This window comes from Anomalospiza imberbis, unplaced genomic scaffold (genome assembly GCF_031753505.1).
Source record: "Anomalospiza imberbis isolate Cuckoo-Finch-1a 21T00152 unplaced genomic scaffold, ASM3175350v1 scaffold_86, whole genome shotgun sequence".
NCBI classification, from domain to species: domain Eukaryota; kingdom Metazoa; phylum Chordata; class Aves; order Passeriformes; family Viduidae; genus Anomalospiza; species Anomalospiza imberbis.
Window position 1 is genome coordinate 320,517 of NW_027100480.1, and position 70,028 is coordinate 390,544.

The 70,028-nt window shown below is 54.3% G+C and overlaps 1 protein-coding gene and 1 long non-coding RNA gene across 2 annotated transcripts; both read left to right on the forward strand.

Moving 5' to 3' along the window:
- The first annotated feature begins 5,037 nt into the window (after positions 1-5,037).
- Positions 5,038-29,145, forward strand: LOC137467900 (serine/threonine-protein kinase pim-2-like). Its single transcript, XM_068179325.1, has 6 exons — positions 5,038-5,383; positions 6,161-6,281; positions 27,773-28,163; positions 28,397-28,447; positions 28,652-29,013; positions 29,142-29,145. Exons 1-6 carry the CDS (start codon positions 5,038-5,040, stop codon positions 29,143-29,145), a joined length of 1,275 nt encoding a protein of 424 aa, XP_068035426.1.
- Positions 29,146-29,551: 406 nt separating this feature from the next.
- Positions 29,552-31,120, forward strand: LOC137467901 (uncharacterized). Its single transcript, XR_010995652.1, has 3 exons — positions 29,552-29,829; positions 30,085-30,234; positions 30,467-31,120. It is a non-coding gene; the product is annotated as an uncharacterized lncRNA (long non-coding RNA).
- Positions 31,121-70,028: the final 38,908 nt, after the last annotated feature.

A 70,028-nucleotide genomic window follows, 5' to 3' on the forward strand; every position in this document is an offset into this window, starting at 1 on the left:
AGTAGGTGTGCCGTTCCTAAATCCAGTCTGGGAGAGTCACGGCCGTGTTGCTGTGTAAGCTCTGAGGTATCTGCTGGTGGGAGATGCTCATCCTGTTTGCATCCCCAGTTCCTGCAGAGCCGGTGTTAAACAGCGCCAGGGGATGCTCCTGGCACTGACCCTGGCATGGCTCAGGGTTCAGGTTTCTTCCATCAATCCCACTTCAGAGCTTCACTCTGGTGGGAAGGTTTTAGTGGGTCAGGTACAGCACAGTCCAGAGAATTGGACGATGGTTTTATGTTGGTAATTCTGGGAATGGGTTCCTCTGGCAGGATGCTGGACACCAGGGATTTCTGCCCTCCTTTCTCAGAAGAGTTTGGGTTTCTCGTGTTAGTGCTGTTCCACAGCTTCCACCATCCCTACTCCTTTCATTGACACTTCCCCAGCTTCCCAGTGTCCTTTCTGAGGGGCAAGAAAGGAACGTTGATGGTGGCACCACTTTGCTGCCTCGGACTCCAACTGCTCCCGGAGTTCCAGCATGTCCGGCACAGCCGCTCTCCGTGGGGCTGGGACTTGGTTCAGGCCCCCACAGGCCCTGCCAGTGGCCACTCCCCACTGGGCTCACGCTCTGGCCACATTGGGCTGCTGAAGGGTCAGCGGGTCTGGCTGAGCACTCCCAGCTCTGCAGTTCCTGACTCACCCCAGGGATGGGGTCCCGCAGCCCCGGTCGGTGCCGTGCTGCCAACGGGGCCCTGTTTTGGGGTGGCCATTGGTCCCTGCTGTTCCTCCACCCTCAGCAGCCCCACAGCAGAAGGGTCCTCTGCGAGCCCCGACAAGGGATTCAGCTGTGGAATTCCCTCTGTCTCCACAGCAGCTCTCCCAAAAGTCCTTTGGGCTCCCTGGAATACTGTCTCCTGAGGTGATCCATGCCAGGGAGTCCCGGGGCCTCTGGGCCAGCCCCAGTGGGGTGTTTTTGCCATTCCCAGTCATGGTCACTTCAGCTTCTGATGTGCCTAGGCCTGAGTGGCAGACCTCAGCCAGAGCTGGCTTACAGGATGAGCCCTGTGTGACTAACACCATCAGTTTTAGTTAGCTAAAAATAGATGATGTCCTAGGGTGATGTTATGGTGCTTGTATCCCCAGTCGTGTGTTCTGTTTATGCCTGATATTATGTTCTGTGCCTTCAGGACTGACTCTGAAAATTAAGGATTATTTTGTCTTTTTATCAGCCGGCTCACCTCCCCCCATGGTCTGTGTCTAGGAGAGGCTTGGCTTGCTTGCTTGCTTCCTTGTTTCCTTTTCGCTTTGTGCTTTTTTTTTTTTTTGCTTATTAGTTAGTTCAGCTAGGCAGTCCAATTTTTTCCCTGGACTGTTTTTTTTCCTCCTTCCCTTTCCCTTTCCTGAATATCATCTGAACCTGCTCCAGACCGGGACCTGGGAAACACCAAGAGACACCAAGAGCCTCCACTTTGTGACCTGCAGCAGCCATCCCCAGCACCGGAGACCGAGAACTGGGTGACCACCCCCAGGAGAGACTTTCCGAATTTGTCATCTCTTCAGAACGGTGAAAGAGTTTTGTCATCTGGTGTTGTTTTTTGTATTGGGGAGTGTTTTGCTTGTTAAATAAATGTTGGGTTTTTTTTCCAGTTCTCTCCGAGGGAGTTCTTCCCGAACAAAGTGGGGGAGGGGCCGTAGGAGGTTTGCTTTCTGAGGGCTCCTTCCAGAGGTCTTCTCCCAAATTTGCCCTAAACTAGGATAAATATTTTGGCACCCAACTTGTGGCTTGAGAGAGTGGAAAAAACCCTGTTCTAATCATATTTTGGTTGCAATTACTCTGGGCTGGTATAGAGCGGTTACTGGCTTTGTTGTTTCAAATCATAATGTCACTTGGGGTGCAGTCCTGCATGTGTTTCTGGTCCCTAGGGTTTTTTGAGGTCTTAATACCTCTATAGTCCTTAGGTTTATTTTCTTATCCCGAAATAGCTCCAGTATTGTCCCTAATATGTATTTTTTGCAGTAGAGGGGCACTGACCAGAATATCCATTGGGCAGGGCTTGGTTGTAATGGCTTGCAGGAGGTTTATAAAGGTGCTGGAGTCTGTTCCAGGAATGTATGGTTCATGGTTATGGTTGTGCTCCCAGTTTGTTAGAGGAGAAGCAGGAGATGAGGCTTTTCAGCCTTTGCTTTCCTTCTTCTCCTCTGAATCTGTTACATCCCTGTTGGAGAACGTTCAGTTTCCCCTGAATGTTAAAGAGACCATCTTTCTGGCATTTAATTTGGTAAGCTTTCTCTATACAGTCTGCAGCTTCTCTAGAATGAGGGCTGAGATTTCTAGAAGGGCTGATGAGACCCCTGACCCAGGAGTAGACACAGGTGTGAGAAATCCTGAGTGGTGTAGGAAATGGACCAAATCTTAAAGGAGTTTTCTGACCCTATAGTCTGGCACTTTCCATGTGAACAAATTCAGAACCCAGCTGAGGTGGCAAAGTACCTGAAAGAGAAGTGCCACGATACCCCTAAGGAGAAAAAGATCATTGCAGTGAGCTGGGCCCTGGCATATGCTTATCGCACCCTGCTAGATCCTGTAGGGCAGCAGACAGAGGAAGGGGGGCAGGGAGATAAATCAGCAGCGATCCCAGTCACTCAGGCTGCAGCCAACAGCCCAGGCTCGAGGCCAGCAGCTAAACCAGAGTGTAAGCCTCAATCAGTGGCTGTTGCTACCAGCACGAGAAATGGAAAGTGCATAGACAAGACCGATCGACCAGTGGATGACGATGATGATTATGATGCAGGAGAAGGACCCTCAACGCATCCTGACATAAAATCAGGAGTCAAAGAAACTGGTACAAGATCAGAAGCCAATACTGAGTCCTTTTCCCTAAAGGACCTCCGTGGCCTAAGAAAGGATTACATTTGATGACCTGATGAGTCTATAATTAGTTGGTTGGTCCATCTTTGGGATGCTGCAGGTGAAGTTACAATTCTGGACGGCACTGAAGCGAGGCATCGGGGATCCCTGTCACATGATCCTGTCATCGACCAAGGAATGATGAAGGGGGGCTAAACCTCACAGCCTCTGGGCACGGCTCCTGGAAAGTGTAGCACAAAGATACCTGTGTGCAGATCATCTTCATATGCAGCAGACCCAGTGGAAGACTATAGAACAAGGGATCCAACGCCTGAGAGAAATGGCAGTAGCAGAGATTATCTTCTCAGATGACACAACGACTAGGAATCCAGACACGGTACCATGTACATCTGTGATGTGGTGAAAACTTGTACGGCTGGGGCCACATGAATGCGCTTCTGCTTTAGCAATAATGAAGTGGGATGAGAAGGATGAGACCGTGCTCAATATGGCGAAGAAGCTCCGGGCATATGCAGATGCTGTGCATGGCCCAACAGACACCAGAATCGCAGTGGTGGAAACACATCTGCAGAAATTAGAAGACAAGATAGAGGAGAATCACAAGAAACTCAGGGAGGAGATTAAAGAGGACCTTCTCCAAATGTCGGCAGTACAAATTAGAGGCCCTGGTATCCAACGCAGATACTCCCCAGATGGGGAGAGAAGGTACACCCCACGAGCTGAGCTGTGGTTCTTCCTGAGTGATTGCAGAGAAAACATGAGGAGGTGGGACGGAAAATCTACTGCTGCTCTGGCACTATGGGTGCGTGAATTGAAGGAAGGCAAGACTCGACTCAGAGAGGAAGTTCCACCAAAAGGAAAGCAGCTCCAGTTGCCCATAGCCAAGCTGTCAGGTATGATGTGAATGATGATGATGATGACATGTCCGATCTCCTTGAAGGAAGCTCTAAGACATATGCCCAGGGAAAGAAGGATAACCAAGCTTAGAGGGGCCCTGCCTCTAGCCAGGTAGAGGCGAGGGAAAACCGTGTTTTCTGAACTGTGTGGATTCGTTGGCCTGGCACATCAGAACCACAAAAATAGAAGGCTTTGGTCGATACTGGTGCGCAATGCACATTAGTCCCATTGAGACACGTGGGGGCAGAACCTGTCTCCATCGCTGGCGTGACAGGGGGATCACAAGACTTTACCTTGGTGGAAGCTGAGGTGAGCCTGACTGGAAATGAGTGGAAAAAACACCCTATTGTGACTGGCCCAGAGGCCCCATGCATTTTGGGCATAGATTACCTCCAAAGGGGGTATTTTAAAGACCCAAAAGGACTCAGGTGGGCATTTGGGATAACACCTGCAGTGACAGAGGGCATCCAGCAATTGAACACCTTGCCTGGACTGTCCAAGAATCCAACTGCAGTAGGACTTCTGAAGGGAGAAGAGCAAAGGTACCAATTGCCACTTCAACAGTGCATCGCCGACAGTACAGAACAACTCGAGATGCTGTGGTTCCCATCCATAAGATGATTCGAGAGCTGGAAAGCCAAGGGGTGGTCAGCAAAACCCACTCACCTTTCAACAGCCCCATTTGGCCTGTATGCACGTCTGAAGGAGAATGGAGATTGACAGTGGACTACTGTGCATTGAATGAAGTGACTCCACCACTGAGCGCTGCTGTGCCAGACATGCTGGAACTCCAGTACGGGCTGGAGTCCAAGGCAGCAAAGTGGTACGCCACTGTTGACATTGCTAACACGTTTTTCTCCATTCCTCTAGCAGCAGAATGCAGGCCTCAGTTTGCCTTTATGTGGAGGGGAGTGCAGTACACCTGGAACCGACTGCCCCAGGGGTGGAAGCACAGCCCCACCATCTGCCATGGACTGATCCAGACTGCACTAGAAAAGGGTGAGGCTCCAGAACACCTGCAGTACATCAATGACATCACTGTGTGGGGGAACACAGCAGCAGAAGTGTTTGAGAAAGGGGAGAAAATCATCCGAATCCTCCTGGAAGCTGGTTTCACCATCAAGAAGAGTAAAGTTAAGGGACCTGCTTGAGAGATCCAGTTCTTGGGAGTGAAGTGGCAAGATGGACAGTGTCAGATTCCTACGGATGTCATCAACAAGATCACAGCTATGTCCCCACCAACCAATAAGAAGGAAACACAAGTTTTCTTAGGCACCATAGGCTTTTGGAGAATGCACATTCCTGAGTACAGTCAGATCGTGAGCCCTCTTTACATGGTCACCCACAAGAAGAACGAGCTCCATTGGGGCCCTGAGCAGCAACAAGCTTTCACCCAGATTAAGCAGAAAATTGCTCATGCAGTAGCCCTTGGACCAGATGTGAAGAACGTGCTCTACTCTGCAGCCAGGAACCATGGTCTGTCCTGGAGTCTTTGGCAGAAGGTGCCTGATGAGACTCGAGGTCGACCATTGGGATTCTGGAGTCAAAGTTACAGAGGGTCTGAAGCCAACTACACCCCAACAGAGAATGAAATCTTGGCTGCCTATGAAGGACTCCAAGCCACCTCAGAGGTGATTGGTAAGGAAGCACAACTCCTCCTGGCACTCCGACTACTGGTGCTGGGGTGGATGTTCAGAGGAAAGGTTCCCTCCACCCACCATGCCACCAGTGCTACATGGAGCAAGTGGATTGCTCTCATCACGCAGCACGCCCATATTGGTAAACTGAATCACCCGGGGATTTTGGAAGCAATTACAAATTGGCCCCAAGGTGAAAGTTTTGGTGTCTCAGATGAAGAACAAGAACCAGTGACACAGGCTGAAGAAGCTCCACCATGCAACCAACTGCCAGCAGACGGTTTCACTGACGGTTCCTGTCACATTGTAGGGATGAATTGGAAGTGGAAAGCAGCTCTATGGAGCCCCACACGATGGGTCACAGAGGCCACTGAAGGAGAGGGTGGATCAAGTCAACTTGCTGAACTCAAAGCCATTCAACTGGCCCTAGACATTGCAGAAAGGGAGAAGTGGCCAAAGCTCTACCTCTACACTGATTCATGGATGGTAGCCAATGCTCTGTGGGGATGGCTAGAGAGATGGAAAGAGGCTAACTGGCAGCGTAGAGGAAAACCAATTTGGGCTGCTGATGAGTGGAAAGACATTGCTACCTGGGTAGAGAAACTACCTGTGAAGGTTCGCCACAGAGATGCCCTCGTCCCTAAGAGTAGAGCAAATGAAGCGCAGCAAAACAATCAGCAGGTAGATCAGGCTGCAAAGATAGAGGTGTCAAAGATAGACTTGGATTGGCAACACAAGGGAGAGTTGCTCCTAGCACAATGGGCCCATGATGCTTCAGGCCATCAGGGTAGAGATGCCACCTACAAGTGGACACGAGACCAAGGGGTGGCTCTAACCATGGACAGTATTTCTCAGGTTATCCATGACTGTGAGACGTGTGCTGAGATCAAGCAGGCCAAGTGAATGAAGCCCCTATGGTATGGTGGGCAGTGGTCCAAGTACAGGTATGGGGGGGCCTGGCAGATTGACTACATCACACTGCCCCAGACACTCCAAGGCGAGCGCTACGTGCTCACAATGCTAGAAGCCACCACGGGATGATTGGAGACCTGCCCTGTGTCTCGTGCTACGGCCCGTAACACCATCCTAGGACTTGAAAAGCAGGTCCTTTGGAGGCATGGCCCCCCTGAGAGGATTGGGTCTGACAACGGGACTCATTTCAAGAGCAGCCTTATCAACACCTGGGCTAGGGAACATGGCATTGAGTGGGTACACCATATCCCCTACCATGCACCAGCTGCAGGCAAAGTGGAGAGGTACAATGGACTGTTAAAAACCACCTTGAAAGCATTGGGTGGGGGATCTTTCAAAAACTGGGAGCAGCATTTAGCAAAGGCCACCTGGTTAGTTACCACCCGAGGTTCCACCAGTGGAGCAGGTCCTGCCCAGTCTGAGTCCCTGAATATAGTAGACGGAGATAAATTCCCAGTGGCACATATCAGAGGTTTTTTAGGGAAGACAGTGTGGATCAACTCTGCCTCGAGTACAGACAAACCCATTGGTGGGATTGTCTTTGCTCAGGGACCACGTTGTACATGGTGAATAATGCAGAAATATGGAAGAACACAATGTGTGCCTCAGGGAGATCTGATTGTGGGGTGAGCCTCATATGCAAATATCACTGTTTGTTGGATGTTATTGCCACTGTCTTTACATTAAACCACACCGACATGAGACAGAAGGAAATGTGTAAGTGTCGAAGGTCTGTGCGAGTGATATAGAGGGAAATGTATGTCAAAAGTTTGAGCAAGAGAGATGGAAGGAAATGTGTCTGAGTAAGTGAAAGATGGAAGTTTTAACTTGATGAAGTTTTTACATGACGTTTAGTAGTTAAGTTGACGATATGGAGATAAGGGGTGGAATGTCCTAGGGTGACGTTAGGGTGCTTGCATCCCTAATCGTGTGTTCTGTTTAGGCTTGATGTTATGTTCTGTGCCTTCAGGACTGGCTCAGAAAAGTGAAGGTTTGTTTTGTCTTGTTATGAGCCGGCTCACCTCCCCTCACAGTGTGTGTCTAGGAGAGGCTAGGGTTTGCTGGCTTGCTTGCTTTCACTTTGCTCTTGCTCCTGCTTTTTGCTTTTGCCCTTGCTTTTGCTTATTAGTTAGTTTAGCTAGGCAATCCAATTTTTTCCCTGGACTGTTTTTTTTCTTTCCCTTTCCTGAATACCATTTGAACTTGCTCAGGACTGGGACCTGGGAAACACCAAGAAACACCGAAAGCCAGCATTTTGTGACCTGCAGCAGCCACCCCCAGTGCCGGAGACCAATAACTGGGCAACCACTCCCAGGAGAGACTTTCTGAATTTGTCACCTCTTCAGAGCGTAGAAAGATTTTGTCATCTGGTGTTGTTCATTTTTTTGTGCTGGGGAGTGCTTTGCCTGCTCAATAAAAAGGTTGTTTCCACTACTCTCTGAGGAAATTCTTCCTGAACCAGGTGGGGGAGGGGCGGTGGGGGGTTTGCTCTCTGGGGGCTCCTTCTGAAGGTTTTCTCCCAAATTTGCCCAAAACCAGGACACATTACTACATCAGCAGGCTGTTCTTTGGTGAGATCCAGCAGGGCCCTGTTCAGCCTGTCCTCAGCAAACTGACTGGCCATGAGCCACTGGTGGATGTACCTCACCACGGCGGGCACCTGGAGAAGGCACGGGGAGACTTGGAAAGCTGCCAGAAGGAGGAATGTCCCCAGCTTCCCCAGAGAAGTGCTTTCCTTGCCACCACATTGCCATGGCCTCAAAGGCTTCCAGTGACCAGCAGGCGTGGCTTAGGAGGCCAGGCAATTCCTGGGAGGATCAAACCCTGGCCACAGGCTGCTTACTTGCTTTGGATTGCAAAACCCCTCTTCTACGAGCATATCCAGCAGGGCAGCACAGGTCTCCTGTGCAGGGCCAGTTCCAGGGCCTTCTTCCTCTTCCTCCACCCAGGCCAGCTTGGGCACTCTCAGGGGTCTCTGCTCCATGTCAGTGACTGGATTTGTGATGATTTGCAGGAGAGATGCCTCGGAAAAGCTCCGAGTCAGCAAGGCCTGCAGTCGTGCCTGGAAGGCACCTTCAAGAGAGAAGCCTCAGGAAGGCTACCGGACAGCAAGTCCTGCACTCTGGTCTCGAGGGCTCCTGCCACAAGGACAGGAGACTCCTGTCAAGGATTGTGGTCTGGCCTCGAGGGCATCGGTGGCAGGGATGGGAGATGCCTCTGGGGCACCAAGTCCCACAGTCTGCCCTCGAGGACACCTGCAGGAGAGAAGCCTCTGGAAGGCCACGGGTCACCACGTCCTGTGTTCTGGCCTTGAGGTCAGCTGCAGGAATAACGCCTCAGAAAAGCTCCGGGTCAGACACGAACGAGTGCACTGTGCGGGGGCTCCTCACGGCACCACTCTGTCCCGTCCTGTCCCGTCGCGTGCTCCGAGCACTGTGGCGTGGTCTTGTCACCGCCAGCTCCTATGTCACCCCGTGTCACAAAGGGCCCTTGGACACGCTGTCCCGTTCCATGCCACGGTGACCGTGCTGCACCGTGTCACAAAGGGCCCCTGCACACACTGCCCCCTGCCCTGGGGCCGCCCCCAGCCCACCCAAAGTGGATCAGATTGGAAGGAATCCCTCACTCCAAGTGTCTAAGACAGACCGACAGGATCTTTAGGAACGGCTCAAACCATCACCAAACGCTGCCCTGCTCTGCAGGCTCAGGGCAGCAGAAGGAGACCCCAGGGCTGCCGACGCAGCCGTGCTGGGAAGGGCACGGGGCCTTCACAGAAGCTGGCACGGCCTCCTCGGGACATGTCCCGGCTGGTGGCCATCCTAAACCCGCGGGTGTGACACAGACAAGGAACGTGTGGGCAGGGCAGGAATGCTGCTCTGACCCCTGGGGCCCGGGGAGCGCTGACATCAGCAGGTGTGGCAGGGTCCCTGCCCAAGCAGACCTGCCACCCCCCGAGCCCTGGCAGCACCGGTGCCCGTCTCCTGCCCCAGAGACCTGTGCCCGTGGGGGGCTCCTGTGCCAGAGGGAGCCAAAGCCCACGTGCACTGGGGGCTGCGCTCCTGCCTGCAGGGGCTGTTGGCAGGAGCACCTGGAGCAACGCTGGCAACACTTGGTCTCTGTCAGAAGCTCTTACTCCATGCTGAAATTATTTTCTCATTGCAGTTATTGCCTTCAGCACAAAACCACCTTAGTGGTGAAGGCACAGAAGAGTCTCCCAAGTAAGAATCCTCAATTCAGGAAAGCTTTACTTCCCATTGCTCAGCTCAAGTAATTCCAAAAAGTTGCCAACTTCCCAAATGAATTGGGATGGCCTGAGGAGGTGAAGAGTTGGAATTTTGCTTCCCATCTCAAAGCAGCAACTCATTTGCCTTAATCTCATCCACTGAGAGTCACTTTACAGAACATAACACTACACAAAAAAAGGGCAAAACTAAGGGCCATTTCTTGGTTTTCTCTGTAGGGATGATAATATCCTAATTCTCTTAAGAAATAAAAGCTCTCAAGAAATCAAAGTCCACTCAGTGTTAGAAAAGTAGCTCAAAGAATTGAGTAGATGGCAAAAGGGCTAATCCTGCCCCAGGTATAGATATCTGAGTGGCCAGTAAAGCACAGCTCTCCCCTCTTGTTCCCTGCAGGAGAATCAGGACCATGAAGAGGAAAAGTCACAGTTATTCTTTCTGCCCTCCCTAACCAAAGCTGTGCCAAAGCACAGATGCTGCCTTCAAACTGAGTCAAATTCCAGCCTAGACCTCTCACCTTCCAGACAACTCCTTCTCCAACACCCCACCAGCACCAAGCCCTCCAAACTCCCACACAGAAGCCCTCAACACCCCGCCAGGAGACCCAGCTGTCCCCGTCCCTCCGCAGAGCTTTCCCACCCTCCAGCAGACGCCCTGGTTCCCTGCAGGTGCCGTGGGATGGCACTCAGGAGGATCTGCTCCAAGGCCTTCCCCTGGAGCACGCTCAGGCTGCCAGGCCTATGGATCCTGGATCATCCTTCCCACCGAGCCTTCCTGTGCACGGCTGCTCCATTTGCACCTTTGCGCTCAGCTCGGACTTCTCCACTTCACCAGGAGTGCTGGGAAAGGATGGAGAGCAGCCTGGCAAGCTCTTTCTGCAGCTCCCTCTTTACCCTGGGGAGGGAGAACATTCCACAGGAAAGCAACTGGTGCCACAAGGAGCGGGTGGCCTCAGGCACCTTTGGGGATGGAACAAGGCCTTGGTTTGACATGAGTAAGCACAAGCAATTCACATGAGTAAACAAGTAATTAGCACAGACATACCTAAGTACTTAGCACCAGTTAGCATAACAAAAACCTGGCAGGCCTAACTTGACATGAGAGTGACCTGACAAAAAGCTTTAGACACAGTCTACCAGAAGAACTAAGGGCAAGTGTGGAATCAGCCCTGTGCAGGGAAGCCCTGAGGAAGACTTTGTGCTGCTTTGGGGCATCGAGACCACTCCTGGCCAGGGCCTGGAAATCAGCTTCAAGTATGGGAATCTGACAGAATGTATTTCTAACCCCCTGCCTATGGAATTACCTCAGCAGTGTAAAGATGGATGGTGATTTTGATACAACTCTGACATCAACCCACTGAAATTTATATGTGGCAGAGAAACACTTTAGTGGGGTGCAGACCCCTGCCCTCTTGCCAGGTCAATAAAAGGGCTTTTGGCTGAAAATGCATTTGTCAGCTGATTTCTTTGAATGAGGGAGACCCCTCAGGACTGCTGTATCCTGAGGGAACACCGTTGGCCTTGGCCTGTAGGCACCTGCACAAGCTTAAAATCAGCTGCCTCAGCTTCCAGGACCTCTCTTGGCCAGCATCCTGACGTGGATTAAGGACTGCTGTGAGGCACTGCTGGGACCCAGCGGGACAGGACCGGCTGTCTCGTGTCCACGTAGCACCCCTCACACAGCCAGGGCCATCCCAAAACCAGACAAACACTCACATGTCAGCACAGGGGAGCAAGGAGCACTGGGCTCCTCTCAAGGTATCTCAAAGTTCGAGAATCCACCACAGCACTGGTAAATTTTTGGGGAGACCAAGGACTTTGAGTATCAAAAGGGAAACTCCAATTTGTAGGGAGGGAAGTAAAATGCCTAGGACATGGGATTTGTCAAGGGAGCCAGCGGCTGAACCCTGAGAGAATTGCAGGGATAGCCTCACTCCCATGACCAAAAACTAAGAGAGAAGTCAGAAGGTTTTTAGGCCTGTTGGGATATTGCAGGCTATGGATTGAAGGATACACGCAGGCCATCAGGTTCTTGTATGAAAAGTCAGTAGAAGAGATTAGATGGGAAGAAGACAACAAGCAAATTTTGAAGCTTTAAAGCCAAAATTAGTCAGTGCAGCAGCACTGAGTCTTCCTGCCTTAGACAAACCCTTCTATCTGTTTGTGGATATAGAAAAAGGGGCAGCACATGGAGGGTTAGCCCAGGACCGGGGAGGATCCAGGAAACCAGTGGCCTGTTTATCAAAACTGCAAGACCCTGTCAGCTGGGGTGGCCAACCTGCATTCAGGCGGTGGCAGCGAGCGCCCCACTCGTAGAAGAAAGCAAAAAATTAACCTTTGGGGCAAAATTGAAAATATATACCACTCACTCAGTAAGGAGTATCCTCAGCTAAAAGGCTGAGAAATGGTTCACTGATTCCCGAGTGCTGAAGTATGAAGCCATCTTAATAGATAATGGTTTAGAGCTAGTCGTGAGTAACCAACTCAGCCCTGCCCAGTTTTCAGATGGAAAACCAGGTGAGGAATTAATATATAATTGCCTAGAAGTTATAAACTATCAAACTAAAGTAAGAGAGGACCTAACAGATCAACCACTCCAAGGTGGAAAACGATTGTACATCGATGGATTTTCACGGATAATCCAGGGCACAGGGTATTGGGGTAGGCTATAGCAGATGAAGAGTTAGTGGCCCTAGAAAAAGGAAAATGTCAGAACACAGCTCTGGAAATATTCACACAGAAAAGAGAAGCAATATATACAGACTCAAAATATGCTTTTGGAATAGTGCACTCCTTTGGAAAAATTTGGGAAAAGAGTGAGCTATTAAATTCAAGGGGAAAGGAACTAAAAACTTCTTTTAGAAGTGTTAGAAACCTTACAAATACCAGAAGAAGTGGCAGTAGTATATGTTAAAAGACATAAAAAAGGGGTGACTCAAGAAGCACAGGGGAACTATTTAGCAGATTTAGATGCTAAGAATGCAGTTGAATCAGGGACAGAAAAACTAACGATAGCATTAACCCCTATGAGAGAAATGGAAGAAGTCCCCGTATTCAGTGAGACAGAAGAGAAAGAATTCCTCAAAACAGGAGCCAAGAAAGATAACAAAGGGAAGTGGAGATTAGCAGATGGGAGGCAAATGTTGAATTACCCCTTGGCTGGAAAATGCTCGAAGGCATACATGGAACAACACACTGGGGTACACAAGCGCTAAGTGATCAATTTCTAAGGGACTGGGGCTGCATAGGAATTTTCGGGATAGCTAAGCAGGTATCTGAAAGGTGTGTGATATGCCAACAAGTAAATGAGAAGGTCATGAGGAAAACACCAGGGGAGGGCGAGAACTAGCCTTACAGCCCTTTCAAAACATCCAAGTAGACTTTACCAAGCTTCCCCAGGTACAACAGTGGAAGTTTTTACTAGTGATAGTAGGTGACCTGACTCATTGGGTAGAGGCGGTACCCACAGTTAAAGCCAATGCCAATGTTGTGAGTAAAACACTTCTAGAATCAATCATTCCCCGATATGGGATGGTGAACAGGATTGATTCAGACCAAGGAACTCATTTCGCCTCTATAATATTGCAAAAAGTTGTTCAAACCCTGGGAGTAAATGGGAATTACACACTCCATGGCATCCACAGAGTTCTGGTCACATTGAGAGGATGAATCAAACTCTTAAAAGAGCTCTAGTTAAGCTGATGACTGAAACCCAGATGTCATAGATAAAATGTCTCCCTTTAGCCTTGTCAAGATTTAGAAGCCAACCCCAGTCAGATCTGGGGGTCTCACCCTATGAAATGATATTTGGGTTACCCTTTTTGACCTCACCCCAGAGCATTGCCATCTATGAGGAAGGGGAAGCCAATGCCAAGAAATATGTTATGTCTATAGCAGAAACCTTAGAAGGGCTAAGACATAAAGGGGCTATTCCTCAAACAGCCACCCTGGATTTCAGAATCCATAACATTAATTCTTGGGATTGGGTCAAGTAATGATCAAGTCATGGAGGAATCACCCTTTAACTCCTCAGTGGGAAGGTCCCTTTCAGGTACTGCTCACCACCAAATCGGCCGTGTGAACTGCAGAGTGGGGATGGACTCATGCCAACAGATGGACTCATGCCCACAGAGTTACAGGCCCTGTGGGAAAAACACAATGAGTGGACTGTAACATCCAGGACAGGGGAAATGAGGTTGACTCAAGCAGAGACCGAGAGGTAACCAGAAAGACAACAAACCCAAAAAGTAGAGTCAAGCTTCCACCAGCCAGCTCAACAACTGTCTTCCTGTTTTAATGAACGGGAATTACCAGCACCTGTTGAGAGGAAGTACACAAGGGACCGTAAAAGGTAATGGGGCAGCATCCTTAAGAAGTAAGACAAGGAATAGAGGGCAAGACCGGGTTGGCCCCTTTGTCCACTACCAAGAAGATGGCATAGCCCTGCTGTGGGTAGCAACCCTGTAGGCATGGTAAGGTAGGGACAAAAGGCCATATTGGACCACTGTCATTCCCCAACTGTCTTTGAATACAACAGGGACTGGAGGGCGAGACCGAGCTGGCCTCTGGACCCCTAAGGTACACTGACTATGGGTAGCAACCACATAGCTATGATAGATGGCAGTCAAAGCCATCCTGGACCTCTGTTAGGCCCTTTTGTCCATTCCAAATAAGTGTGTCTAAGGAAAACCTGAGATTTTTCTCCTGTTCCCACTGTCCTTGCCCACATCAACAGATGCTAGTATGACTCATTCAAGAGAGAGAAAAATTATTTTACTTAATTGTTCAAGCATAATGACTTATAGAAAAATAACATGGGGGTTTGTTTAAGATGAGTAATCCTATGGTTGACTCTCACAGTTAAGGGGTGAATATTAAGTAGATGTTAAGAGAAGTTGTGTAGGTGGATAGTTCTCTTTCCCTTCCCCCTTGTATTGTTATCATGGGATGTCCTCAGTAGTCAGGGCATTTGGGAGGGTTGGCTTGTTGCTATGGCAGTGCCTGAGCTCCAATCAAGCTGTAAGAAAGTGATCTCCACCACTGGACAGCGAAGGAGGAGTGGATTGACAAGATTTTGGGAGGGGCTGGAGGTATTAAAGACAGAACATCCATTTTGTAGATGAGCACATGGTGACTGAATCCTTTGCTCCTGGTGCTGTATTCTTTACTTTATTCACTCTTCTGTTGTATTTTGATAAGGTCTTAATAAAACCATATACATTTTTGAAAGTGAAAATTGTTTCTCACATGGGGTTGGGGATTATGGGGCAAGGTTGTTCACACTGGGTCAGACCTCAAGGTAAAACTTCTCTGACCTGGCCAGACCTCCTTAGGAGCGGCCCTACATCAATATCAATCACAGAATGCTGCAATCAGCTCTTCTCTAAAGAGAACAGTAATAAAGACACTCTTTAAAATAGAAATATATATTTCTTAGAAGCTCTTTGAAATGTTTCTCCATAACTATAAAAGGAAAACTTCTTAATTAACTACATAAGAGCAGAGGGAAATGAAGGCAGAGCCATGGCTTCTCAGGACTTGCTTGATCCTAATGAGCCCCGTGGAGCATTTGGAGCTGAGCCCTGGAACCTCAGGGCCTGAGAGGAGATTGCACAAACCTGTCCAGGAGTCAAAGTCAGAGAAAAAACCCAAAGTTTCTCAAGCCATTAGTGAGTGCCAGTGTGGTCCATCCCCAACGCAGGCTCCTCATGGACTCCTTAGAGGAGAGAAATGGAGGCCAGGATGGCACAAAAACTTCTCAGAGACTCAGAGTGAAAAGGACAATCCAAATTACCTTAAAATCCTTGAGTATCTCAAAGCATCAATGAGCCCCACTGAGTGTCAGCACAAAGCTCTCAAGGGACTCCTTAAAGCAGATAATTGGGGCCATGATTGCACAAACCTCTCACAGAGTCTGGATCAGAAGGGAAACACCAAGTACCTTAAAAGAACTGAAGCACCTTGAAGCATTAATGAGCCCCACTGAGTGTTGTTCCTGACAAAGCCTCTCCAGGGACTAATTACAGCAGATAATTGGAGGCCATGATTGCACAAAGCTCTCAGAGACTCCAAGGCAAAAGCCAAAGCCAAAGTGCTTTGAAAAACCTGCAGTCCCTGGGAGCATGAAGGAGCCCCCAGGGCCATTCCTGAGCAAGGCTCCCCAGGGACTCCTTCCAGCAGATCCTTGAGGCCACTGGGATGTGGGCTAGGGGGGGATGCTGAGGGCAGGACAAGGGGCTGACAGTGCCCAGCCTGGCTGGGGCTGTGCCAGGAGGCCCCAGTGCCTCAGGACAAGGTGTCTCCTGACAGTCCTTGGTGACACAGACCCTGCTGTGCCCCAGGGCACCAGGACTTGGCTTCTCTTTGTCCCCACCTGTCATCAGTGCCTCCAGTTCTCTGCTCTGCCTGGGGCCTGGGGACACTTTCTCATTCGTGTCCCTCAGTGGGACCCATTAAAAGTCAAAGAAACTTTGGAGTTGGATTCTGACTTGGAGCTCTGGAGAGGTTTCTGCAGCTCCCTCTCAGGGCCTGATGTTCAGGGCCTGAGCACAAAGCCCCAGAGGGTCATTAAAGTCCTTGTGCTGTGTCTGTGCTGCTGAGCTGGGCCGGGCTCCTGGCCCAGAGGGTGATCCTGGTAACCAAGGAGAGCTTCAAAAGCACATTTCTCTGGATGAGCAGCTCTTCTCCCAGCCCAGCAGGGCTGGGGCACTGCCTGCAGCCAGCCCGGGCACAGCACAGAGGCACAGAGAGCTTCCATCAGTCAGGGCTGGGAAGGTGCTGAGAAGTGCCTGGGGCAGAATCCCTGGCAGCCCTTGGCACAGGAACCTCTGGCTGCAGGACAATGCAGCTGCAGCTCCTGGAGTGATCTCCTCCTACAGCTGGAACATCCCAGTGCCCACAGACCCTGTGAGTACAACTCTGAGTATTTCTGGTGCAGGGCAGGTGAAATGCTCATGAATCTCTGACATGCTGAGGGGTTCTGATCAATCATAGAATTTTCCAAAAAAAGGTTTTTGATAAAAATGAGGAAATCTCCAAAGACTTTGTATCCAGTTTCCTACTACTGGAGAATGGCAGGGATGGAAAGATAAATAATAAAGGATTATTATGAATTATTGATTATGAATTTTGACAAGTGCCTGAGACATCTGAACTGTTACTTTTAGTGATCAATAGGTTCACAGAAGATCCCTAATGTGCTTGCAGCCACTCTGCCCATGAACAGCACCAGCATCACCTCTGCTGGGGCCATCAGGCTCAGTCTGAGCTGTCCTTTCTCCAAGCTGCAAACAGAACCTGCTCCCAGCCAGTGCCCTGCAAACAGGCAGGGTTCTGTCAGACCAAGGAGAGTGCACAGAGATTTGGGGTCTGTGAGTGCTGGCAGGGAGAGCTCAGGCACAGGGAAACACCTGCAGGAAGAAAATCCCCAGGAAGCAGAGAGAAGATCAGGGAAGGAGAGAAAACAAAACTCAGAAATGCTGTGGCAGGGAGAGTTTAGAGATGTCCAGAGGATCCCCTCCAGTGCAGCCCCTCCCTCTGAACAAGCCCCCTCCCTCCTGTCCCCCCAGCCAAGCCTCTGTCCTCAGGGCCGGGGCTCCAAGGCGTGCAGCCCCTCCTGTGCAGGCAGAGCTGCAGCAGAGCCGTGGGGCAGCTCTGCAGCCCCGGGCCCAGTTCCCTCTGCAGAGCACAGGGCTGGGAGCAGCTGCCCGGCACTGGGGGCTCTGGGAGGGGGCACAGCTGGCTCAGGGTGACACAGCTGTCCCCAGTGCCCAGCTCTTGGCAATGCTGTCAGTGCAACCAGGGAAGGAGCTGCATCTCCCTTCATCCAGTGCCATCAGAAGGACACTTGGAAGTCTCCGTGGGATTTCAGTCCAAGCTGGGAGCTTCAATCCAGGGTGCAAACCTGTCCTAGAGCATCTCTGGGTTATAAGATTGATGGGGAAAGGCAGAGGTGTTGTGACACTGAAAATGCTGTTTGCTTGGTGAAATGAGCAAAGTGAGTCTTTGTCTAAAAAAGTGGAGCTGGGCTGTGGTGGATCCATCTGCTCTTAGCAGTACCTCAGGACGGTTCAGGGGAAGCGTGGGAACCTGATCACCCTCCACCTGAGAAAGGTTAAAGCCCAGAGAAACTCTGGCCAGAATGACAGACCATCTCCCCTCACTCTCCTCTCATCAATTTGCCTCACAGAACTTGTTCTGTCCTCCCTGGAGGCAGCAGAAATGCTGAGAGCTTCTGATATACAAGAATACCAGGAGAGACATGGGGGTTCTTAAAAAGAAAACCTCGTAACTCTTAAACACAGATGCGTGTCTCTGTGTGTTTCAGGGGAGGGTGTATGGGAAATGGCTTTGGTTTTGGTTACAGGTATCTCCTCTAATTCTTCTATGTCCTTTCTCCATGAACAGGTCCCCATGTGCAGCCACAGCCAATGTCCAACAGCAGCTCCATCAGCCACTTCCTCCTGCTGGCACTGGCAGACACGCGGCAGCTGCAGCTCCTGCACTTCTGCCTCTTCCTGGGCATCTCCCTGGCTGCCCTCCTGGGCAACGGCCTCATCATCAGTGCCGTAGCCTGCGGCCACCACCTGCACACGCCCATGTTCTTCTTCCTGCTCAACCTGGCCCTCAGCGACCTGGGCTCCATCTGCACCACTGTCCCCAAAGCCATGCACAATTCCCTCTGGGACACCAGCACCATCTCCTACACAGGATGTGCTGCACAGGTCTTTTTTTTTGCCTTCTTCATCTCAGCAGAGCTTTCCCTCCTGACCATCATGTGCTACGACCGCTACGTGTCCATCTGCAAACCCCTGCACTACGGGACCCTCCTGGGCAGCAGAGCTTGTGCCCTCATGGCAGCAGCTGCCTGGGCCAGTGCCTTCTCACTGCTCTGCTGCACACGGCCAATACATTTTCCCTGCCCATGTGCCATGGCAATGCCCTGGGCCAGTTCTTCTGTGAAATCCCACAGATCCTCAAACTATCCTGCTCCAAATCCCACCTCAGGGAACTGGGGCTTCTTGTGTTTTCCATTTGTTTAGGACTTGGATGTGTTGTGTTCATTGTTTTCTCCTATGTGCAGATCTTCAGGGCCATGCTGAGGATCCCCTCTGAGCAGGGACAGTACAAAGCCTTTTCCACCTGCCTCCCTCACCTGGCCTTGGTCTCTCTGTTTGTCAGCACTGCAGTGTTTGCCTACCTGAAGCCCCCCTCCATCTCCTCCCCATCCCTGGATCTGGCCCTGTCAGTTCTGTACTGAGTGGTGCCTCCAGCCCTGAACCCCCTCATCTACAGCCTGAGGAACCAGGAGCTCAAGGCTGCAGTGTGGAGACTGATGACTGGATGCTTTCAGGGACATTAAACTGCTGGCCAATTTCTGCAAATCACTTTTAATGAAAGTCATCTGTGTTACCTCTTGTTGGTTTCATTTTGGAGGTTCATGTTTTACTTTTTTCATATTGTCAACAAATAAAAAATACACTCTTTGACATTTCTCCTTTTGTTTCTCTCCACCTTCCCTGTGGCTACAGACTGTGTCAATGAGGGGCTGTGCCCTTGGTGGCTATAAAAAAACTCCAGGATCTCCCAGCAAAGTTTTCTGCAGAGATGCCCTTCTGTTGCCTTCTCTGGAGCTGCAGCAGCAATGTCTGTGTGCAGAGCTGGGGGCAGATCAGTGCTGGCACAGCAGCTGTGCCCAGCAGCAGCAGCACTTGGTGTTGCCAGTGCTGCTCCCGTGGCCCTGCCCCGCTGCCCTGGTGGCCCTGGTGTTGCTGCAGGGCCTGAGTGCTCTCGGGGCCGGGCACAGTCCTGGGGGTGGCAGTGCCGGGGCTGCAGCAGGGACAGCCCATGGGCACTGCTGGGGCAGCGCTGACGCCTCAGGCCAGGGCCTGGGGGCTCCAGGCTCCTTGCCCAGGCTCTCTCAAGAACACAGCCAGGCCAATGCTCAGCACAGAAAACCCCCGTGAGCAGCCCCAGGCTGGCCGTGGGCAGGCTGGGGGCAAACAGCATGGCTGGTGCTCTGCAAGGGCCCTGGGGGAGACGGGAAGGAGCAGCAGAGCAGGGGCTGATCCATCCCCAGTGCGCTGGACAGCCCAGGGCAGCGTCCCAGAGCGTCCTCATGGAGCTGCCAACAACATCCCCCCTCTGCAGCCCTGGCCTCTCCCCCAGCTCACACAGGTGCCGCATCCTTGCAGGCACAACCACGGCAGCACTGGCTCAGGAGCCCCTGTTTGCATTGCACACAGCAGGCAGGAGCACCCCCATGCTGCTGCTGTGGGGACATGAACCTGAGGGAGCACAAATGCCAGCAGCCCCTGGGACCAGGAAGGGCTGGGGGACGCCAGGGAAACCACTCAGCTTTGTCCTGGCCTCTGCAGTCAGCCACAAAGTTTGTTCCCATCAGCTGGCAGTTTCCTGTCCCACTGCAGACGCTGTTGCTCAGAGCCAGGGCTGCCTGGCAGCCACCCCCAGACTGCCCTGAGTATTTCCTTGGCTTCACCTCTGCTTTCTTTCCTCTTTAATGATCCAGATTTCTCCCTATTGCCCTTTCCCCTGTTCCCTCCCTTGCACCCAGCCCATCCCTGTTTGTCCTTTCCTCTCTGGCCCCCCTCCCCATTCCAGTTCCTGACTTGGCACCATGGGATCGTCCCTTGGGGAGCAGGATCATCCCACAAGTGCTGCAGGAATTGTCTGCAGGCTCCTGCAGTGCCTCGTGCTGCTCCCTTGCCAGAGGCACCCCAGGCCAGGGGGGCACATCTGGGCTGCTGTGTCTGGCTGTGGGGCTGCCTGTTCTGGGCAGTGAGGAGGGGCTGCAGAGGCTCTGCAGGACTGACAGGATGGGCTTTGAGGCTGTGAGGAGAAGCTGAGGGACCTGGGCCGCTGGAGCTTCTGAAGAGGAGGCCCAGGGCTTCTCCTGCAACTGCTCCAAGGGTGGTTTCACAGAATCCCAGAATCAGCAAGGCTGGAAAAGACCTTGGAGATCATCAAGTCCAACCTGTGCCCTGACACCGCCTTGTCTCCCCTGAGCCTCCTCTTCTCCAGGATAAACAACCCCACCTCCCTCAGCCGCTCCTCACAGGACTTGTGCTCCAGACCCCTCACCAGCCTTGTTGTCCTTCTCTGGACACGCTCCAGCCCCTCCATGTCCCTCCTAAATTGGGGGGCCCAGAACTGGACACAGCACTCGAGGTGCTGCCCAACCAGTGCTGAGCACAGGGGAAGAATCACTGCCCTGCTCCTGCTGGCCACTCCATTCCTGATCCAGGCCAGGAGCCATTGGCCTTCTTGGCCACCTGGGCACACTGCTGGCTCATGTCCAGCCTGCTGTCCATCAGTCCCTGCAGGTCCCTTTCTGCCTGGCTGCTGTCCAGCCACTCTGTCCCCAGCCTGTAGCGCTGCAGGGGTTGTTGTGGCCAAAGTGCAGGACCCGGAACTTGGACTTGTTAAACCTCACCTTGTTGGATTTGGGCCCTGGATCCAGCCTGTCCAGGTCCCTGTGCAGAGCCCTCCTGCCTTCCAGCAGATCAACACCCCCAGACAACTTGGTGTCACCATGGTTCCATGAGGCCCCAGAGTGTCCCAATGGTGTCCATGATTCTGTGAGGCCTCCCAGTGTCACAATGTCCCTCTGGTGTCACAAAGTCCCTTGGATCCTTGGGCCCTGCAGTGTCACAATGGCACCATGGTGCCCCAGGGCCCTGCAGTGTCACAATGGATCCTTGGTTCCATGAGGTCTGGCAGGGCAGCAATGCTCTCCTTGGTTCCTGCTGTCTCCCACACCTCCCACTGTCAGGCTATAGAAGGACACCTGGCTGATGAAGGGGAGTGGGAGTGGGTACCTACTCGAGGAGGTAATAATAAAAATCCCTCCCAACCCCCTCTCCCAAGCCAGGTGCCACTTCAGATTCGGTATGATCCCCTGGATCTGGAGAGTCAGCCAGATGGTTTAGAAGAAAATTATCTGCCCAGTGAGCCTCCCAGTTATGATTCATCTGTGAGACAGATCAGCACCTCTAACATCAAAAAGGAAAGAAGGGTAATCGTGGTGGGTGACTCCCTCCTGAGGGGAACAGAGGGCCCCATATGTCGACCAGACCCACTCCACAGAGAGGTCTGCTGCCTCCCTGGGGCCTGGGTACGGGATATCACTGACACACTGCCTGGGCTGATTCAGTTCTCTGAACAAAGTACAGGTCCAGACTCTTGTCACCAGCAGTGTCACGTTAGTCCTTGTCACCCTGCCTTGGGCGCCACCCACCCACCCATCGGTGTGTACCCCGTGTTTTTCTCTCCCTGCTGCCGTTTGTTCTGGGAGCTGCCGCTGCCCCTGGGAGCTGGGCATCCTCAGGGTGATCCGGCATCTCTGGGCATCGTCCTGGTGCTGGCCCCGGGCTCACTCCTCCGGCTGCCCCCTGAGGCAGCTGAAAGAGAAAAGGCGGCTCAGAGATGGGCTGGTGGGAGATGTGGTGTTTGAAGGTCACTTAGGCACAGTGATCATGAAATTATAGAATTCTCGATATTTGGTGAGATGAGGAAGAACACAAACAAAACCCTTACACTGGACTTCTGGAGGGCAGACTTTGGCCTACTTAGGAGACTTATTCAGAGAGTTCCTTGGGAAGCAGCCCTTGAAAACAAAGGAGTTCAGGAAAGGTGGGAAACTTCTAAACAGAGATCTTGAGGGCACAGGAACAGACTGTCCCTGTGTTCCAAAAGACGAGTCGACGAGGAAAACATCTAGCCTGGATGGGCAAGGAGATTTTGAAGGAACCTAGGAATAAAAAGAGGATGTATCATCTTTGGAAGGAGGGTCAGATCTCTCAGGAAGTATTTAAGGGGCTTTCAAGGGCATGCAGAAAAGAAATTAGGGAATCCAAAGATCAGTTTGAACTTCAAATGACAGCTTCTGTAAAGGCTAATAAAAATGTTTTTATAAATATATCAATGGTAAAAGGAAGGGTAAGACCAACCTTTGTTCTTGATTAGATGTGGAAGGGAATTTAATACCTGCAGATGAGGAGAAGGCAGAGGTGCTTAATGCCATTTTTGGCCTCAGTTTTTAGTGAGAAGACGATTTGCCTTCAGGACAACTCTCCTCCTGGGCTGGTTGATGGTGTCAGGGAGCAGAGTGGGCCACTGTTATCCAAGAAGAGGCAGTCAGAGAACTGCTGAGCTGCTTGGATGTTCATAAATCCATGGGACCTGATGGGATCCACCCCAGAGTGATGAGGGAGCTGGCAGATGAGCTTGCCAAGCCACTCTCCATCATTTACCAGCAGTCCTGGCTCACTGGTGAGGTCCCAGATGACTGGAAGCTGCCCAATGTGACACCCATTCACAGCAAGGGTGGGAAGGAGGATCCTGGTAATTCCAGGCCAGTCAGCCTGAGCTCAGTACCTGGTAAGGTCATGGAACAGTTTACACTGAGTGCCATCACACAGCACTTCCAGGATGGCCAGGGTGTCAGACCCAGCCAGCAGGGGTTTAGGAGGGCTAGGTCGTGTTTGACCAACCTGGTCTCCTTTCATGACCAGGTGACCCTCCTGGTGGATGCAGGAAAGGCTGTGGATGTGTCTATTTGGACTCCAGCAAGGCCTTTGACACTGTCTCCCACAGCACACTCCTGGAAAAGCTGCAGCCCACGGCTGGGACAGGAGCACTCTGTGCTGGGTTCAGAACTGGCTGGATGGCCGGCCCAGAGAGTGGTGGTGAGCGGTGCTGCATCCAGCTGGGGACAGTCACCAGTGCTGTCCCTCAGGGCTCTGTGCTGGGCCAGCTCTGTTCAATATTTTTATTGACCACATGGCTGAGGGGATTGAGGCTTTCATTAGTAAATCTGCAGATGACACTAAACTTGGAGCATGTGTCCATCTGTTGGAAGGCAGGAGGGCTCTGCAGGAACACCTGGAACAGCTGGATAGATGGAAGATTCCAGTAAGATGAAGTTTTATCAGTCCAAGTACCCAGTCCTGCATTTTGGCCACAATAACCCCCTGCACTGCTCTAGGCTGGGGACGGCGTGGCTGGACAGTGCCCAGGCAGAAAGGGACCTGGGGGCACTGGTCGACAGCCGGCTGGACATGAGCCAGCAGTGTGCCCAGGTGGCCAAGAAGGCCAATGGCTCCTGGCCTGGATCAGGAATGGTGTGGCCAGCAGGAGCAGGGAGGTCATTCTTCCCCTGTAGCTGGCTCTAGTGTGCTTGGCATTCTTCCCCTGTAGTGAAACCGTACCTCGAGTGCTGTGTCCAGTTCTGGGCCCCCCAATTTAGGAGGGACATGTAGGGGCTGGAGCGTGTCCAGAGAAGGGCAACAAGGCTGGTGAGGGGTCTGGAACACAAGTCCTGTGAGGAATGACTGAGGGAGCTGGAGCTGTTTATCTTGGAGAAGACTCAGAGGTGACCTTATCACTCTCCACACTCCCTGAAAGGTGGTTGCAGTCAGGTGGGGGTCGGTCTCTCTCCTCACAACAACTGACAGGACCAGAGGACAGTGTCTTAAGCTGCACCAAGGGAAATTTAGGTTGGATATTAGGAAAAAAGTTTTTTATGGAAAGGGTGATGAAGTACTGGAACTGTCTGTCCAGGGAGGTGGTGGAGTCACCATCATGGGATGTGTTTAATAAAAGACTGGATGTGGCACTCAGTGCCATGGTTTAGCTGAGGTGGTGTTAGGGCATGGGTTGGACTTGATGATCTCAAAGGTCTCTTCCAACCCAGCAATTCTGTGATTCTGTGATTGTATGACATCACATACCAGGTTGTGACATCATACAGTGGGCTGTGACATCACTGGTTTATTACGTGACATCACAAAGCAGGATGTGACATCACAGAGGAGGTTGTGATGTCACAGAGGAGGTTGTGATGTCACAAAGTCAGCTGTGACATTACAGGCTGGCAGTGTGACATCACAGAACAGGCTGTGAGGCCACAGAGAAGACTCTGGCATCATAGAAAAGGGCTCTGTGACATCACAGAGCAGCTGTGTGATGTCACAGAGAAGGCTGAGACAATACAGAGTGGGTTGTGCCATCACAGAGCTGACTGTGAAATCACAGAGCAGGCTGTGACATCACAGCGAGGCTGCATAACTTCACAAAGGTGGCTGTGACATCATAGGGCTGGCTGTGACATCACAGGGTGTCTGTGACATCACAGGCTGGGCTGTGACATCACAGGGCAGATTTTGTGACATCACAGAGCAGACTGGGACCTCAAAGTGCCGGCTGTGACCTCACAGGACACCTGTATGAAATCACAGGTGGCCTGTTACATCTCAGAGTGGGCTGTGTGACATCACAGGGGCTGTGTGAGGTCACTGGGGAGGTCACTCCACCCCAGCCCCCCCTCCCAGTTCCCCCAGAGAAGTCCAACGCTGCTCGTGCACAGCAGGGTCCCCTGTCCCCCCGGGTCCCCCCGCCCCCGGCACCGCAGCCTCCCCCAGAGGATGTTCCACGAGATCGACCCCAGAGCCTGACACGGGGACGGGGGCTGGGGCTGTGGGGGTGGGACAGGGGGACAGGGACCCCCCAGCAGCGTCCCCATGTCCCCCAGGGCCAGAGCCTGGGCCAGGGCTCCTTCACCCTGTTACCAACTAGGGCTTGAGAGCACTGAAAAAATCCCCAGCAAGGGATCAGCAAAAACCAGATTTAATATTAAGCGACAGCACCACAAAGTTCCTTGGCAAGAGTCACTCTGCTCCTGGAGCCGTTGTGATGGTTGCTCGCCATGGAAACCTGCCCTGGCCCCTTGCTCAGGGCTGCTGTCACTGCCCAGAGCCAGAGGGGATCCCTTGCTGGGGGCTTGTGCCACGGCCACCTGCCCTGTGCCGCGCTGGCCGGTCAGGCGCCGCGGAACCAGCAGCAAACGCCAGGGCCAGGGCCAAAGGCCAGGTCAGCCAGACAGAAAGGGGCAGTGCTGGGCACTGTTTCCATGGCAGCCCTCACTGGGGGTGACACCTGGGTCACCTGTCCTGGCAGTTGCCATGGAAAACCGGCTCATTGGGAATACAAGGGTGGACAAAGGTTTTAGTAGGGCCTGTCACAACGGGACAAAGGGGGGTGGTTTTAAACTAAAGGAAGGGAGGTTCAGATAAGAACAGATAAGTAGGAAATGTTTGATGATGAGGGTGGTGATACACCAGGACAGGTTCCCAGGGAGGTGGTCAGTGCCCCGTTCCTGGAAACATTCAAGTCCAGCTGGGACAGGGCTCTGAACAACCTGATCTGGTGAAAGATGTCCCTGCTCATGGCGGGGTTTGGATGAGATGAGCACTGCAGAGCTCTTCCCATCCAAACCATTCCAGGACTGCATGGGCAGAAGGGGCTGCTCAGTGCACTCCATCCACTGCCTCGACTCCTCATGGTCTCTGCTGGACCCCACATCCCACAGCCAAACCCAGCCCCTTCTCTGCCTTTCCTCCCCCTGCCCCAGGGGCTGGCACAGCCAGGGGGGCACAGGTGACCTTTGGGCTTTGCAGGGCTCAGGCACAAGGGCCGTGGCAGAGTCAGGGCTGAGGTCACACTCTGTGGGCTGGGGCCGAGCCCAGCCAGAAATGAGCCCTGAGGCAGCAGCTCTGCAGTGCTGGCCACCAGGCCGGCTTGCCAAGGGAGGCTTCTGGCCATGCCCTGCAAGCAGCTGCTGCTGCCAAGGCGCCTTTGGTGCCTCAGGCTCTCCCTGGCACAGCTCCCAGCACGGCACTCTGCCCTTGCGCCCGAGGCCTTCCCTGTGCTGGGGCTGGCCTGGGGCTTTTCCTGCAGAGGGACCTGCCCTGCTCCTGGCACAGTCCACCAAGTTATTCCCTGCATTTCTCCTTTTCAAATCCTTTCGGTCACCTACTCTCAGAGGTCCAGCCTGTTCTGGTGCTTATCATGAACTGACTGTGCTCTTGATTTATACCAGCACTGGAGATGTAGAATCACCCAAACTGAACACAGAAACAAACTCCCTCTGTCCCATTTTCATGTTCTAGATCACTTTCCAGGTGTCCATGGAGATGTGGGAATGATTATCACACAACTCTCCATTTCTGGCTGCGGGCTCTGGAGATTCCTTCTCTGCATTCAGTCAGGCTTGTATTCCCTAACAAGTCCTGGTTCCACCTCCTGTTTCCCAAGGCTGGAACAGTCACAATGAAAACCTCACCACTGGCACAACTCCCCAGCTCTCCAGGAAGAGAAAGGACAAGCTGTCAAGTTCTCCAAACCTTTGTCCTGCTCTGCTGCAAGAGTCCTGCTGCACACCCGCTGTGGAAAGCCAAGAGAAGCTGCAGTTGGTGGCACATCTTGTGACAGGAGCTCAACCTGGTTCTCCAGGAAAGGTTCTTGAGAAGAGCAAACAGGACTGTGGAGAAGATTCCTGGAAAACTGAAACAGCTTTCCAGAAGTGAAATGAAAATTGAAAGAAACAGTCCAAGATGTTTTCCTCTATTTATTTCTCTGCTCCCTTTTTCCATCTTGCACTACTTCTCCATCCCATTAATTCCAAATGCATCTCACCTCTAAGATCAGTGACTTAGCGAGTTCTAGACACTCTAAAGTACCATGACCTAAACAGTTTGCCTTCCAGTTTTTGCTGGAAAGCAACACTGGAGCCATAAGTGCAGGACCAGGACCAGGGAATCCTCCAGCCAGGGAATGTGCCCCGACAGGGTTTGATCCTCAGCGGGGACAATACACAGCAGCGACCGAGGAGATACCTCTGCCCCCGTGCAGGAGTCCAGACTCTGGGTCTGGGCTGAACGCGGCAAAGTTCCCGTGTTTGGACAGGCTCAGGGGCTGCCCCCGGGGAGCAGGGGGCTGGGCGTGGGGGTGAGCGGGCAACGGAAAAACGGACACGGGGACAAACGGCCCCGGAGCTTCAGTTGCAGCAGCAGCAGCAGCGGCGGCAGCAGCAGCGGCAGCAGCAGCAGCAGCAGCAGCCAAAGCAGAGACTCCCTCTTGATTCTCCTCTCCTTCCCTCGCTGTCCCGTACCGTCTCCCGCTCTCCCTTTCCCGCTGTCCCCTCCTCTCCCAGTCTCTCTCTCTCCCCATTCCCGGCCGGGCCATGCCCCCGGCCCGCCCCCGGCTCCGGGCGGGGCTGCCCCATCCCCGCCCCCGGCCGTCCCGCCGGGGTCTCGCCTCCGCCCGGCTCTGGCCGTGCTGGCGGTGGCGCTTCTGGGCGGGCATCGGTGCCTGCGCCTGGGGCGGCATCGCCTCGCTCTGGCTCCGCCTGGCCCGAGCCTGGCCCCGGCCCCGGCTCCTCCCGGGCCCCGCGGAGGACACACGCGGCGCGGCCGCTGCTGCCGCCTCCGCTGCGGCTTCCCCGGCCCGAGCTCCGCCGCTCGGCAGCGCGGCCGCCGCCCCCGAGCCGCCGCTGTCCCGTTGCCAGGAGCGAACGCCTGGGGAGGGCCGGCCCGGGGCGGTCGGGGGGCGCTCGGGGGCCGCTCCTGGCCCCGGGCCGAGCGCTGACAGCCGCGTCCCGCCCGCAGGGAAGGCGCAGGAGGCCCTGCAGGAGCGGTACCGGCTGGGATCGCTGCTGGGCAGCGGCGGCTTCGGCAGCGTCTTCGCGGCCACGCGGCTCTCGGACGGCGCCCCGGTGAGCGGCGGGGCCGGCGGCGGGCGGAGGAGGAGGAGGAGGAGGAGAAGGAGGAGGAGGAGGAGGAGGAGGAGGAGGAGGAGGAGGAGGAGGGGAAGGAGGGGGTGGAGGAGGAGGAGGAGTAGAGGGAGGGGGAGGAGGGGGAGGAGGAGAAGGGGGAGGAGGATGGCGATGGAGCTGGGGCTGCGCAGGGTGGGTGGTGAGCTCAGCCCGCTGCTGCTCTTGGCTTGCAGGTGGCCATCAAAAGGGTGCCAAGGAACCGCGTCCGACACTGGGGCGAGCTGGTGAGTGAGCGGGGCCAGCGGCAGAAGCCGGGCCGTGCTGGGCAGGGATGAGCCGAGGCCCGACAGGGTGGGAGCCACCAGGACACCTCGAGGGAGAGCGGGCGTGGGGCCAGCGCAGGGCGCAGAGCATCCCGGGCTGGGTGAGGGGTTCCTGACCCCCGGCATGGCATCAGCCCCACTGATGGCATCGTGCTCCTCCTGCAGCCCGACGGCACCAGCGCACCCCTGGAGATCGTGCTGCTGGAGAAGGTGTCCACTGGCTTCCCCGGTGTCGTCCAGCTGCTGGAGTGGCTTGAGCTCCCCAACGACATCTTGATCGTGCTGGAACGCCCAGAGTGCTCTCAGGACCTGCATCATTTCATTCGGGCACGGGGGTTCCTGTCCGAGGAGGTGGCGCGGGATCTGTTCCGCCAGGTGCTGGAGGCCGTGCAGCACTGCACCAGCTGCGGGGTCCTGCACAGGGACATCAAACCAGGGAACATCCTGGTTGACCTGGCCACTGGGCAGGCCAAATTGATCGACTTTGGCTGTGGCACCTACCTGCAAGACACAGCCTACACTCGCTTTGCAGGTGAGCCCATGCAGGGGTGTGCTCTCGGTCCTGGCATCTCATGGCCCAACATCTCACAGCCCAAGCTGGGTGTGGCAGCGGGGATTCTCCCTTTTGCTAGCCTTCATGGCACTGAGATTTCAGCTGAGTTGCGTTTGAGCAGGGCTGGGTGGGGAGCCAGCTTCCAGCCCTGCTGGCAGCCTTTGCCCACCATTCTGCCCAAGACTGGGGCTGGGGCTGGGACAGTCAGCCCAACAAAAACACGGGTGGGTGGGGGTAGCAGAGAGGGAGGCCGTAACCTGTGTCCCAGGCAGTTTGGTGTGCAGGTGCGAAAGGGCTTGGACTGCTCCACTCACCTGGTTTGTTTTGGATTCATGATGTTTTTGGGCAGTGCAGGCGGGGAGGAATTTTCCCAAGCACTGGGTGGGTTTTTCCTCCTCATGGTTGGGCCTTGCCAGGACTTCTGCTGCCCTCTTCCAACCCCAGTGGCTTCTTTTCCTACCCCGAGTCTGTACACAAGTCCCAGGTGCTGGCGAGAGGGCAGCGGGTCACCCCGTGTGCCACTGGGGCAGCCCCCACACGCCCAGGGATGCTGGGGCCAGGTTCTGGGAGCAGCAGCATCCCCCTGATGAACCCCATCTGTATTCCACAGGAACACGGTCATACAGGCCCCCAGAATGGACCCACTTTCGATTTTACTACGGCAAGCCAGCTACCATCTGGTCCCTGGGCATCCTGCTGCACCAGATGGTCTGCGGGGAGCACCCTTTCAGGAGGAGCCAGAACATCAGCTGGGACCATCAGCTCTCGCTGCCACAACGGCTCTCTCAAGGTGGATCCTCATCTCTGGCCACGGGGGCAATGCCAGTGCTGGGAGACAGCAGCAGCTCGTGAGCATCCCGCTCTGGCAGCTGCTGAGGAGGTGGCACATGTCCCGCTCTCCTGCTCTCCTCCAAAACAGGGAATTGATGGGGAAGTTTAGGCCCAGCTCTGAGCACATCCAGCATGGCCTGGGCACGGGAATAGTGGGGCAAAGCCAACAGGAGCCTTCTCCAGCTGACCGGCGGGTTCTGGTTTCTCTGCCCAGAGTGCCAAGATGTGATCAGGCGCTGTTTATCCATGCTGCACTCGGACAGACCCTCGTTAGAAGAGCTGTTCTGTGATCCCTGGCTGCAGGATATTGATCGGCCCTAGAAGAAGGGAGAGAGCCACAGGCACACTTTGATGCAAGGCCCTGGTAAGTTGCAGCTCCACACATGCCTTGGCAATCAGAAGCAAAGGAACCCAGACATTTTGTCCTGCGTGTGTCACTGCCCAGGGGTCATCAGATGGGGACACGCAGCCCTTGTGCTGGAGCTGAGCTGCTCTGCCCAGCACTGGTGGCTGCCATCTGAGCTGGTTTTGCTTGTCCTGGTTCCCTGACAGCTCTGGGCCCTGGGCAGAACCCTGACAGCCTGTTCTGGCCCCAGGGAAGGAGAAGGAGCCCCTGGAGAAGCTGTACCAGGTGGGGCTGCTGCTGCTGGGGACAGTGAGGATGACATCAAGGATGACAACCTCTTCCTCCACCTGGTCACCGGCAGCTGAGGATGATGGACTTCGATTCTGGCACCTTCTCCAAAGCCAGGCTCCACAGGGAATTTGCAGGTGAGTCCACATGCAGGGGGATGCTCCCAGATTTGGGCATTGCACAGCCTGGCCAGGAACCAAAGGTTCCCCTTTTGCTGGGGTGGATGCAGCTGATCCTTCAGTCGGCTGCCAGGCTGCTTTTGGCAGGGCTGGGGGATGGGCTGGGGTGGTGATGAAATGGGAGTGGGCTCCTGGCCCTGCCAACAGCCCCCAGCACCCACCGTGCCCCGGGCTGGGGCTGGGGCAGCCAGCCCGACACAAACAAACCCCCATGGTGGGAGCAGAGGTGGGACTCCAGAACCTGTGCAGGGGCTGCTTTGCTCTGCAGGCAAGGAAGGGCTTGGGCTGCTCCATTGCCCCTGTTTGCTTTGGGATCACCGTTATTTTGGGGGGCAGTGCAGGGAGGAAGGGAGAAAGCCTGGGCTTCCCTCACCTGTGGGTGGGTTTTTCCCTGGCATGCAGGGTTGGGCCTTCCTCAAGTCCCTGACAGTAATATGATTTTTGACCTTTTTTCTTGTTCCCCTTTTTGTCTGTAATCTATTTTCAATAATTTATTGTGTGTTTTTCTAGAGGAAGCGTTCTAGCTGGGGTCCAGTCTGGATGGGGAAGTGCTTGGGAGCAGCTGTGGCGTGGATGGGCCGTGCCCTTGGAGAAGGCTGAGGACATCATTTGGGACCAACATTTCTTCCAGCGGAGGATGGCGTCAGGTGGGTCCCGTCTGCTTGGCATGGTGGGATCAGAGCTTTGGGGAGATGGCAGCGAGCACAGGAGCATCCTGCTCTGGGCAGCTGCTGAGGGCTGGGTGTGCCGTGGCCGGCTGCAGGCTGGGCGCATGTCCTGCCCTCCTGCTCTGCTCCCAAAGGCAGCAGGGATGGGCAGCTCTGGGCACAGCTCTGGGCACGGCCAGCATGGCCTGGGCACCACGGGCGGCTGGGACAAGGGGACAGGAGCCTTCAGCTGACGGGCGCTTTCTGGTTTCTCTCCTTGCAGCTGGGCTCTGTGGGTGCTGAGGCTGCTCTGGGCTCTGCCAGGGCTCTGCTGGAGCTCAGCACCGGGCCGCAATCAGCCAAAGAAGAAATGGGGTGACCTGCAGCACAGACCTGCTGGAGCATTTCAGCAACACAGCTCAAGTGTGCAGAGTGTACACCTCCCAGGGAAAACATGACACCACCCCAAAATAAACTTGTTCAATAGCTTCTGAAATGAAATCAATCTGGGATGACCCCAAATGACATTTTGCAGCCTGCTCAAGCTGTAGCTCAATCTTTCTCTGAACAGTTCTGTCCTCCACCTGCCTTTTACTTCCCAACTGCTCCCTCTTTTCCCCCAGTGAGTTCCCAGCCCATGGCAGTCTCCACCACACTGTTGCCTTCCTTGATGCCCCTCACCACGAGGAAGGCTGCGCCCCAGGCTTAGGGACTCATCCTGTCACTGGCTGAGGAGCAGCAATGTCTCAGAGGTGCAGTGGGATTTTAGTGTCATTCAGAGCTGCTCTCCAGCCCTCAGCTCTCCTCACTGCTGAGTTCCCACTCCCATTTTTCTTGCCCTTGCAGCAGGATGAGCTCTGTGAATCCCCTTGAGCCTCCCCACTCTTCCCAGCGCACGCACCCACCTCAGTTAGGCTGAAGCTGCAGCTTCCCAGTCTCCTCTGGCACACCAATCCAGTCCCCTGTGCGGGGAGCCCCAGCCCCAGAGCACAGCACTCAGCAGTGCACTCCGGGCTGGAGCAGCTGCCCTGCAGCCCTGGCTTGGCTGTTTGTGGCAAGGGAATGCTCCCTGTTTGCAGCTGTCCCTGCAGGATGGCCCCAGGGCAGAGCCCAGCCAGGCTCCCACTGCAGCCCCTGAAGCTTGGGGCAGACAGTGGTCCCAGAGCTGAGGTTCACGGGGAGCACCCAGAGCTGTGGCTTGCAGTCAGTGTTGGCAAATGTTGTGTTCTCATCTCCTGCAGCCTGTGGGGAAAGCCACCTGTGCTGCCAGGCCTGTGTGTGCCAGGCCTGTGTGTGCCAGGGGCTCTTGGATGTCTCTGTACCCATGGACAGAAGGCTCTGTGTGTGCCAGGGGCTCTTGGATGTCTCTGTACCCATGGACAGAAGGCTCTGTGTGTGCCAGGGGCTCTTGGATGTCTCTGTATCCATGGACAGAAGGCTCTGTCTGTGCCAGGGTTTCCATAGTGTCTCTGTGCCCATGGGTATGAAATAGCATGGACACTGAAAGTGTCAGTCCTGTTGCTTGCACGCTCCTTCCTTTGTATACACGACGCATCCATGCACACCCCCATGTACAGATACATTAAAACATCAGGGAGGGAGAGAGATTTCCCACAGAGCTCTAACTTTGGCATAACTCACCTTTTAGCCGGTGGCCAGGGGATTTTTTTCCCAGCTCTGTGTGAGAAGGTGTCCAGGAGCTGAAGGAGCAGCATTTAGAAGCAGTTTCAGGATTTCTAGGCAGGAAGTGGAGCTGACAACCATCCACGTAACTCGCCGTATTCATCAGGATGTGCTGCTGGTTCTTTGGGAATATGGCCCAATGGAGACACGAGCCTTGGAAAAATCCCAGCTCTCTGTGGGTTTGTGCAACGGGGGAGCAGCAGAAACACTTTGTGTCTGCTTTGGGGACACAAGGCCCAAGGAGCTGCAGTGGCAGAGGGTGACCTGGGCTGGTGGCAGGTGAAGTCCTGGTTCATGACATCCCAGAGTGGCACAGGACAAAGCTCCAAGCCCTCCCAACCCCACTGATGAAGTCTTTGTGATGCTGCACATCCTATAGGAAAAGCTGCTGTCACACAACGCACTGGGATTTGTAAGTTTCATTTTCAATACTTTAGGTCCAAGTTTCAAACTGCAATATTTTTGCCCTCAAGAAACAGTTGTGCACAATCCATCTCTCATCCTCCTATTGCTTCAACTCCAATTAAAAAAAAATCTTAATATTGGAAACAAAACCCAAAGTCTTTAAAATGGATGCTGATGTCAGTCCGTAAGATGGATCCAGGCCATCAGAACATGCACAAAGTAAATGAGTTCTCCCTTTAAAAAGATCAGTTACTTCTTAATCCAAAGTTACAGAATATTTTCACTACACATTTGTTTCTTGTTTTTCATATTTTTCTCATTTTTCTTTTCCTTTCTTTTTTTAAGAAGATAACACATTCTGAAAAAGAAATGTACAGCAAAATGAGATACATTTCTGATAAACAATGAAAATATTTACTCCTCTGTTTACTTTTCTCTGGATACCCCGATGTAAAAAATCTAGCAGATATGAGCAGAGGTGTCAAGTGTTTGCTTTGGACTAAGCTGGAGTTCAGCACTGCTGACATCCTGCTCCAGCCAAGAGCTGCAGAATTCTTTTGCACATCTCGAGCCATGTGTTTGCAGGCACAGCACCTGCAGAGCTGACACACCAGTGCACGTGAATAACTCTGTTACTCCCTCACAGAATTTGGGCTCTGCCCCAGAACGAGGTGCTCCAGCCCTTTGCTCCTGGTTCCCGTGGGGAGCAGCTCCCTTCCCTCTGGCTGAGCTGCTCAGGCAGAGCCCGGCAGCTCCTGGCCCTGCAGGGCTGAGGCTTTTCCCCGTTGCTGGGCACAGACGGATGGAGCAGCACTGCTAAACACGGGCACACAGAGGGACCAGCAGCAGCTGCCTTTGGCCACCTGAGGCTCCAAGGCCCAAACTCTGAGCAGACAGAGCTGGAAGAGACTCGCAGGCTCCCTGCTGGCTCTGCTGCCCCACTTGTGCCCACCTGGGAGCCCCCAGGGCCAGCAGGGACTTGAGATGGCAGCCCTGGGCTCCTGGAGGTTGTGCAAGGAACAGAGCTGGGGACTCCCTGTCCATGGGGAGCTTCCAGATGGAAAAGGCAGCTGTACCCAGGCAGCTCCAAGGGCAGAGAAAGGAGGGTTTCGACCCCTGGATCCGTGCCAGTCCCACAGTCCTGGGCAGCAGCCACCGAGCCCTGGGGGAGCAGAGGGCACAGCAAGAGGGACAAAAGCAGGCAAGGTCAGAGACTGGAGAGAGCCAGACCCGGCAGCAGGAACAGCTGCTCCATTGCACTCTTGGAGAAAGCTCCTGGCTGGTTCAAAGCGCTGAAAGGCGTGCAGGGCAGAGAGGAGGCCACACCAAACACTGCTCCTGTTTCCACAGCCTCCCCTCTCCGTGTCCCAGAAGGAATTGGATGGACTGCGTTCTTCTCCCCGAGTCGTCCGGTTCAGCACGAGCAGCTGAGCACCAGGAGCTGAAGGAGCTGAAGCCTCAGGCCACAAGAGCTGGGCCTGAGGAGACTTTGTGAGCAAATGAATGCTGCTAACATGGACCTGGCTGAATGCAGCAGATAGACTCATGGAATTGTTATGTGTATTTTAGATAATTCGTGCTTGTGAGAAATAGATTTATGAAATATGTTATATTGGTAAGAAATATTCTGTAAGTTTTTTTAAGCACCCCACCAAGGACGGGAAGGTTGCTTCACAGTATTTCAAACCCGCAGCTGGCAGCAGGGAGAAGAGGACCTAATTTGCAAACGAATGGACGTGGCCGGCTCTGAGATGGGTGCTTTTCAGCACTGGTGGGTTCCTTTTTCTCCCTGGTGCTACACTACAGCTCCTGGCATGTAGATGTTAGCAAAAAGGATTCTCTTTGAGGAAAGATCTAATACTCAGATCCTTTGGCATTCATCATTTTTCAAGTATCTTATGTTACATTTTACATATCTGTCGTGGTTTGACATGGAAATGAACTTTTTCAGGAAGTTGGGTCAAACCAATCAGTGGTCAGGTTTGGATATTGGCACACTATTTTGAATTCTTCTGATGAAAAGCACCTACTTGGCTGCAGGCTCTTTACTGCCAAGCTCTCAGCAGGGTGGCTGGCTGGAGGTTTGCTTTGTCCCTCATCAGCTTCAAGGAGAAACCATCTCACCACCACAGTGACTGCTCAATGTCCCAGTGCAGAATTTTTAAAACACCGGGCTTCTGTTCCCCTCCTATTCTCCAGCATCAGCCAAGGTATTTCAGAATGTTTGTATTGATTTGCTGAATCCTTCTGGACATTTAGAAAGTAAAACATTACTGAACTGCTTTGCTGGCTGCTTTTGTTTTATTGGTAGCTGCACATTTGAGCTGGTAAAACGGTTTGCTGTTGCTATTCCAAAATTTGTTCACTAACCTACCATGCTATTCTATATGCTAATCTTTTTGTTTCTCTCTTCATTCTCTTTCCCTCACGCATCTCCATTCTCGTCTTTTTCTCATTTTATGAGCCAATTCTCTTTCTCTAATTCCCTTTTTCTGCGTCAAATCCCATATATACCAAAGTGTCCGAGATTTTACTCTGCAAGTTGTTGTATGTAATAAACTTCTGTATATCTTCTCCAGCTGAACACAATGGCACCACTTACATGCCCTAAGTGACATGTACATGTTTGGAACGCCCAACGAGAAACACGCTATAAGTAGTTGAGAGTGAGATAACCAGAACCATCAGGGAGATACATCTGAATACCGAACTCCAGGAGCACGATCGATCGGACGGGTTCTGTTCAACTTGCCACAGTGAAGGAACTCCACATGAATAGGTGCAGCCCAGAAAAGAAGAAAGAGACTTTGCCTCAGGCAAGAAAAACCATCTATAAATCACTTGGACAGAACAGTCGGGGTGAACATAGGGGACCCTATGCTGTAGTGGTCAAACCTGTGTCTCACCCAGCGCCGATCCCGGGCTCGGCAATGACCTTTTTTTGATAGTGGCTTTTCGTTGTTATTCTCTAAATTTATATTTGGACAATTTAATAAATTTTCTTTAATTAATAAATTGGAGCATTCATTTATAACAATCTTGAATCCATCTATAACATACTAAAAATCCTAAAGCTTAAATTTCTTACCCATGTGACATACTAAACTCCTCTCTACAATCTCTACAATCTATTTCACACTTTTGTGGTTTCTAGTTTACCTTGAGGCTTTGGAAGTTTTCTCCATGAATGAGGGTCAAAGTCAGTGCTCCCCTGGGGGTCAGGACACCCCAGAGCAGACAGAGAAATCCTCCCGGTGTCCTGGGTTTCTACATCATCCCTTCCTCCTTTATTCATTATACACAATTCACAAAGTTCTATTGTGACATTTGGGTCTTGGCCAGTCCTTTTCTGTAGGGTATTCAGTGTCACAGTGAGCAGCCAAAGGTGACATATTAGCATTGTCAGCCTTATTTCACATTATCAATTTTAAATTCTATCTGAAAAAAAATGTATAATAATGTTCTATTTTTATATAACTGTTATTATGATGATAATAATAGTATTATATTTCACTTGCACAAATGAACCTCAGCTCAAGTTTTAACCTTCCTCTGTCCCTTCATGTGGGAGCATTCCAAAAGCAATTCTTCCTTCTGTTGGTGCTGTTTCCAATGTGCCATTTACAAACTTCACCCACATATTCCCAAACCCACAATTCTTTTCCTTCTTCCACATGCAATTTTTGGATGCATTTGAAGACAACCAGGGGTTCAGCCTCTTTTAACAGAGTGCCCCACTGCTGACACCAGTGCTCTGACCTCAGCCCACTCCAGAGCCAGGGAACTCCAGGGAAGGGCTTCCCATCTGGGAATTTCTGATGGGACTGATTCCTCACATTTACATTTAAAAAGTGACATTTTGTTGTGATCTGGCCAGACAGTGCCAGTTTTGTTTCCCCAGTGGGCAGGGTCAGCACCAAAGACACAGACACCAACTGAAGGACTCAGTGTCATTGACTGTAGCTCAAAGCAGCAAAGAATCACAAAAGGAGCAGCTCAGCAATGCACCCAGCCAGCAGCACCAAAGATTGCAGCAGTGATTAAGAAAGATCCAGCAGCAGTTACCCTCAGGCTTTACCATGCCCCAGATCCACACAGCAGCTGGGGAAGCTGTCACAGCCAAGGGCTGCAGAGCCACTCCTGGACACTGGGAATTCCTGCAGGTGCCTCCAGCCGCAGGTGGGGCTCCAGCCTCGCTGGGAGAGGGCCCAGCTCTGGCAGTGCTGAATGAACAAACTGACAGCGCTGCTGGTGCGGGAACATCTGGTTTCATCCTCCTCCTGGGTTCCTCCCAAAGCCTGGCCAGGGCCCAAGAGGAACCAAGGGAGGTGACTTTGCCCATTCAGCCCCAGACAAGGCCAGATGTCAGATTTCATGGCCTTGTCTGGCTTCTAAACACAGAAAGGTCAATCCATGTTTCACTAATGAGTGGATACATCTATCACAGCGCTAATGACCATGCATATTTCATTAGTGAGCAGATACAAAGATAACCTTTGGTTGGAAGGTTCATCCAGAGGCCACCTTTGGCTCAGGGCCTCACTCAGGGCTGTTGTCCAGGCCTTGGCACTTCAGGGACGTGGTTTAGTGCTGGGCTCGACACTGCTGGGTGACCGGCTGGACTGGATGAGCTCAGAGGTCTTTTCCAACAGAAAGGATTCTGTGATTCCATGATTCCATCTGCTGCATTCAGCCAGGTCCATGTTAGCAGCATTCATTTGCTCAGAAAGTCTCCTCAGGCCCAGCTCTTGAGGCCTGAGGCTTCAGCTCCTTCAGCTCCTGGTGCTCAGCTGCTCGTGCTGAACCGGACGACTCGGGGAGAAGAACACAGTCCATCCAATTCCTTCTGGGACACGGAGAGGGGAGGCTGTGGAAACAGGAGCAGTGTTTGGGGTGGCCTCCTCTCAGCCCTGCACGCCTTTCAGAGCTTTGAACCAGCCAAGAGCTTTCTCCAAGAGTGCAATGGAGCAGCTGTTCCTGCTGCCGGGTCTGGCTCTCTCCAGTCTCTGACCTTGCCTGCTTTTGTCCCTCTTGCTGTGCCCTCTGCTCCCCCAGGGCTCGGTGGCTGCTGCCCAGGACTGTGGGACTGGCACAGATCCCGGGGTCGAGACCCTCCTTTCTCTGCCCTTGGAGCTGCCTGGGCACAGCAGCCTTTTCCATCTGGAAGGGAGTAACAGAGTTATTCACGTGCACTGGTGTTTCAGCTCTGCAGGTGCTGTGCCTGCAAACATATGGCTCGAGATGTGCAAAAGAATTCTGCAACTCTTGGCTGGATCAGGATGTCAGCAGTGCTGAACTCCAGCTTAGTCCAAAGCAAACACTTTACACCTCTGCTCATATCTGCTAGATTTTTTACATCAGGGTATCCAGAGAAAAGCAAACAGAGGAGTAAATATTTTCATTGTTTATCAGAAATGTTTCTCATTTTGCTGAACATTTCTTTTTCAGAATGTGTTATCTTCTTAAAAAGAAAAAGGAAAAGAAAAATGAGAAAAATAGGAAAGAGAAAAAAAAGAAACAAATGTGAAGTGAAATCTTCTTGAACTTTGGATTAAGAGATAACTGATCTTTTTAAAAGGAGAACTCATTTAATTTGTGCATGTTCTGATGCCTGGATCCATCTTACGGACTGACATCAGCATCCATTTTAAAGACTTTGGGTTTTGTTTCCAATATTTTTTTTTTAATTGGAGTTGAAGCAATAGGAGGATGAGAGATGGATTGTGCACAACTGTGTCTTGAGTACAAAAATATTGCAGTTTGAAACTTGGACCTAAAGTATTGAAAATGAAACTTACAAATCCCAGTGCATTGTGTGACAGCAGCTTTTCCTATAGGATGTGCAGCATCACAAAGACTTCATCAGTGGGGTTGGGAGTGCTTGGAGCTTTGTCCTGTGCCACTCTGGGATGTCATGAACCAGGACTTCACCTGCCACCAGCCCAGGTCACCCTCTGCCACCGCAGCTCCTTGGGCCTTGTGTACCCAAAGCAGACACAAAGTGTTTCTGCTGCTCCCCCTTTGCACAAACCCACAGAGAGCTGGGATTTTTCCAAGGCTCGTGTCTCCATTGGGCCATATTCCCAAAGAACCAGCAGCACATCCTGATGAATACGGCGAGTTACGTGGGTGGTTGTCAGCTCCACTTCCTGCCTAGAAATCCTGAAATTGCTTCTAAATGCTGCTCCTTCAGCTCCTTGACACCTTCTCACACAGAGCTGGGGAAAAAAATCACCTGGCCACCGGCTAAAAGGTGAGTTATGCCAAAGTTAGAGCTCTGTGGGAAATCTCTGTCCCTCCCTGATGTTTTAATGTATCTGTACATGGGGGTGTGCATGGATGCGTCTTGTATAGAAAGGAAGGAGCGTGCAAGCAACGGGACTGACACTTTCATGCTATTTCCATGCTATTTCATACCCATGCGCACAGAGACATTATGGAAACCCTGGCACACTCAGAGTCCTCTGTCCATGGGTACAGAGACATCCAAGAGCCCCTGGCACACACAGAGCCTTCTGTCCATGGATACAGAGACATCCAAGAGCCCCTGGCACACACAGAGCCTTCTGTCCATGGGTACAGAGACATCCAAGAGCCCCTGGCACACACAGAGCCTTCTGTCCATGGGCACAGAGACATCCAAGAGCCCCTGGCACACACAGAGCCTTCTGTCCATGGGTACAGAGACATCCAAGAGCCCCTGGAACACACAGAGCCTTCTGTCCATGGGTACAGAGACATCCAAGAGCCCCTGGCACACACAGAGCCTTCTGTCCATGGGTACAGAGACATCCAAGAGCCCCTGGCACACACAGAGCCTTCTGTCCATGGGTACAGAGACATCCAAGAGCCCCTGGCACACACAGAGCCTTCTGTCCATGGGTACAGAGACATCCAAGAGCCCCTGGCACACACAGGCCTGGCACACACAGGCCTGGCACACACAGGCCTTGCAGCACAGGTGGCTTTCCCCACAGGCTGCAGGAGATGAGAACACAACATCTGCCAACACTGACTGCAAGCCACAGCTCTGGGTGCTCCCCGTGAACCTCAGCTCTGGGACCACTGTCTGCCCCAAGCTCCAGGGGCTGCAGTGGGAGCCTGGCTGGGCTCTGCCCTGGGGCCATCCTGCAGGGACAGCTGCAAACAGCGAGCATTCCCTTGCCACAAAGAGCCAAGCCAGGGCTGCAGGGCAGCTGCTCCAGCCCGGACTGCACTGCTGAGTACTGTGCTCTGGGGCTGGGGCTCCCCGCACAGGGGACTGGACTGGTGTGCCACAGGAGACAGAGAAGCTGCAGCTTCAGCCTAACTGAGGTGGGTGCGTGGGCTGGGAAGAGTGGGGAGGCTCAAGGGGATTCACAGAGCTCATCCTGCTGCAAGGACGAGGACAAGGGAGTGGGAACTCAGCAGTGAGGAGAGCTGAGGGCTGGAGAGCAGCTCTGAATGACACTAAAATCCCACTGGACCTCTGAGACATTGCTGCTCCTCAGCCAGTGACAGGATGAGTCCCTAAGCCTGGGGCTCAGCCTTCCTTGTGGTGAGGGGCATCAAGGAAGGCAACAGTGTGATGGGGACTGCCATGGGCTGGGAACTCAGTGGGGGAAAAGAGGGAGCAGTTGGGAAGTACAAGGAAGGTGGGGGAGAGAACAGTTCAGAGAAGGGCCGAGATACAGCTTGAGCAAGCTGCAAAATGTCATTTGGGATCATCCCAGACTGATTTCATTTCAGAAGCTATTGAACAAGTTTATTTTGGGGTGGTGTCATGTTTTCCCTGGGAGGCGTACACTCTGCAACCTTGAGCTGTGTTGCTGAAATGCTCCAGCAGGTCTGTGCTGCAGGTCACCCCATTTCTTCTTTGGCTGATTGCGGCCCGGTGCTGAGCTCCAGCAGAGCCCTGGCAGAGCCCAGAGCAGCCTCAGCACCTGCAGAGCCCGGCTGCAAGGAGAGAAACCAGAAAGCGCCCGTCAGCTGAAGGCTCCTGTCCCCTTGTCCCAGCCGCCCGCGGTGCCCAGGCCATGCTGGCCGTGCCCAGAGCTGTGCCCAGAGCTGCCCATCCCTGCTGCCTGTGGGAGCAGAGCAGGAGGGCAGGACATGTGCCCAGCCTGCAGCCAGCCACGGCACATCCAGCCCTCAGCAGCTGCCCAGAGCAGGATGCTCCTGTGCTCGCTGCCATCTCCCCAAAGCTCTGATCCCACCATGCCAAGCAGACGGGACCCACCTGACGCCATCCTCCGCTGGAAGAAAAGCTGGTCCCAAACGATGTCCTCAGCCCTCTCCAAGGGCATGGCCCATCCACGCTCACAGCTGCCCCCAAGCACTTCCTGATCCAGACTGGACCCCAGCTAGAATGGTTCCTCTAGAAAAACACACAACAAATTATTGAAAATAGATTACAGAGGGGAACAAGAAAAAAGGTCAAAAATCATATTACTGTCAGGGACTTGAGGAAGGCCCAACCCCTGCATGCCAGGGAAAAACCCACCCACAGGTGAGGGAAGCCCAGGTTTTCTCCCTTCCCCCCTGCACTGCCCCCCAAAATAACGGTGATCCCAAAGCAAACAGGGGCAGTGGAGCAGCCCAAGCCCTTCCTTGCCAGCAGAGCAAAGCAGCCCCTGCACAGGTTCTGGAGTCCCACCTCTGCTCCCACCATGGGGGTTTGTTTGTGTCGGGCTGGCTGCCCCAGCCCCAGCCCGGGGCACGGTGGGTGCTGGGGGCTGTTGGCAGGGCCAGGAGCCCACTCCCATTTCATCACCGCCCCAGCCCATCCCCCAGCCCTGCCAAAAGCAGCCTGGCAGCCGACTGAAGGATCAGCTGCATCCACCCCAGCAAAGGGGGAACCTTTGGTTCCTGGCCAGGCTGTGCAATGCCCAAATCTGGGAGCATTCCCCTGTGTGTAGACTCACCTGCAAATTTCCTGTGGAGCCTGGCTTTGGAGAAGGTGCCAGAATCGAAGTCCATCATCCTCAGCTGCCGGTGGCCAGGTGGAGGAAGAGGTTGTCATCATTGATGTCGTTCTCGCTGTCCCCAGCAGCAGCAGCAGCCCCACCTGGTACAGCTTCTCCAGGGGCTCCTTCTCCTTCCCTGGGGGTGAGCCCAGGCTGTCTGGGTTCTGCCCAGGGCCCAGAGCTGTCAGGGAACCAGGACAAGCAAAACCAGCTCAGATGGCGGCCACCAGTGCTGGGCAGAGCAGCTCAGCTCCAGCACAAGGGCTGCGTGTCCCCATCTGATGACCCCTGGGCAGTGACACACGCAGGACAAAATGTTTGGGTTCCTTTGCTTCTGATTGCCAAGGCATGTGTGGAGCTGCAACTTACCAGGGCCTTGCATCAAAGTGTGCCTGTGGCTCTCTCCCTTTTTCTAGGGCCGATCAATATCCTGCAGCCAGGGATCACAGAACAGCTCTTCTAACGAGGGCCTGTCCGAGTGCAGCATGGATAAACACCGCCTGATCACATCTTGGCACTCTGGGCAGAGAAACCAGAACCCGCCGGTCAGCTGGAGAAGGCTCCTGTTGGCTTTGCCCCACTATTCCCGTGCCCAGGCCATGCTGGATGTGCTCAGAGCTGGGCCTAAACTTCCCCATCAATTCCCTGTTTTGGAGGAGAGCAGGAGAGCAGGACATGTGCCACCTCCTCAGCAGCTGCCAGAGCAGGATGCTCACGAGCTGCTGCTGTCTCCCAGCACTGGCATTGCCCCCGTGGCCAGAGATGAGGATCCACCTTGAGAGAGCCGTCCTGGCAGTGAGAGCTGATGGTCCCAGCTGATGTTCTGGCTCCTCCTGAAAGGGTGCTCCCCACAGACCATCTGGTGTAGCAGGATGCCCAGGGACCAGATGGTAGCTGGCTTGCCATAGTAAAATCCAAAGTGGATCCATTCCGGGGGGCTGTATGACGGTGTTCCTGTGGAATACAGATGGGGTTCATCAGGGGGATGCTGCTGCTCCCAGAGCCTGGCCCCAGCATCCCTGGGCGTGTGGGGGCTGCCCCAGTGGCACACGGGGTGACCGCTGCCCTCTCGCCAGCACCTGGGACTTGTGTACAGACTCGGGGTTGGAAAAGAAGCCACTGGGGTTGGAAGAGGGCAGCAGAAGTCCTGGCAAGGCCCAACCATGAGGAGGAAAAACCCACCCAGTGCTTGGGAAAACCATGCCTTCATCCTCCCTGCCTGCACTGCCCAAAAAACATCATGAATCCAAAACAAACCAGGTGAGTGGAGCAGTCCAAGCCCTTTGTCACCTGCACACCAAACTGGCTGGGACACAGGTTACGGCCCCCCTCTCTGCTACCCCCACCCACCCATGTTTTTGTTGGGCTGGCTGCCCCAGACCCAGCCCCAGTCCTGCCCAGAGTGGTGGGCAAAGGCTGCCAGCAGGGCTGGAAGCTGGCTCCCCACCCAGCCCTGCTCAAATGCAACTCAGCTGAAATCTCAGTGCCATGAAGGGCAGCAAAAGGGAGAATCCCCGCTGCCACAGCCAGCTTGGGCTGTGAGATGTTGGGCCATGAGATGCCAGGACCGAGAGCACACCCCTGCGTGGGCTCACCTGCAAAGCGAGTGTAGGCTGTGTCTTGCAGGTAGGTGCCACAGCCAAAGTCAATCAATTTGGCCTGCCCGGTGGCCAGGTCAACCAGGATGTTCCCTGGTTTGATGTCCCTGTGCAGGACCCCACAGCTGGTGCAGTGCTGCACGGCCTCCAGCACCTGGCGGAACAGATCCCGTGCCACCTCCTCGGACAGGAACCCCCGTGCCCGAATGAAATGATGCAGGTCCTGAGACCGCTTCGGGCGTTCCAGCACGATCAAGATGTATTTGGGGAGCTGAAGCCACTCCAGCAGCTGGATGACACCGGGGAAGCCAGTGGACACCTTGTCCAGCAGCACGATCTCCAGGGGTGCGCTGGTGCCGTCGGGCTGCAGGAGGAGCACGATGCTGTCAGTGGGGCTGATGCCGTGCCAGGGGTCAGGAACTCCTCACCCAGCCCGGGATGCTCTGCGCCCTGCGCTGGCCCCACGCCCGCTCTCCCTCGAGGCGTCCTGGTGGCTCCCACCCTGCCGGGCCTCAGCTCATCCCCGCCCGGCACGGCCCGGCTTCTGCCGCTGGCCCCGCTCACTCACCAGCTCGCCCCAGTGCCGGACGCGGTTCCTTGGCACCCTTTTGATGGCCACCTGCAAGCCAAGAGCAGCAGCGGGCTGAGCTCGCAGCCCGCCATGCCCAGCCCCAGCCCCAGCCCCAGCTCCAGCCCCATCCTCATCCTCCTCCTCCTCCTCCTCCTGCTCCTCCCCCCTCTCCCCCTCTCCCTTCTCCTTCTATCCCTCCTCCTCCCCCTCCTCCTCCTCCTCCTCCTCCTCCTCCGCCCGCCGCCGCCCCGCCGCTCACCGGGGCGCCGTCCGAGAGCCGCGTGGCCGCGAAGACGCTGCCGAAGCCGCCGCTGCCCAGCAGCGAACCCAGCCGGTACCGCTCCTTCAGGCCCTGCTGCGCCTTCCCTGCGGGCGGGACGCGGCTGTCAGCGCTCGGCCCGGGGCCAGGTGCGGCCCCCGAGCGCTCCCCGACCGCCCCGGGCCGGCCCTCCCCAGGCGTTCGCTCCCGGCAACGGGACAGCGGCGGCTCGGGGGCGGCGGCCGCGCCGCCGAGCGGCGGAGCTCGGGCCGGGGAAGCCGCAGCGGAGGCGGCGGCAGCGGCCGCGCCGCGTGTGTCCTCCGCGGGGCCCGGGAGGAGCCGGGGCCGGGGCCAGGCTCGGGCCAGGCGGAGCCAGAGCGAGGCGATGCTGCCCCAGGCGCAGGCACCGATGCCCGCCCAGAAGCGCCACCGCCAGCACGGCCAGAGCCGGGCGGAGGCGAGACCCCGGCGGGACGGCCGGGGGCGGGGATGGGGCAGCCCCGCCCGGAGCCGGGGGCGGGCCGGGGGCATGGCCCGGCCGGGAATGGGGAGAGGGAGACTGGGAGAGGAGGGGACAGCGGGAAAGGGAGAGCGGGAAACGGTGCGGGACAGCGGGAGACGGTGCGGGACAGCGGGAGAAGGAGAGGGAGAGGAGTAAGAATCGGAAGTCAACAAAATCACTGCTGCCGCTGCTGCTGCTGCTGCCGCCGCCGCTGCTGCTGCTGCAACTGAAGCTCCGGGGCCGTTTGTCCCCGTGTCCGTTTTTCCGTTGCCCGCTCACCCCCACGCCCAGCCCCCCACTCCCCGGGGGCAGCCCCTGAGCCTGTCCAAACACGGGAACTTTGCAGTGTTCAGCCCAGACCCAGAGTCTGGACTCCTGCACGGGGGCAGAGGTATCTCCTCGGTCGCTGCTGTGTATTGTCCCTGCTGAGGATCAAACCCTATCGGGGCACATTCCCTGGCTGAAGGATTCCCTGGTCCTGGCCCTGCACTTATGGCTCCAGCGTTGCTTTCCAGTGAATACTGAAAGGCAAACTGTGTGGCTCATGGTACTTTAGAGTGTCTAGAACTCGCTAAGTCACTGATCTTAGAGGTGAGATGCATTTGGAATTAATGGGATGGAGAAGTAGTGCAAGATGGAGAAAGGGAGCAGAGAAATAAATAGAGGAAAACATCTTGGACTGTTTCTTTCAATTTTCATTTCACTTCTGGAAAGCTGTTTCAGTTTTCCAGGAATCTTCTCCACAGTCCTGTTTGCTCTTCTCAAGAACCTTTCCTGGAGAACCAGGTTGAGCTCTTGTCACAAGATGTGCCACCACCTGCAGCTTCTCTTGGCTTTCCACAGCGGGTGTGCAGCAGGACTTGCAGCAGAGCAGGACAAAGGTTTGGAGAACTTGACAGCTTGTCCTTTCTTTTCCTGGTGAGCTGGGGAGTTGTGCCATTGGTGAGGTTTTCATTGTGACTGTTCCAGCCTTGGGAAACAGGAGGTGGAACCAGGACTTGTTAGGGAATACAAGCCTGACTGAATGCAGAGAAGGAATCTCCAGAGCCTGCAGCCAGAAATGGAGAGTTGTGTGATAATCATTCCCACATCTCCATGGACACCTGGAAAGTGATCTAGAACATGAAAATGGGACAGAGGGAGTTTGTTTCTGTGTTCAGTTTGGGTGATTCTACATCTCCAGTGCTGGTATAAATCAAGAGCACAGTCAGTTCATGATAAGCACCAGAACAGGCTGGACCTCTGAGAGTAGGTGACGGAAAGAATTTGAAAAGGAGAAATGCAGGGAATGACTTGGTGGACTTTGTCTGGAAGAAGGGTAGTTTCTTCTAATTATTTCTAGTCCATTGCTTCTGCTTTTGTCCTTCTTACAAGGCCATTTGCATCCCAGATTCCTCATGAAATGAGATCCCTGAGCTTCTGGAACTGCCTGAAATATGCCCAGTTCTTGCAGGGACACTCAGGCTGAAACAGGAAGCAATTTTGAAGCAATTGTATTAAACAAAAACCAGTTCTTAAGCAGAGATTGATGTCACTGCCCCCGACCAACCACCATGGGCAAATCTCTGGCTCAGCCTGGAGCAGTGACCTTGAGGGGTGTCCCCACTGCAGGGAGGAATCTCCACAGCCTCCAAGAAGGGAAATGCCAGGAGACGCTGCCATTAAAATTTGGATGGGGCTTTTCTAGTCTGAAGTGCTGCCCTGTCAGTCAGATGTGCCCAGGCTGGGCCAGCTCAGCAGCTCTGCAGGAGCTCTCAGTGGTGTCACTTGGTTGTTCCTTTCTCTGGGGATTTTTCCAGCCCTGCCACAGCTTCATCTCCCTCTGGGGATGTAGAACTTTGGGATGGAGGAGTCAGGCTGGTTTCAGCATTATTCACCCCAACGGCAGCGTGACGCCCCTCCTTCATTTCCCACTGGGGTTTTGCAAACAGGGCCTTGCGGGACTGGTTTGAGCCCATTGCAGGCAGAGCCTCCTGCTCCAGCAGGAACTGCCTTTCCTGTGCCAGGAGCAGGGCAGGTCCTGCTGCAGGAAAAGCCCCAGGCCAGCCCCAGCACAGGGAAGGCCTCGGGCGCAAGGGCAGAGTGCCGTGCTGGGAGCTGTGCCAGGGAGAGCCTGAGGCACCAAAGGCACCTTGGCAGCAGCAGCTGCTTGCAGGGCATGGCCAGAAGCCTCCCTTGGCAAGCCGGCCTGGTGGCCAGCACTGCAGAGCTGCTGCCTCAGGGCTCATTTCTGGCTGGGCTCTGCCCCAGCCCACAGAGTGTGACCTCAGCCCTGACTCTGCCACGGCCCTTGTGCCTGAGCCCTGCAAAGCCCAAAGGTCACCTGTGCCCCCCTGGCTGTGCCAGCCCCTGGGGCAGGGGGAGGAAAGGCAGAGAAGGGGCTGGGTTTGGCTGTGGGATGTGGGGTCCAGCAGAGACCATGAGGAGTCAAGGCAGTGGATGGAGTGCACTGAGCAGCCCCTTCTGCCCATGCAGTCCTGGAATGGTTTGGATGGGAAGAGCTCTGCAGTGCTCATCTCATCCAAACCCCGCCATGAGCAGGGACATCTTTCACCAGATCAGGTTGTTCAGAGCCCTGTCCCAGCTGGACTTGAATGTTTCCAGGGATGGGGCACTGACCACCTCCCTGGGAACCTGTCCTGGTGTATCACCACCCTCATCATCAAACATTTCCTCCTTATCTGTTCTTATCTGAACCTCCCTTCCTTTAGTTTAAAACCACCCCCCTTTGTCCCGTTGTGCCAGGCCCTACTAAAACCTTTGTCCACCCTTGTATTCCCAATGAGCCGGGTTTCCATGGCAACTGCCAGGACAGGTGACCCAGGTGTCACCCCCAGTGAGGGCTGCCATGGAAACAGTGCCCAGCACTGCCCCATTCTGTCGGACTGACCTGGCCTTTGGCCCTGGCCCTGGCGTTTGCTGCTGGTTCCGCGGCGCCTGACCGGCCAGCGCGGCACAGGGCAGGTGGCCATGGCACAAGCCCCCAGCAAGGGATCCCCTCTGGCTCTGGGCAGCGACAGCAGCCCTGAGCAAGGGGCCAGGGCAGGTTTCCATGGCACCAACCATCACAACGGCTCCAGGCCTCGGTTGCCGTGGCACCAAACTAAGTAACGGTCCCCGTGGCCATTGCCATGGCACCTGGCGGCACCAACGAGTGTCCCTGCAATTGGACCTGGAACAGCCCCGGCACCGCTTTGTCCTGAGGGCTGCCATGGCAGCCGAGGGCAGCAACAGCTCTGCAGGCAAGTGGCCATGGAACCTGGCTGCAGAAATGGCTCCTTGGGGTGGTTCCCAAGGAAACCTGAACTGATGAGGGATGCCATGGCACCCAAACCCAGCAGTGGGGTCAGTGCAGTGTCCGTGCCAAGAGCCCCTTGCAATGGCCCAGTGCAAGTTGGAATGATGATCCACCCTCACAGCTGGCTCAGGGCAGGTCTGGAGTGGCCTTGGAAGCACCTTGGGCTTGGCACACACTTGAGAAGGGTGTCTGAATTCAACAGAGAAACTCAGGACTTTAGAGTGCTTCAGAAATAAAAGAAGGAAAATCTCTCTTGGGCTGATTGCAGCCAGTTCTTGATGGGTCTCACTCCCTGATTGGGGTGGCCCAGAAAGGTGGAAAAGTCTCTCCTCCAACCCGTGCCTCCAAAGAAAGGCTCAGTAGTCTTCAGTCGTCAGTTCTCAAGGTAGTTTATTGTATGTTACCTAAAAGATTTCTCCCTGAGCTGCTGCGTTCCGTTCAGCAGTCAGGCAAGGGCACACTTTGACGCCCAGGGAGCTGGTGCCTTCTTTTATATCACATATTACGTGTTAAATGTTTATGGTTTTTCCCCAATGCCCATCACCTATATTGAACAGTGACTTTCTACTGTAAACCAATCTGTGAGTGCCAACATCACCAAGAGCATGGAGGTTAGGAAGAAGAAGGAAAAAGGACAGGACACACCCAAGTCCCTCCATCTTATAACTTCTGTCCCCCATGTACAAAACTCAGACCCCTCTGTACAAGGCCTAAAACCCCCCTGTACAGCACTCAAAAAATCTTCCTTTCAATTTCTGACTACTTCTACTATACTATCTAAACTTTTGTGATTTCTTGTTCTTCCTGCAAGGTTGGTAAATTGTTCCATGGATCAGGTCCAAAGCCACAGGGGTCTGTGGCTGCATTCCAGGGTCTCAAATGCTTTTGACCTGGGCCTGGAACATGCAAGAGTGTCCAAGGGACATTCTGGGTTCTGACAAGTTCTCTGGGCAAAGCAGATCCCAGGTGAGTGAGGAGAGACCAGATGAAGCTGGGGATTGTGGAGCAAGGTTGTCCACACTGGGTCAGAGCTCAAGGCACAGCTTCTCTGACCTGGGCAGACAAACTCAGGAGAGTCCCTGGGTCAGTATCAGTGAATACTGCAATCAAATCTTGTGTAATAAAAACAGTAGGAAAATACCCCCTTTAAAATAGGAATACATATTTCCTATAAACTCTTTGAAATATTTCTTTATAACTGCAGTAGGAAACCTTCCTAATGAAATGCACTAAAGCAGAGGGAAATCAAGGCAGAGCCATGGTTTTTCAGGACTTGCTTTGTCCTAATGAGCCCCGTGGTGCATTTGGAGCTGAGCCCTGGAACCTCAGGCCCTGAGAAGAGATGGCACAAACCTTTCCAGGAGTCAAAGCCAGAAGAAAACCCCAAAGTTGTTGGAGTCACAAACCATAAATGGGACTGCCTGAGGTCCATGCCCAACACCGGCTCCTCAGGCAGTCCTTGGTGGAGAGAATTGGAGGCCAGGATTGCACAAAAACCTCTCAGAGACTCAAAATGGCACAAAAACCTCTCAGCATGGAAAGGAAAACCCAAAGTACCTTAAACTCCTTGAGTATCTCAAAGCATCAATGAGCCCCACTGAGTGTCAGCACGAAGCTCTCAAGGGACTCGTTAAAGCAGATAATTGGGGCCATGATTGCACAAACCTCTCACAGAGTATGGATCAAAAGGGAAACACCAAGTACCTTAAAAGAACTGAAGTACCTTGAAGCATTAATGAGCCCCACTGAGTGTTGTTCCTGACAAAGCCTCTCCAGGGACTAATTACAGCAGATAATTGGAGGCCAGGATTGCACAAAGCTCTCAGAGACTCCAAGGCAAAAGCCAAAGCCAAAGAGCTTTGAAAAACCTGCAGTCCCTGGGAGCATGAAGGAGCCCCCAGGGCCATTCCTGAGCAAGGCTCCCCAGAGAATCCTTCCAGCAGATCCTTGAGGCCACTGGGATGTGGGCTAGGGGGGGATGTGAGGGCAGGACAAGGGGCTGACAGTGCCCAGCCTGGCTGGGGCTGTGCCAGGAGGCCCCAGTGCCTCAGGACAAGGTGTCTCCTGACAGCCCTTGGTGGCACAGACCCTGCTGTGCCCCAGGGCACCCGGACTTGGCTTCTCTTTGTCCCCACCTGTCATCAGTGCCTCCAGTTCTCTGCTCTGCCTGGGGCCTGGGGACACTTTCTCAGTCGTGTCCCTCAGTGGGACCCATTAAAAGTCAAAGAAACTTTGGAGTTGGATTCTGACTTGGAGATCTGGAGAGGTTTCTGCAGCTCCCTCTCAGGGCCTGATGTTCAGGGCCTGAGCACAAAGCCCCAGAGGGTCATTAAAGTCCTTGTGCTGTGTCTGTGCTGCTGAGCTGGGCCAGGCTCCTGGCACAGAGGGTGATCCTGGTAACCAAGGAGAGCTTCAAAAGCACATTTCTCTGGATGAGCAGCTCTTCTCCCAGCCCAGCAGGGCTGGGGCACTGCCTGCAGCCAGCCCGGGCACAGCACAGAGGCACAGAGAGCTTCCATCAGTCAGGGCTGGGAAGGTGCTGAGAAGTGCCTGGGGCAGAATCCCTGGCAGCCCTTGGCACAGGAACCTCTGGCTGCAGGACAATGCAGCTGCAGCTCCTGGAGTGATCTCCTACAGCTGGAACATCCCAATGCCCACAGACCCTGTGAGTACATTCTCTGATCATCTCTTGTGCAGAGCAGCCAGGGGTGCCCAGGGCTGTCCTGCAGAGCAGGGTCCTGCAGCCCAGGGCGCTGTGCTGGGCCAGGGACTCTGCTGCCTGCCAGGGACAGCTCTCAGCCGGCCCGGGGAGCTGCTCCCAGCACTGGGGGACAAGATGTGGGTGGAAGGAGACAGCTGGTAGGGCTTGGAATTGTTCTCCGTGTGTGGTGAGATTGCTACATTGTTCAGGACTGCTCTCAGCATGGCATTTAACTGCAGAACATTTCCAAGTATATTATATGGGAGCACAGCAAGGGCAGGGGCAGCATAAAAGGGAAAATCCTGCTTTTTTAATCTACTGATCTGTGTGGATTGGATGGGAAATTGCACATAGATATTCATCACTCAGTTCAGGCTGAGAGAAAAATAAAAATGTTTTCTCTCAGGAGTTAATAAACCAGGCAGTGACAGAAATCAGCACAGAGCCCCTCACAGGCAGCATCAGTGTCGCTTTTCCAGCCTTCTCAGGGTTGCTCTGGCATTGCCATCAGAGCCTGCAGAGCTAAAGCTGCCCCTGGGCAGTGCCTGAGCTGGGAAGGGTCTGCAGGGCAGAGCGGAGCCCCCAGGGCTGGGCTGGGTTCTGGCAGCACTGGCAGGGCCCAGCCCTGGGCACAGGGAAGCAGCTGCTGGCAGGGACAGCTCCAGGCAGCAGAACCCTGGGCAGGCAGAGAGGGAAAGAGCCCCCAAGCTGGGCTGGGATATTTAAAGTCCTCTCCAAACCCAACTGTTCCATGATTACTTTTCTTACAGATCCCTATGTGCAGCCACAGCCAATGTCCAACAGCAGCTCCATCAGCCACTTCCTCCTGCTGGCACTGGCAGACACGCGGCAGCTGCAGCTCCTGCACTTCTGCCTCTTCCTGGGCATCTCCCTGGCTGCCCTCCTGGGCAACGGCCTCATCATCAGCGCCGTAGCCTGCGGCCACCACCTGCACACGCCCATGTTCTTCTTCCTGCTCAACCTGGCCCTCAGCGACCTGGGCTCCATCTGCACCACTGTCCCCAAAGCCATGCACAATTCCCTCTGGGACACCAGCACCATCTCCTACACAGGATGTGCTACACAGCTCTTTTTCTTTCTGTTCTTCATGTCAGCAGAGTTTTCCCTCCTGACCATCATGTGCTATGACCGCTACGTGTCCATCTGCAAACCCCTGCACTACGGGACCCTCCTGGGCAGCAGAGCTTGTGCCCACATGGCAGCAGCTGCCTGGGCCAGTGCCTTTCTCAATGCTCTGCTGCACACGGCCAATACATTTTCCCTGCCCCTGTGCCATGGCAATGCCCTAGGCCAGTTCTTCTGTGAAATCCCACAGATCCTCAAGCTCTCCTGCTCCAAATCCTACCTCAGAGAACTTGGGCTCATTGCTATTAGTGTCTCTTTAGGACTAGGTTGTTTTGTGTTCATTGTTTTCTCCTATGTGCAGATCTTCAGGGCCGTGCTGAGGATCCCCTCTGAGCAGGGACGGCACAAAGCCTTTTCCACCTGCCTCCCTCACCTGGCCGTGGTCTCTCTGTTTGTCTGCACTGGCATACTTGCAAACCTGAAGCCCCCCTCCATGTCCTCCCCATCCCTGGATCTGGCCCTGTCAGTTCTGTACTCAGTGGTGCCTCCAGCCCTGAACCCCCTCATCTACAGCCTGAGGAACCAGGAGCTCAAGGCTGCAGTGAGGACACTGATGACTGGATGCATTCAGGGACATTAAACTGCTGGCCAATTTCTGCAAATCACTTTTAATAAAAGTCATCTCGGTAACTTCTTGTTGGTTTCATTTTGGAGGTTCATATTTTTACTTTTTTGATATTGTCCACAAATAAAAAATACAGTCTGTGCCATTTCTCACTTTGTTTCTCTCCACCTTCCCTGTGGCTACAGACTGTGTCAATGAGGGTCTGCCCTCTTGGTGGCTTTAAAGGAACTCAAGGATGTCCCAGCAGAGTTTTCTGCAGAGATGCCCTTTTGTTGCCTTCTCTGGAGCTGCAGCAGCAATGTCTGTGTGCAGAGCTGGGGGCAGATCAGTGCTGGCACAGCAGCTGTGCCCAGCAGCAGCAGCATTTGGTGTTGCCAGTGCTGCTCCCGTGGCCCTGCCCCGCTGCCCTGGTGGCCCTGGTGTTGCTGCAGGGCCTGAGTGCTCTCGGGGCCGGGCACAGTCCTGGGGGTGGCAGTGCCGGGGCTGCAGCAGGGACAGCCCATGGGCACTGCTGGGGCAGCGCTGACGCCTCAGGCCAGGGCCTGGGGGCTCCAGGCTCCTTGCCCAGGCTCTCTCAAGAACATGGCCAGGCCAATGCTCGGCACAGAAAACCCCCGTGAGCAGCCCCAGGCTGGCCGTGGGCAGGCTGGGGGAAAACAGCATGGCTGGTGCTCTGCAAGGGCCCTGGGGGAGACGGGAAGGAGCAGCAGAGCAGGGGCTGATCCATCCCCAGTGCGCTGGACAGCCCAGGGCAGCGTCCCAGAGCGTCCTCATGGAGCTGCCAACAACATCCCCCCTCTGCAGCCCTGGCCTCTCCCCCAGCTCACACAGGTGCCGCATCCTTGCAGGCACAGCCACGGCAGCACTGGCTCAGGAGCCCCTGTTTGCATTGCACACAGCAGGCGGGAGCACCCCCATACTGCTGCTGTGGGGACATGAACCTGAGGGAGCACAAATGCCATCAGCCCCTGGGGCCAGGAAGGGCTGGGGGACGCCAGGGAAACCACTCAGCTTTGTCCTGGCCTCTGCAGCCAGCCAGAAAGTTTGTTCCCATCAGCTGGGAGTTTCCTGTCCCACTGCAGACGCTGTTGCTCAGAGCCAGGGCTGCCTGGCAGCCACCCCCAGACTGCCCTGAGCATTTCCTTGGCTTCACTTTTGCTTTCTTTACTCTTCCCTTGTACATATTTCTTCCTGTTGCCCAGCCCTGTTCCCTCCCCTGCAAACAGCCCATCCCTGTTTGCCCTTTCCTCTCTGGCCCCACTCCCCATTCCAGTTCCTGACTTGGCACCATGGGATCGTCCCTTGGGGAGCGGGATCATCCCACAAGTGCTGCAGGAATTGTCTGCAGGCTCCTGCAGTGCCTCGTGCTGCTCCCTTGCCAGAGGCAGCCCAGGCCAGGGGGGCACATCTGGGCTGCGGTGTCTGGCTGTGGGGCTGCCTGTTCTGGGCAGTGAGGAGGGGCTGCAGAGGCTCTGCAGGACTGACAGGATGGGCTTTGGGGCTGTGAGGAGAAGCTGAGGGACCTGGGCTGCTGGAGCTTCTGAAGAGGAGGCCCAGGGCTCCTCCTGCAACTGCTCCAAGGGTGGTTTCAGAGAATCCCAGAATCAGCAAGGCTGGAAAAGACCTTGGAGATCATCAAGTCCAACCTGTGCCCTGACACCGCCTTGTCTCCCCTGAGCCTCCTCTTCTCCAGGATCAACAACCCCAGCTCCCTCAGCCGCTCCTCACAGGACTTGTGCTCCAGACCCCTCACCAGCCTTGTTGCCCTTCTCTGGACATGCTCCAGCCCCTCCATGTACTTCCTAAATTGGGGGGCCCAGAACAGGACACAGCACTGGAGGTGCTGCCCAACCAGTGCTGAGCACAGGGGAAGAATCCCTGCCCTGATCCTGCTGGCCACACCATTCCTGATCCAGGCCAGGAGCCATTGGCCTTCTTGGCCACCTGGGCACACTGCTGACTCATGTCCAGCCTGCTGTCCATCAGTCCCTGCAGGTCCCTTTCTGCCTGGCTGCTGTCCAGCCACTCTGTCCCCAGCCTGTAGCGCTGCAGGGGTTGTTGTGGCCAAGGTGCAGGACCCGGCACTTGGACTTGTTAAACCTCACCTTGTTGGATTTGGGCCATGGATCCAGCCTGTCCAGGGCCCTCTGCAGAGCCCTCCTGCCTTCCAGCAGATCAACACCCCCAGACAACTTGGTGTCACCACGGTTCCATGAGGCCCCAGAGTGTCCCAATGGTCTCCATGATTCCATGAGGCCTCCCAGTGTCACAATGTCCCTCTGGTGTCACAAAATCCCTTGGATCCTTGGGCCCTGCAGTGTCACAATGGCACCGTGGTGCCCCAGGGCCCTGCAGTGTCCCAATGGATCCTTGGTTCCATGAGGTCTGGCAGGGCAGCAATGCTCTCCTTGGTTCCCGCTGTCTCCCACACCTCCCACTGTCAGGCTATAGAAGGACACCTGGCTGATGAAGGGGAGTGGGAGTGGGTACCTACTCGAGGAGATAATAATAAAAATCCCTCCCAACCCCCTCTCCCAAGCCAGGTGCCACTTCAGATTCGGTATGATCCCCTGGATCTGGAGAGTCAGCCAGATGGTTTAGAAGAAAATTATCTGTCCAGTGAGGCTCCCAGTTATGATTCATCTGTGAGACAGATCAGCACCTCTAACATCAAAAAGGAAAGAAGGGTAATCGTGGTGGGTGACTCCCTCCTGAGGGGAACAGAGGGCCCCATATGTCGACCAGAGCCACCCCACAGAGAGGTCTGCTGCCTCCCTGGGGCCCGGGTACGGGATATCACTGACACACTGCCTGGGCTGATTCAGCCCTCTGATTATTACCCACTGCTGATACCCCAGGCTGGCAGCATTGAGATTGAAAAGAGGAGTGTCAGGGCAATTAAAAGGGACTTTAGGGCATTGGGTCAGGTGGTTAATAGGACAGGGGCACAGACAGTCTTTTCCTCAGTCCCTTTGGAGTCTGAGAAAAACGCTGAAAGCAATAGGAGAGCTCACATTACCAACGAGTGGCTCGAGGGTTGGTGTCATCGACAAAATTTCAGATTCTTTAATCATGGGGCAGCTTTTACGGCACCCGGCCTGCTTGGACCAGACGGGCTCCATCTTTCTGTGAAGGGCAGAAGAATTTTAGCTCATGAATTGGCAGAACTTGTTGAGAGGGCTTTAAACTAGGTCTGAAGGGGAAGCAGCTGGTTTGTCTGGAGAATGCTTGTGGGTGGTAAGCCTGAGCTAGGGGTGAAATCAGCAGCCCAGCTGAGGTGCATGTACACCAATGCACGCAGCATGGGTAACAAACAAGAAGAGCTGGAGGCCACGGTGCAGCAGAAGAGCTATGATGTAATTGCCACCACAGAAACAGGGTGGGACGACTCACATGGCTGGAGCGCTGCACTGGATGGCTGCAAGCTCTTCAGGAGAGACAGGAAAGGGAGAAGAGGTGGAGGGGTGGCCCTTTACATTGGGGAAGGGTTTTGATGCTGTGGGTGTTGAAACTAATGATGATGGAGTTGAATGACTATGGGTGAGACTTAGGGGGAAGGCCAACAAGGCTGACATCCTACTGGGAGTCTGTTATCGTCCACCCAGCTGGGAAGAAGAGGTGGACAACTCATTCTAAAAGCAGCTAGAGAATGTTTCTGGATCATCAGCCCTTGTTCTTGTAGGTGACTTCAACCTGCTGGACATCTGCTGGGGACTCAATACAGCAGAAAAGAGGCAGTCTAGGAAATTTTTAGAGTTTGTGGAGGGCAATTTTTTGTTGCAGCTGGTGAGTGAGCCCACCAGGAGAGGGACTATGTTAGATCTGTTGTTTGTAAATAGAGATGGGCTGGTGGGAGATGTGGTGGGTGGGGGTCACTTGGGGCACAGTGATCATGAAATTATAGAATTCTCATGGTGAAGTCAGGTGGAACATTAATAGGACTTTTAGATTGGACTTCGGAGGGATGACTTTGGCCTATTTAGGAAACTTATTCAGAGAGTTCCTTGGGAAGCAGCCCTTGAAAACAAAGGAGTTCAGGAAAGGTGGGAAGCTTCAAAACAGAGATCTCGAGGGCACAGGAACAGACTGTCCCTGTGTGCCAAAAGAAGAGTCGACAAGGCAAACATCTAGCCTGGATGGGCAAGGAGGTTTTGGAGGAAGATAGGAATAAAAAGAGGATGTATCATCTTTGGAAGGAGGGTCAGGTCTCTCAGGAAGTATTTAAGGGGCTTGCTAGGGTATATAGGAAAGAAATTAGGGAAGCCAAAGTTCAGTTTGAACTTAAAATGGCAGCTTTTGTAAAGGATAATGAAAAATGCTTTTACAAATATATTAGCAGTAAAAGGAAGGGTAAGACCAACCATTGTTCTTTATTAGATGTGGAAGGGAATTTAATAACTGCAGATGAGGAGAAGGCAGAAGTGCTTAACGCCTTCTTTGCCTCAGTTTTTAGTGAGAAGATAATTTGCCTTCAGGACAACTGTCCTCCTGGGCTGGTTGATGGTGTCAGGGAGCAGAGTGGACCACTGTTATCCAAGAGGAGGCAGGCAGAGAACTGCTGAGCTGCTTGGATGTTCATAAATCCATGGGACCAGATGGGATCCACCCCAGGGTGATAGGGAACTGGCAGATGAGCTGGCCAAGCCACTCTCCATCATTTACCAGCAGTCCTGGCTCACTGGTGAGGTTCCAGATGACTGGAAGCTGCCCAATGTGATGCCCATTCACAGCAAGGGTGGGAAGGATGATCCTGGTAATTCCAGCCCAGTCAGCCTGACCCCAGTACGTGGTAAGGTCATGGAACAGTTCACACTGAGTGCCATCACACAGCACTTCCAGGACGGCCAGGGTGTCAGACCCAGCCAGCAGGGGTTTAGGAGGGCTAGGTCGTGTTTGACCAAGCTGGTCTCCTTTCATGACCAGGTGACCCTCCTGGTGGATGCAGGAAAGGCTGTGGATGTGTCTATTTGGACTCCAGCAAGGCCTTTGGCACTGTCTCCCACAGCACACTCCTGGAAAAGCTGCAGCCCATGGCTGGGACAGGAGCACTCTGTGCTGGGTTCAGAACTGGCTGGATGGCCGGCCCAGAGAGTGGTGGTGAGCGGTGCTGCATCCAGCTGGGGACAGTCACCAGTGCTGTCCCTCAGGGCTCTGTGCTGGGCCAGCTCTGTTCAATATTTTTATTGACCACATGGATGAGGGGATTGAGCTTTTCATTAGTAAATCTGCAGATGACACTAAACTTGGAGCATGTGTCCATCTGTTGGAAGGTAGGAGGGCTCTGCAGGAACACCTGGAATAGCTGGATAGATGGAAGAGTCCAATAAGATGAAGTTTAATCAGTCCTAGTGCCAAGTCCTGCATTTTGGCCACAATAACCCCCTGCACAGCTCTAGGCTGGGGGCGGTGTGGCTGGACAGTGCCCAGGCAGAAAGGGACCTGGGGGCACTGGTCGACAGCAGGGTGTACATGAGCCAGCAGTGTGCCCAGGTGGCCAAGAAGGCCACGGGCTCTTGGCCTGGATCAGGAATGGTGTGGCCAGCAGGAGCAGGGAGGTCATTCTTCCCCTGTACTTGGCACTGGTGTGCTTGGCATTCTTTCCCTGTACTGGCACCGTTCCTCGAGTGCTGTGTCCAGTTCTGGGCCCTCCCACTTAGGAAGGACATGGAGGAGCAGGAGCATGTCCAGAGAAGGACAACAAGGCTGGTGAGGGGTCTGGAACACAAGTCCTGTGAGGAATGACTGAGGGAGATGGGGTTGTTTATCCTGGAGAAGACTCAGAGGTGACCTTATCACTCTCTACACTCCCTGAAAGGTGGTTGCAGTCAGGTGGGGGTCGGTCTCTTTCTCCTCACAACAACTGACAGGACCAGAGGACAGTGTCTTAAGCTGCACCAAGGGAAAATTAGGTTGGATATTAGGAAAAAAGTTTTTTGTGGAAAGGGTGATAAAGTACTGGAATTGTCTGTCCAGGGAGGTGGTGGAGTCACCATCATGGGATGTGTTTAAAAAAGACTGGATGTGGCACTCAGTGCCATGGTTTAGCTGAGGTGGTGTTAGGGCATGGGTTGGACATGATGACCTTAAAGGTCTCTTCCAACCCAGCAATTCTGTGATTCTGTGATTGTGTGACATCACAGACCAGGTTGTGACATCATACAGTTGGCTGTGACATCACTGGTTTATTATGTGACATGACATAGCAGGATGTGACATCACAGAGGAGGTTGTGATGTCACAAAGTCGGCTGTGACATTACAGGCTGGCTGTGTGACATCACAGAATGGGCTGTGAGGCCACAGAGAAGACTCTGCCATCATAGAAAAGGGCTCTGTGACATCACAGAGCAGCTGTGTGATGGCACAGAGAAGGCTGAGAAAATACAGAGTGGGTTGTGACATCACAGAGCTGACTGTGAAATCACAGAGCAGGCTGTGACATGACAACGAGACTGCATAACATCACAAAGGTGGCTGTGACCTCATAGTGCTGGCTATGACATCACAGGGTGTCTGTGACATCACAGGCTGGGCTGTGACCTCACAGGGCAGATTTTCTGATATCACAGAGCAGACTGGGACCTCAAAGAGCAGGCTGTGACATCACAGGACACCTGTATGAAATCACAGGTGGCCTGTTACATCTCAGACTGGGCTGTGTGACATCACAGGGGCTGTGTGACATCACAGGGGCTGTGTGAGGTCACTGGGGAGGTCACTCCACCCCAGCCCCCCCTCCCAGTTCCCCCCAGAGAAGTCCAACGCTGCTCGTGCACAGAGGGGTCCCCTGTCCCCCCGGGTCCCCCCGCCCCCGGCGCCGCAGCCTCCCCCAGAGGATGTTCCACGAGATCGACCCCAGAGCCTGACACGGGGACGGGGGCTGTGGCTGTGGGGGGTGGGACAGGGGGACAGGAACCCTCCGGCAGCGTCCCCATGTCCCCCAGGGCCAGAGCCTGGCCCAGGGCTTCTTCACCCTGTTACCAACGAGGGCTTGAGAGCGCTGAAAAAATCCCCAGCAAGGGATCAGCAAAAACCAGATTTAATATTAAGTGACAGCACCACAAAGTTCCTTGGCAAGAGTCACTCTGCTCCTGGAGCCGTTGTGATGGTTGGTGCCATGGAAACCTGCCCTGGCCCCTTGCTCAGGGCTGCTGTCACTGCCCAGAGCCAGAGGGGATCCCTTGCTGGGGGCTTGTGCCATGGCCACCTGCCCTGTGCCGCGCTGGCCGGTCAGGCGCCGCGGAACCAGCAGCAAACGCCAGGGCCAGGGCCAAAGGCCAGGTCAGTCCGACAGAATGGGGCAGTGCTGGGCACTGTTTCCATGGCAGCCCTCACTGGGGGTGACACCTGGGTCACCTGTCCTGGCAGTTGCCATGGAAACCCGGCTCATTGGGAATACAAGGGTGGACAGAGGTTTTAGTAGGGCCTGGCACAACGGGACAAAGGGGGGTGGTTTTAAACTAAAGGAAGGGAGGTTCAGATAAGAACAGATAAGGAGGAAATGTTTGATGATGAGGGTGGTGATACACCAGGACAGGTTCCCAGGGAGGTGGTCAGTGCCCCATCCCTGGAAACATTCAAGTCCAGCTGGGACAGGGCTCTGAACAACCTGATCTGGTGAAAGATGTCCCTGCTCATGGCGGGGTTTGGATGAGATGAGCACTGCAGAGCTCTTCCCATCCAAACCATTCCAGGACTGCATGGGCAGAAGGGGCTGCTCAGTGCACTCCATCCACTGCCTTGACTCCTCATGGTCTCTGCTGGACCCCACATCCCACAGCCAAACCCAGCCCCTTCTCTGCCTTTCCTCCCCCTGCCCCAGGGGCTGGCACAGCCAGGGGGGCACAGGTGACCTTTGGGCTTTGCAGGGCTCAGGCACAAGGGCCGTGGCAGAGTCAGGGCTGAGGTCACACTCTGTGGGCTGGGGCAGAGCCCAGCCAGAAATGAGCCCTGAGGCAGCAGCTCTGCAGTGCTGGCCACCAGGCCGGCTTGCCAAGGGAGGCTTCTGGCCATGCCCTGCAAGCAGCTGCTGCTGCCAAGGCACCTTTGGTGCCTCAGGCTCTCCCTGGCACAGCTCCCAGCACGGCACTCTGCCCTTGTGCCCGAGGCCTTCCCTGTGCTGGGGCTGGCCTGGGGCTTTTCCTGCAGCGGGACCTGCCCTGCTCCTGGCACAGTCCACCAAGTCATTCCCTGCATTTCTCCTTTTCAAATTCCTTCCGTCACCTACTCTCAGAGGTCCAGCCTGTTCTGGTGCTTATCATGAACTGACTGTGCTCTTGATTTATACCAGCACTGGAGATGTAGAATCACCCAAACTGAACACAGAAACAAACTCCCTCTGTCCCATTTTCATGTTCTAGATCACTTTCCAGGTGTCCATGGAGATGTGGGAATGATTATCACACAACTCTCCATTTCTGGCTGCGGGCTCTGGAGATTCCTTCTCTGCATTCAGTCAGGCTTGTATTCCCTAACAAGTCCTGGTTCCACCTCCTGTTTCCCAAGGCTGGAACAGTCACAATGAAAACCTCACCAATGGCACAGCTCCCCAGCTCACCAGGAAGAGAAAGGACAAGCTGTCAAGCTCTCCAAACCTTGGTCCTGCTCTGCTGCAAGACTCCTGCTGCACACCCACTGTGGAAAGCCAAGAGAAGCTGCAGGTGGTGGCACATCTTGTGACAGGAGCTCAACCTGGTTCTCCAGGAAAGGTTCTTGAGAAGAGCAAACAGGACTGTGGAGAAGATTCCTGGAAAACTGAAACAGCTTTCCAGAAATGAAATGAAAATTGAAAGAAACAGTCCAAGATGTTTTCCTCTATTTATTTCTCTGCTCCCTTTCTCCATCTTGCACTACTTCTCCATCCCATTAATTCCAAATGCGTCTCACCTCTAAGATCAGTGACTTAGCGAGTTCTAGACACTCTAAAGTACCATGAGCCACACAGTTTGCCTTCCAGTATTCACTGGAAAGCAACGCTGGAGCCATAAGTGCAGGACCAGGACCAGGGAATCCTCCAGCCAGGGAATGTGCCCCGATAGGGTTTGATACTCAGCGGGGACCTCTGAGATACTTCTGACCTCGTGCAGGAGTCCAGACTCTGGATCTGGGCTGAACGCGGCAAAGTTCCCGTGTTTGGACAGGCTCAGGGGCTGCCCCCGGGGAGCGGGGGGCTGGGCGCAGGGGCGAGCGGGCAACGGACAAACGGACACGGGGACAAACGGCCCCGGAGCTTCAGTTGCAGCGGCGGCAGCAGCGGCGGCAGCAGCAGCAGTGAAAGAAGCGACTTTATTTACTTTCTATTGCTTCTCCTCTCCCTCTCCCGCTGTCCCACACCCTCTCCCGCCCTCTCTTTCCCTGTGCCCCCTCCTCTTCCAGTCTCCCTCTCCCCTGCCGGGCTGGGCCATGTCCCCGGCATGCCCCCGGCCCCGGGCGGGGCTGCCCCGCCCCCGTCCCAGCCCCCGTCCCCGTCCCCGTCCCCGGCCGTCCCGCCGGGGTCTCGCCTCCGCCCGGCTCTGGCCGTGCTGGCGGTGGCGCTTCTGGGCGGGCATCGGTGCCTGGGGCTGGGGCGGCATCGCCTCCCTCTGGCTCCGCCTGGCCCGAGCCTGGCCCCGGCCCCGGCTCCTCCCGGGCCCCGCGGAGGACACACGCGGCGCGGCCGCTGCCGCCGCCTCCGCTGCGGCTTCCCCGGCCCGAGCTCCGCCGCTCGGCAGCGCGGCCGCCGCCCCCGAGCCGCCGCTGTCCCGTTGCCGGGAGCGAACGCCTGGGGAGGGCCGGCCCGGGGCGGTCGGGGGGCGCTCGGGGGCCGCTCCTGGCCCCGGGCCGAGCGCTGACAGCCGCGTCCCGCCCGCAGGGAAGGCGCAGCAGGGCCTGCAGGAGCGGTACCGGCTGGGTTCGCTGCTGGGCAGCGGCGGCTTCGGCAGCGTCTTCGCGGCCACGCGGCTCTCGGACGGCGCCCCGGTGAGCGGCGGGGCCGGCGGCGGGCGGAGGAGGAGGAGGAGGAGGGAGAGGAGGGGGAGGAGGGGGAGGGGAAGGAGGGGGTGGAGGAGGAGGAGGGATAGAAGGAAAAGGAGAAGGGGGAGGAGGAGGAGGAGGAGGAGGATGGGGCTGGAGCTTGCGCTGGGGCTGAGGCTGGGCATGGCGGGCGGCGAGCTCAGCCCGCTGCTGCTCTTGGCTTGCAGGTGGCCATCAAAAGGGTGCCAAGGAACAGCGTCCGGCACTGGGGCGAGCTGGTGAGTGAGCGGGGCCAGCGGCAGAAGCCGGGCCGTGCCGGGCGGGGATGAGCCGAGGCCCGGCAGGGTGGGAGCCACCAGAACACCTCGAGGGAGAGCGGGCGTGGGGCCAGCGCAGGGCGCAGAGCACCCCGGGCTGGGTGAGGAGTTCCTGACCCCCGGCATGGCATCAGCCCCACTGACAGCATCGTGCTCCTCCTGCAGCCCGACGGCACCAGCGCACCCCTGGAGATCGTGCTGCTGGACAAGGTGTCCACTGGATTCCCCGGTGTCGTCCAGCTGCTGGAGTGGCTTGAGCTCCCCAAATACATCTTGATGGTGCTGGAACGCCCGAAGCGGTCTCAGGACCTGCATCATTTCATTCGGGCACGGGGGTTCCTGTCCGAGGAGGTGGCGCGGGATCTGTTCCGCCAGGTGCTGGAGGCTGTGCAGCACTGCACCAGCTGTGGGGTCCTGCACAGGGACATCAAACCACAGAACATCCTGGTTGACCTGGCCACCGGGCAGGCCAAATTGATTGACTTTGGCTGTGGCACCTACCTGCAAGACACAGCCTACACTCGCTTTGCAGGTGAGCCCATGCAGGGGTGTGCTCTCGGTCCTGGCATCTCATGGCCCAACATCTCACAGCCCAAGCTGGCTGTGGCAGCGGGGATTCTCCCTTTTGCTGCCCTTCATGGCACTGAGATTTCAGGTGAGTTGCATTTGAGCAGGGCTGGGTGGGGAGCCAGCTTCCAGCCCTGCTGGCAGCCTTTGCCCACCACTCTGGGCAGGACTGAGGCTGGGGCTGGGGCAGCCAGCCCAACAAAAACACGGGTGGGTGGGGGTAGCAGAGAGGGGGGCCGGAACCTGTGTCCCAGCCGGTTTGGTGTGCAGGTGACAAAGGGCTTGGACTGCTCCACTCACCTGGTTTGTTTTGGATTCATGATGTTTTTTGGTCTGTGCAGGCAGGGAGGATGAAGGCATGGTTTTCCCAAGCACTGGGTGGGTTTTTCCTCCTCATGGTTGGGCCTTGCCAGGACTTCTGCTGCCCTCTTCCAACCCCAGTGGCTTCTTTTCCAACCCCGAGTCTGTACACAAGTCCCAGGTGCTGGCGAGAGGGCGGCGGTCACCCCGTGTGCCACTGGGGCAGCCCCCACACGCCCAGGGATGCTGGGGCCAGGCTCTGGGAGCAGCAGCATCCCCCTGATGAACCCCATCTGTCTTCCATAGGAACACCGTCATACAGCCCCCCCGAATGGATCCTCTTTGGATTTTACTACGGCAAACCAGCTACCATCTGGTCCCTGGGCATCCTGCTGCACCAGATGGTCTGCGGGGAGCACCCTTTCAGGAGGAGCCAGAACATCAGCTGGGACCATCAGCTCTCGCTGCCACAACGGCTCTCTCAAGGTGGATCCTCATCTCTGGCCACAGGGGCAATGCCAGTGCTGGGAGACAGCAGCAGCTCGTGAGCATCCCGCTCTGGCAACTGCTGAGGAGGTGGCACATGTCCTGCTCTCCTGCTCTCCTCCAAAACAGGGAATTGATGGGGAAGTTTAGGCCCAGCTCTGAGCACATCCAGCATGGCCTGGGTACGGGAATAGTGGGGCAAAGCCAACAGGAGCCTTCTCCAGCTGACCGGCGGGTTCTGGTTTCTCTGCCCAGAGTGCCAAGATGTGATCAGGCGGTGTTTATCCATGCTGCACTCAGACAGGCCCTCGTTAGAAGAGCTGTTCTGTGATCCCTGGCTGCAGGATATTGATCGGCCCTAGAAGAAGGGAGAGAGCCACAGGCACACTTTGATGCAAGGCCCTGGTAAGTTGCAGCTCCACACATGCCTTGGCAATCAGAAGCAAAGGAACCCAGACATTTTGTCCTGCGTGTGTCACTGCCCAGGGGTCATCAGATGGGGACACGCAGCCCTTGTGCTGGAGCTGAGCTGCTCTGCCCAGCACTGGTGGCCACCATCTGAGCTGGTTTTGCTTGTCCTGGTTCCCTGACAGCTCTGGGCCCTGGGCAGAACCCTGACAACCTGGGCTCACCCCCAGGGAAGGAGAAGGAGCCCCTGGAGGAGCTGTACCGTGTGGGGCTGCTGCTGCTGGGGATAGCGAGGATGACATCAAGGATGACAACCTCTTCCTCCACCTGGCCACCGGCAGCTGAGGATGATGGACTTCGATTCTGGCACCTTCTCCAAAGCCAGGCTCCACAGGGAATTTGCAGGTGAGTCCACACGCAGGGGGATGCTCCCAGATTTGGGCATTGCACAGCCTGGCCAGGAACCAAAGGTTCCCCCTTTGCTGGGGCAGATGCAGCTGATCCTTCAGTCGGCTGCCAGGCTGCTTTTGGCAGGGCTGGGGGATGGGCTGGGGTGGTGATGAAATGGGAGTGGGCTCCTGGCCCTGCCAACAGCCCCAGCACCCACCGTGCCCCGGGCTGGGGCTGGAGCTGGGGCAGCCAGCCCGACACAAACAAACCCCCATGGTGGGAGCAGAGGTGGGACTCCAGAACCTGTGCAGGGGCTGCTTTGCTTTGCAGGCAAGGAAGGGCTTGGGCTGCTCCACTGCCCCTGTTTGCTTTGGGGTCACCATTATTTTGGGGGGCAGTGCAGGGGGGAAGGGAGAAAGCCTGGGCTTCCCTTACCTGTGGGTGGGTTTTTCCCTGGCATGCAGGGGTTGGGCCTTCCTCAAGTCCCTGACAGTAATATGATTTTTGACCTTTTTTCTTATTCCCCTTTTTGTCTGTAATCTATTTTCAATAAGTTGTTGTGTGTTTTTCTAGAGGAAGCGTTCTAGTTGGGGTCCAGTCTGGATGGGGAAGTGCTTGGGAGCAGCTGTGGCATGGATGGGCCGTGCCCTTGGAGAAGGCTGAGGACATCGTTTGGGACCAGCTTTTCTTCCAGCGGGGGATGGCATCAGGTGGGTCCCGTCTGCTTGGCATGGTGGGATCAGAGCTTTGGGGAGATGGCAGCGAGCACAGGAGCATCCTGCTCTGGGCAGCTGCTGAGGGCTGGATGTGCCGTGGCCGGCTGCAGGCTGGGCACATGTCCTGCCCTCCTGCTCTGCTCCCAAAGGCAGCAGGGATGGACAGCTCTGGGCACAGCTCTGGGCACGGCCAGCATGGCCTGGGCACCGCGGGCGGCTGGGACAAGGGGACAGGAGCCTTCAGCTGACGGGTGCTTTCTGGTTTCTCTCCTTGCAGCCGGGCTCTGCGGGTGCTGAGGCTGCTCTGGGCTCTGCCAGGGCTCTGCTGGAGCTCAGCACCGGGCCGCAATCAGCCAAAGAAGAAATGGGGTGACCTGCAGCACAGACCTGCTGGAGCATTTCAGCAACACAGCTCAAGTGTGCAGAGTGTACACCTCCCAGGGAAAACATGACACCACCCCAAAATAAACTTGTTCTGAAATGAAATCAATCTGGGATGACCCCAAATGACATTTTGCAGCCTGCTCAAGCTGTAGCTCAGTCTTTCTCTGAACAGTTCTCTCCTCCACCTGCCTTTTACTTCCCAACTGCTCCCTCTTTTCCCCCAGTGAGTTCCCAGCCCATGGCAGTCTCCATCACACTGTTGCCTTCCTTGGTGCCCCTCACCACGAGGAAGGCTGAGCCCCAGGCTTAGGGACTCATCCTGTCACTGGCTGAGGAGCAGCAATGTCTCAGAGGTGCAGTGGGATTTTAGTGTCATTCAGAGCTGCTCTCCAGCCCTCAGCTCTCCTCACTGCTGAGTTCCCACTCCCATTTTTCTTGTCCTTGCAGCAGGATGAGCTCTGTGAATCCCCTTGAGCCTCCCCACTCTTCCCAGCCCACGCACCCACCTCAGTTAGGCTGAAGCTGCAGCTTCTCTGTCTCCTGTGGCACACCAGTCCAGTCCCCTGTGCGGGGAGCCCCAGCCCCAGAGCACAGCACTCAGCAGTGCACTCCGGGCTGGAGCAGCTGCCCTGCAGCCCTGGCTTGGCTCTTTGTGGCAAGGGAATGCTCCCTGTTTGCAGCTGTCCCTGCAGGATGGCCCCAGGGCAGAGCCCAGCCGGGCTCCCACTGCAGCCCCTGAAGCCTGGGGCAGACAGTGGTCCCAGAGCTGAGGTTCACGGGGAGCACACAGAGCATTTCCTCCACTGTTGCATCAATGCTCATTGTGTTAAGAATACTTCTAGTAGAGGTATTACAATTTTCTAAAACACACTGTCGTAATAGGGTTCTCTTCATGAAGTCCTGTACATCAGCTAAATTGATAGCTTCGGTCACCCAATCCACAAAGGAATAAAAAGCTCATTTCTGCCTTGCTTAATAGACATAGAAGAAGGAGATACTGCTTTTGTCCTAACCATGGAGATTGCTTCTCTAGTTAATGGTATGGTAGCTTTTCATACTTTAGCCCCTACTTGTGCCTGCATTTCAATTGTAGTGTATTGCCCAACACTTATTAATTGTGCAACAGTTATCCCAAATAAGGGCTCATTCTGCTGTCGTGGAGTCTTTGCAAAATGATTACATAATTTATGCTATTGGGCTTGCCACAGCCTTAACTGAGACTGTGTCATAATTATTCTTATGATACTTTTAATATCTTTTGGAAGAAGTAAACCTGAGCCCCATATGTAATTAAGCATTTGCTTTGCAGGTTCCCCTTTTAGCCCACAGTCATTAACTGCGTCTCTCAATTGTGAAAGCAATTTCCAATCCACAAGATGATAATTGGTTGTTTCTCCCCCTCCTGCATTCGGTGTATAAGCAACAGGAAAAGCTTGGCAATCTATGTCAGTAATAGTAGAACACGTCATAATCTTTATTACTTATTGCTTCTTTTTGGATACTCAACCAATTCATTCTGTGTATTCCTGGTAAATTTTTAGGATGTTCTTGCTTAAAAGGATTACTAGCAGATGTCACTAAAACTCTTTTGTGGCTGTTCTGAACAGTTTCATCCTGCAGCTGCTTTCTTTTAGCCTGTGGAAGTCTTTCACCATTTATTACTGATTGTTCATTCCCGGGGAGGGGATCTGTGTCTGACTGAGCAGCATTAAAGGCAGGATTAAAAGCAGGGGGAGCAGTAGGTTGCTTATCACTCAATCTGCTCTTAATTTCAATAATATTTCTTACTGGAGGAATAGGATTGTAATCAACCTCTAAAGAATGCATTCCTGGTTTATCCCCTTCTAAAGTGGCAGTAGCAACAGCAGCAACTTTCTTTTCTGCTTGATACTTCTGCAAACAATTTATGACTGAGCGCCACAACCTCATTCGCTTTCGGGCAGCCTTATCATCATCAATCACCTTAAACTAAAGAATGTTCTCTAATCCATGCCACTCTTTCTCATCAAAGAGATCCCCCGAGGCTTTAAATAAGCCTTGAGCCCGACCATAGGTGTACAAAGCTGGCAGATCTTTATCTAAATCTATGTCAGCTAAATCACGTTTCTGTAAGTAATTGAAGAGCTACTTCGCTTTCCATAATCTGACCCTTAAGTGCAGCCTTTGTACCTTGCAAGCCGGCAGCTCTTCCCCGGATGGCGAGTCTTGTCCTGACTCCCCAGATGGCAAGTCTTGCTCTGACCCAGGCTCGAGAGGACTCCTTATGCCAGCATCGAGTAGACTTTCAGCCCTCTGAACACTGCATATTCGGCGCTGCTCCGGGCTCACCACCTTAGTCAGAGAGGCACCGGGACCCCTGAGGGTTGCAAGGGTCCCTGTTCTGGGTGCCAAGATTTGCCGTGGGCAGTGAGGGAAGACAAGCACACAATCAATATGATTGATAAGCAAGCTCTGATTTATTCAAAGATCCTGTCAGTTTATACAGTCTTTCACAAGCAATGTTAGCAACAAGCTCTCATTGGTTAATTCATAAAGGTTCATGGTTACATGCTCTCCTACGTGCGGTTTCAGCTGCAGCTAAGTGTTTCATCTGCTAGCTTGATATATTTTACTTTGCTAGGTACATCTTGTTTTACATCCTGTTCTTGTACAACTCATATCTCAAGGATATGCTGCTTTTTTGCTATCTGTACATGCACAGTGTACTGTTCCTAGGCTAGGCACAGTGCTGTTTCCCAGACCCAGACACAATGCTGTTCCCAGGCCAGTTTCCCAGGCCAGAGCTCCTCCCGGGCACAGAGCTCAGGTCTGGGGTCTCAAACAGAGGATTGCTGGAACAATTGTTCCATCGATCCATGACCCTGTTCCTGCAGCCATTCCCCAACACCTGGTGAAGCTGTGACAGCTCCAGCTGAAGGTGTGTCCTCCTCTGCTGAAGATGTGACAGCTCCTGTACCCATCTGTGAAAAATGCATATTTTATGATTGGCTTTTCGCAAATATTAAATTGAATACTATATGTATTATGTTATATTCATTAGAAATGCTGTATTAACATTTTAATAGTATGGTAAATGTAGTTTTGTAGTTAAAATAGAGCCTATATATGTGGGGGGTTTTTTTACTAGCTCAAGCAAGAGATGAGATAATGAAGAAACTCTTCACACAGAGATGACAATGATGGGGGCCCATAAAGAATTACTGCCTCCTTATCGGAAAAGACAAACATTCTTCCACCTTCTCTCCGTCTTTATGGAACCACCAGGATTAAGGGGAAGAAGTTGACAAAAACCAGAAAAGTTCTTAATTTGCAAGGAATTTATGCATCATGTATGAGATGTATGAATATGCAACAGGCTACTGCTTTTAAAGATTATTCCTTTGTTCACAAGGCATGCTTATTGGGCTTAAGTGCCCGAGAGCATCCGGACGTCCGTAATTGTTTGCTTTTTATTGTCTTGTAATTGTCCTAACTCTAAATGTTCATTACTCTAATTGTATTACTATT

Excerpts from the sequence above, each read along its gene's own strand:
- LOC137467900 (XM_068179325.1), top strand. The coding sequence starts at position 5,038 with ATGCACATTCCTGAGTACAGTCAGATCGTGAGCCCTCTTTACATGGTC. Across the intron at positions 5,384-6,160 it reads AGCCACCTCAGAGGTGATTG|GCCATCAGGGTAGAGATGCC; the intron begins GTAAGGAAGCAC and ends ATGATGCTTCAG. Across the intron at positions 28,448-28,651 it reads TCCGACACTGGGGCGAGCTG|CCCGACGGCACCAGCGCACC; the intron begins GTGAGTGAGCGG and ends CTCCTCCTGCAG.